This window comes from Anas platyrhynchos, chromosome 4, assembly GCF_047663525.1.
Source record: "Anas platyrhynchos isolate ZD024472 breed Pekin duck chromosome 4, IASCAAS_PekinDuck_T2T, whole genome shotgun sequence".
NCBI lineage: Eukaryota > Metazoa > Chordata > Aves > Anseriformes > Anatidae > Anas > Anas platyrhynchos.
Genome location: NC_092590.1, coordinates 26,159,941 through 26,232,029, shown reverse-complemented (window position 1 = coordinate 26,232,029; position 72,089 = coordinate 26,159,941). Strand labels below are relative to the sequence as shown.

The following is a 72,089-nucleotide window of genomic DNA, read 5'->3' as shown; positions in this document are numbered from 1 at the left end:
AGCCATTCAGGCTTTGAAAAGACTGCACTTCAATAATAAATACACAAGGGTTAAAATAGACAACTCAAAAAAAAAAAAAAAAAAAAAAAAAAAAAGGAAAGAGAAGGAAAAGGGAAAGAGAAGGAAATTTCCTTTCTACCCTGCCTTTCTATCAAGCCAGTGTTGTGGCCTGGTAGTCTAAAAAAGTCTAAACAAATGGAAGAAGTAATCTTTCCTTTGGGGTCCAATGCATTCATAAAGAATACTGGTGGGGGAAAAAATGACATCAACCACCTTATTTCTGCATTTTTTCTCTCCCTAGCAGATGTCTTCTGCCTTTTTGGCTTTTTCTGCCACACAGAAATGATTCAGGTATGTGAGCAGTAGAAGTTCATTTCAGTTTGCTGACCCTACCTTAAGGCCAAGTTTTGTCTTCTCTTGCTTTTCTGGAAAAGCAGGTAAGAAATTCAGAGGAAGTATGCCTGCCTGAGATATCAGTAACAAAAATGAGCTTGATAAGTGACAGTTGTTGCTTATCCATTGGCTGGGGCCTAGGGCTGAAAATCCCTCACAGGACCTGTGTCTGGCTTGATGTTCTCCTTCAGATGTGTCAGCAGAGAAAAAGAAAGGCAGATAAATTAGCATTTAGAATCTGAAGACATGAAATAGGATTCAATGCTAGTCAGCTACAGCCTGCTGATGCCCTAACCTACCAGCCATACTTTGTAACTGTATCCTTTGTATCTGTATCCTTCAGCAGCTTCATCCCTTTGGAGTTGTTTTTTTTCCTCTTTTGCTCTGGACAGACTGGCAAAGCACTCCAGTAGAAATGTTAGGAATTCAAGTGTCTAAGTCACGTGTGTCTCAATGATAGAAATGTTATGAATTAAACTTGAAATTACAGTTCTGTATTTTGCAGAAAGAGCTTCACTAATCATAGTAATAGAAAGAGGAAAATGGAGACTGTGCTCTGTGAATGAGGTGAGCTCTCAGGACACACTGCTGTACATTTTTCTAGCTTACTAGCTTAAGCTGACTGGTGTGGAAGCCAAGACTAGGCATTTTAGCAGTAGGAGAACAATGTTTACATCTGGGCATCTTTGTTAGCTCTCTGACACAATCATGAATACACCCAGCATGATACAGGTTTACTCACAACAGTCCAGGGGGATGCAGAACAATCTGGATTTTCTACTTCATCACAGTATTCCTTACCAGAGTATCTCCATTTCTGTAAGACAGTTAACAGACTGCTTCAATGGCATTCAAGAGCTCTGAACAGAGCATAGAGGTGTTAGTGAATGATACTGCTCTTGGATGCACCATGTTAACAGGGAAGGCAACATTCTCAATGTGCTGTCTCTGCATACTTGCACACCGCTTATGGTGCATGAGAAGAATAAAAATGGTCTTAGGGACTTTCGGAAGGATTTTCAGGAACTGCTCTCCTTTATACCAAACTTGTCTGAGACTCCTTTGTGAACGCTGGCTCTAGCTGGGAGAAGGAACTTCTCTTTTTGACTTCTAGTGATCAAGGTAAAAAAAAAAAAAAAAGAAAAAAAAGAGTATTGAGAATTAACATTGCTGCTCTTCAGATCTCTCCTGAGGTTCTGAAGTTTCAGTTTCAAGGTTCAGGGCCATGTCCCACATAGTAAGTCATTAGACAGGAAGGCAACCCAGCAAAACAATGTTCAGTGTGATAGAAGTACCATGCTTTCATGTAAAATTATTATTATTATCATTATTATTATTAACCATAAAATGGTTAACCATATAATGGAATAAAATAATAATAATAAAATCCTACTTTTTTTTTTATATACAAAAATAACTTTTAACTTAAATATCACATTTATCATTAGAGTCACTTTTAGTTTATGCATTTGCATGCATGTGACTGCATTCACAAGGCTCTACTCAGAGTCTGGGAACTGTTTGGGAAAAGATCTTAGACAGAATTACTACACATCACCAAAGCATATTGTAGAACAAATACAAATTATTTTCAGCAATACTTCTTTAAGAGAATAGAGCTTTTACTTTCACAAAATTTTCTTTCATAAAATTTGCATTAAGTTCATTTTGTGTGGACTAATCTTATAAATTTCCTGAGCAGCAGTTAAAGAGGAAAGATTAAAGTTTGTAGATGAATGTGAAATAAGCACTTGTGAAGTATTTCTGCTATAACTTTAAGAAAAGACTTTCTGTAATTACACAGTGATTAACAACTGTATATGTGTTTTCTTATCTTGGTGTCATAAACATCCCCTTTTTTGAAGCTGAAATTAATATGAGTTTTCAAAAAGAGTACAGATGGTTCATTGGAATGTTGAAAACTATTTTCTTTAAGGATTATGCAAATTAGTTTTAAAGTCTCATTAAATGATAATTTTTAAACCCAGCTCTAAAAATTCTCAGTTAAAATTCAGATCAGTGGAGCATGAAGTTAGTAGGTAACACCTTCTTAGATATGTTGCCTATAGAGGTACAGTCTCCAAATATTTTAATTTAATATTTTCAATGTACTCACTTTCTAATATGTCCTTCAGCTATTTTCACAATTTATTTATGAATCAAATAACATGTTCTAAATATTCAGTACAATTTTAGATTCTTTTAGACAAAATAGACTACACAATAAAAGGATTTTTAGTCTGACAGGGAGATTCAGACAGAAATATAAGTATTTTTTAAGATAGTATAGCAGTATTTTAAAGATAATTAAGTATAAATTGGATTCTTTAATCATTTAATTGTTGCTTAATCCTAGCCCTGAATACACAATAAAAAATACAATATCATTGTATTTTTTCAGAGCAAAGTTCAAACAGTTCATAAGCTTCTTTTGTTGTCATGCGATGTGTTAAGCACATGTGACAATTGACTATGTCAAAATGTGTGTCAAATTAGACAGCCACTAAACAGATTTATTGTAAAACCATTTAAAATATCTTTTAAAAGAGTCAGGAGGGAACTGTGGAAATCCTTGATAAATCATAGTAATATTAAAGAATGTCAGAAATAAGCTGTCGGGGATTTGAGCCAGGGTGTCTACTCACTTATTATCAAAACACACAAAATTTCCTGCCACATCTGAGAGGGAGAGAAATTGCACTAGTCAATGCATGTATTAAAGGAAATAAGAAAGCAGCAGCCCCCAAAAGGCAAATAAATCTGAGAAAGAAGTTGGGAGATGAAGATAACATACTATTCCCAGACGAGTCGTGCAATATTTGTTTTCCATTCATTTTTATTTACTGAGAATTGGATTCCTTCATAAATATAAAAACAAAATTACAAATAAATGAAGAAAAAAAGATAAATAACCTTGGACACTGTAGATTGTTTACAACAATCTGTTTGAACCAAGTAGTAAATCAAAAGCTGCTTTGTTGACTGCTAACAGATTTCAGGTTCTGAACTTGTGCTTCAGCCTAGAATGTATTAACTGTGTACATATCGCTAATTGTAAATGTATTATTAAGCAGAAACACTACATAAACCTTCCTCTGTTCGCATTTCATTCTTTGAAGATCTATATACTGTTTGTCAGGAATTACTTTTCTTCTTTGGAACATTTCACTGATGAGCGACCCTTTCAAAAAGAACACTAGTGCTTTGATTTATTTTGAAGGCATTCTCATTAAACTGTGTACTGCTATACTGAAATACATGATTACTCAAAAAGTGCTGACACAAGTATTTTTTCATATTACTCTTTAAGTTTGATTTTCTGTGAATGTTAAATCAAGGACAAGAACATACATTTCTTCATGTGCTTGGAGATGAAGAAGCTTCATATATTCATTATTTCTTTCTATGTTGTCATTTTTATGTGTATCGATTTTTTAAGAAAATTCACGAAGCAAGTGTTTAATAAAACTATCAGTTTTATAACTCATGAAACACTGTAATTTTTTAAAGTTCAATTATAGGAACAAACATATCTATTAATAATAGCTGTAGTAATACACGTCTATAAATATTTCAACACAATTGAATAAACTAATATTATCATTTATTTGTTTGTATTTTTATAGATTTGCTGTGACTAAGTTATAGTTATAGTTGAGGAGTTGTTCTAATTTAACACCTGTGTAAGATATTTATAATTTTCTACAAAACACTTAGAACAAAGTTTTTTAGGCTTTTCTGCATCCAAATGACTTTTTATTTTTAATGGTGGCTAATGCTTTTCAGAAGGACCTGAAATGTACAGAGGGCTTTCTATTTTAGATATTGTCTGTAAAAAGTTTTTAAACATTGAGTGTAAAGAAATTTGAAGTGTGTTAGAAGAGCACAGATCGATTTTAGGACTGATTTTATTTTTTTTTTCTTAAAGTGCTAAAAATCTTGCTAGATTTTCTTGATTAAGAGAAAAACTCTCAGAATATTAAAAGATTATACTTTAACCAAGAATGTAGATAAGAAATTAGGGCTGTACAAAAAGAAGAGGGAGAGAAGCAGAGAAAGAATTAGTGGAGACACCAAGAAAGTGACTGTAGTAACTTACAGAGGAAAGACATAATAAACAAGAAGAAGAAGAAGTAATAAACAATAAATAAGAAGAAGCAATAAACAAGGAAGAGAGAATGAGTCAGAGACGAGAAAGGTAAAGCATAGAAAAGAAGAAATCCGGACTATGCAATAAAGGATTATCTTTGAAAGTAATGCTGAAAAAAAGCCAGTGGTTTATCAGGTAGAATATCTTTCTTTAAACACAAAAAATAGCTGGAAGCTACAAAAATAGTTACTATTTGGCCTCAATGCCTCATAGAATCATGGAATGGCTTGGCTTGGAAGAGACCTTAGAGATCACCTAGTTCGATCCAACCCCTGCCGTGGGCAGGGATGCCACCCACTAATCAGGTTGCCCAGGGCCGCATCCAAGCTGGCCTTGAACACCTCCAGGGATAGGGCAGCCACAGCTTCTCTTCTCACCATGATCTGAGTGAAGAATTTCCCCCTAAGATCTAACCTGTATCTCCCCTCTTTTAGTTTAAAGCAATTCTCCCTTGCCCTGTTTTTGTCTGACCAATAAAAAGTTGCTCTCCATCTTTTTATAAGCTCCCTTTAAGTACTGAAAGGCTGCAATGAAATCTCAACAGAGCCTTCTATTCTTTAGTTTGAACAGCCCCAGCTCTCTCAGCCTTTCTTTATAGGAGATGTTCTCTAGCCCTCTGAACAACTTCATAGCCCTCCTCTGAACCTGCTTTAACAGACCCACATCCTTCTTGTGCCCCAGACCTGAATGCAGCACTGCAGGTCAGGCATCACAAGGGCAGAATAGAGAGGGACAATCACCTAACTTCAGCCTGCCAGCCACCCCTCTGTTAACACAGCCTGGGATTTAGATGGCTCTGTGGGCTGCAAGCACATAGTGCTGGCTCCTGTCAAGCTTTTCATCCACCAGAACCCCCAAGTCCTTATCTGCAGGGCTGCTCTCAATGAGTTCTTCTCCCAGTCTCTACTCCTGTCTAGGGTTACCAAGCACCTTGCACTTGGACTTGTAGAATGTTATTAGGTTTATGAAGGCCCATTTCTCAAGTTTGTCCAGGTCCCTTTCAATGGCATCTCTTTCTCCTGTTGTGTCAACCGCACCACTCATCTTGGTGTCATCTGCAAACTTGCTGAGAGTGCACTCAATCCCACTGCTTATGTCACCGATACAGATATTAAATGGGATCTACCTGCACAGAACACTCAAAGACAAAACAACAAAAGACTATCATAACCTACTACAGTTTTTATGCATCTTTAACAGCTTTAAAGGTTACTTGTTTTATTTTGGAAGGAAAACAAAACTTTCATGTGATTTTGAGTGAAACAGAAACAGGGCACTTGATGCTCAAATTCTAAGTCAATCCTTCTGATCAAAAGCAATCTGGTGAAATGTCAAAATCTCTACAAAAATCTTCATAAAAAATCAACAAATCACTGCAGAATGTCTTGAGTTTGAAAAACAGTGTATTTTTTCAGATTACATGTTGTCAAAAATATTTTCAACATTTTAACTTGTCAGTTTAACATTTTCTGTGGGATTGCAAAACTCATTCCTCCCTTTAGACTGTAACATGCCAGATCTGTTGCCCATCATTTCACAACACAATGGGAAAGTGCTTCCTGTCATGGACTTTGTTGTAAGTAATTCCAAATTAATAAATACTAAAAACTTAATAATACTGTTTCTAGTATGAAAGTGTGGAAACATCTTTTCACTTGTATTCAGCTGGTCTGGTTTGGTTCTGTATGTTTTGAACTGGTTAGTGGATTTGGCCTTGCCTGTGATTTAAAATTGTGTTGAAGTAAACATAAAAGACATTCAGGCTCCATGAAGCCTGAACAGTCATGGTACTTAACTTCAAGCTGGGATCCAGAACCCAGAAAGAGAGTTCAAAATATACACAATGTTATCGCTTAAATGACAGAAGTTAGTCCTGGCAAGACTGAGCAGCTAATACAAAGTACACCCAAATCCAGCCTTCTTAGTGTTCCCTACTAAGTACTACATTAAATACTTTTCCTTTTTCCCCAGTCACTGTGTAGATACATTTTCTGATGACTTCTTTGCATGAAAAAATAAATACAGTTCTTGCAGAGTGGATGATGAGAAATTAGGTTTTCCCTTCCTAACAACTTACTTAAAAAGTACTGAAAAGGAAGCCTTCTATCTTATCCTTTCTTTCTGGCCCAATAAATCAGGAATGCTTTTGCATAATGGAACATATTTAGCAGAAAACAGTGAAAATTGCCTATACTTACATGATAAAACATTTAAATGGGAGATATGGATTTCAACTAACTCAGGAAAAGGTTAAATTGTACCTAGATTTCTCATACTCTGGATGAATGTGCAAATCTTGGATCAAGCTAATAAAGAGACAGGAAGAGGAAGGGATATTGTACAAGAAAGAAAGAAACAGGTTTCGTTATGAGTGCTTGCATTCCAGGTGCAGTTTCTCAGACCGAAAATGATGGCAAAAATGTCCAGCTACTGAATCACGGCTATTTTTGCATATGAGTTCAGTAAAGGCTTAAAAACTTCCAAATGATCAAATAACCAGAGCTCTTAAAGCCTAAATTAAAGATTAAAAGCAAAACCAAACCAGCTTGTTTGATGCCTCCAGGAGGAGATGACTTGTAAGAACTATTGACCTCGAAACCTCAGTTCTGAACATGGACATCTAAATTTTAGTCTTCTAGGAGGGCTTAGATAACACATCTTTGTGACTGGACCCTGAAAATGTAATTACAGTAAAAGTTTTGTGAGGTGATGAGAACGAGAACGTAAGAGAAAGAGAAAGAGAAAGAGAAAGAGAAAGAGAAAGAGAAAGAGAAAGAGAAAGAGAAAGAGAAAGAGAAAGAGAAAGAGAAAGAGAGAGAGAGAGAGAAAGACAGAAAGAAAGAAAGAAAGAAAGAAAGAAAGAAAGAAAGAAAGAAAGAAAGAAAGAAAGAAAGAAAGAAAGAAAGAAAGTTAAATTCCAGAAGTATTGCATTTAATGAAATATTGCCCTGTAAGATTGAAAGAATTTTCAAGTATTTCTCTTCTAGCTCAATTTGTTCAAATACATGGGGGAAAAAATAATGTAGAACACATATATTTGAACATAATATGCTGGAATACCAAGTCTTTACCAAGTCTAAAAATCTCTGAGGAGAGGAGCAAAATGCATAGATATACACACACACCTTTTTTATATACGCACATAAACATGTACATGTGTGTACTTTTAATATTTTCAGTGGATTTTGCTATTATTAAACTGTGGAGCTAGTAACATTAACATTACTTTATACATACAGACATTGCAAAATCTTCATTGAATATCACCAGTCTATGTACTTTAGCTGGTAGATAATGAGACAAATATTTTATGTAGTGAGTTTTGATAAGCAGCAGTCTCTTTCGGTTTCACCCAGGCATGTTAGAGCTTATACATGTATAGTGTGACCAGTCATACATTTCTATACTAAACATATCTTTCATATGAATTTAACTTTTCAGTTCTTATGTCTCATATTTAAATAAAGGAGAAAAAAATTACAATACTTAACATAATTTATAGATGACTCATTAAACAACCTATGAATCACTATAGCACACAAATATATTAGATGGACTATAAAATATTTGCAAGTGTAATATGCATACAAGCACATTTCTTTTTCTGCAAAATGCCAAAATAATATCCAGAAATGTAGAAGGCACAAAATATATTGATCTTTTATAATTTGTATATAAAATTTAATTTACATGTGCTTTCTTTTAGCAGAAAAACAAACAAACAAACAAAAACTTATCAGTTTATATGTATCTTCAGAAAACAAACAAACAAACAACAACAAAACCAAAAATGAACAACAACAACAAAACAGCCACAACTGGCTGCTGCAGGCTTTCTATATTAGCTTTAGAGGCATTTTCTTGATTCATTTTTCAAGAAGGGAAATGAAACCTCAGGACTGGTTATATGTAAGACTGTAGAGTATTAGAAATCCACCAATACTGTTTGCACAAATTTAACAAAAGATATCAATTAAAGTTTCAAGCATATAAGATTAACTGCTATTTAATGATATGTAATAATTTCATTGAAATCATTTTTGAATACTCTGGAGTCCTTATGGTGTGGACATTAAAAAATAAAAAAGTACCTGTGAACCATCAGCTATGATAAGACTTAAGAAATATCTTTTTTCTCACTTACAGATAAATATGTTGGACTTGCTACTGTTAATACTTATCACATGAAGGGTTGTCCACAAATTCAGTTTACAGCAGCGTAAAGCCAATCTGAGGTCATAACAAGGCATGAAAGGCTCTTTCTAAAACATATAAAAATGAATTACCTACCCTAGGACCATCTACATTTCTCTGATTGCTTTATCACTCAAAATTTATGTTTCCAGAAGAACGAACAAAGCCCAGAAAGCTTCACACTCATTCTGGTCTGACCAGTTAAATAAAGGCCCTTTTGCGTAGACATGAACATATGCAGTATAAATGGACTTATGTTAAAAACAATTAAACTGCATTGCTATATTTGAAGTACACATTGAATTGCAAAGATTTATTAGTTATATAATTCATTAAGAGCTGTTTTACAAAATATTTTCCTTCTGTTTCAAACTGAGATTTATATCTCTTTTTTTTTTTTTTTCCTCGGGAGAAAAAAAAATGACTGAAGGGAATAGTTGTAGAGTTGCTCAGTGAAACAGTGAAAAGGCAATTGACAAATTATGGTTTCCTTAGACCCATAACAGTAGTACATTGAAGAAACTAGAAACTCCCATTTATCAACATCCTTTCTCCTTATCTAGAATTTTTGTAAGATTTTGCCCCCCAACATTTACATTCTTTGACAATATAATGTCCAAAAGTAGAAATCACCAAACCTTTATCCTTGGATGATGCCTTTTAACTGCAGGGAAAGAATACAAAATGCATTGGGTTTGGTGCTTTGGAGTTCCCTCCCTTCACCCCCATCCTCTCTTTTCTGTTATTTGTGTTTTTGTTTTTGTTTTCTAGAGGTAAAAAGAATAACATTAATAAGTATTATTTCAAAATATATATGTGCCTAAATACAAAGTTTATAACTTTATATTATCCAAGTGCAGAGAAACTCTTTTTGCTACTTTTATGGAATTGGGTAGTGTAAGATATACCTAATGGCTTTGGGGCATCATTTTATATCAGGAGAAATGCAGTTCCAAGGGCATCTGGTATTAAAGAATTTCTCTTTCTCTCTTTCAAGGTCCATGTATAACTCTGTTGTATGAGGGCATTAGTTTGTCCAACAGAAAAAAAATATATAAAAAAAAAAAGTCTTTGGTACATAAATTTATCTATTTTTTTGCAGCCATCTTAGCCTTAGGAAGCCCCAAGGCCATGCAACTCAAATAATATCTGAGAGCATCACTTTAGTTCCTTAAGTTTCAGCTGACAAGGTGCCCTTGGTGCAAAAAAGCTTAGGGCGTGAGACTAACATACAATTTTAGAAAACTGTTTTTGAGAAGACAGAAAGAAGGGTTTTCTTTAGAAAAACTCTAGGCTATCAGCCTTGAACTCCCATATTAAGTCAGGTAATTATATCAGACCCCTCAGATACAGCCAAATAAATGTGCACTGCAGGATGTTAATCCATGCCAAATAAAAATACAACTAAATGAACAAACAAATCAGTAAGCAAACTTTCCCTAAGATGCCTAAGGGCACCAGCTTTGTTCAGGTAGTTTTTTACTAGGATACCCCAATGGCATAAATGTATAATAAAATGCAAGATATAGACCTTATCCCAAGTAGTCTGCATACACATGAAATGAAAGATAATGGATGCTTATTTTCACATGATTTTTTTATTTAAAGTAGTGAAAATATGACTTGAAGAGGACAAAAGAAATGAAAGCTAATAAAAAATCTGGTATTGGGAATGGAGAAGGAAGAAGGCAGAAAAGAGGAATAGAATGGTGGAGAGAACAGAGGGAAAACATGGTTAGAAAGAGAGGAGAAAAGAAAGCAGATGGATCTAGAGGGGCGGACAGAGGTTCTTTACATGTTATAGTATTATATGCTATAGTTTTAGGCTTTTATTATTATATACCACATCATATGTTATAGCAACACCTTTACAGACAAGCTTTTGATATAGGCAAGACAAGACATTTAGGAACAGAAAATAAGAGATGGTTTTATTTTCAAAAAATTATAGTTTTACAGGAAGACAAGAGTATGCAATTATTGATCAGCCAGAACAGAGGAGCAATAAAAAAGAAGAAGACAAACATAAAAGCAGTTTGCATACAGCCAGGTCAAATGTATGCAATGAATATTCAAAATATGTTCAGAAGAGATTTCCATTTGTTATATTTATTGATTCCTGTAGGAGTCATGGCAAATGACTGTACTGAGTTTTGAGACAGATGAAAGTAGAATAGAAGGGAAAAACAGAAAAGAGAAAAAAAAAAGTCAGTAAAGCAATAATGGCATTAAGTCACTGTCACTAATCTCTATCTTCAAAATACTGATAACCCTTCCTAAATATTAAACTAAGTATTGATTCTGCAGTGCTTTATTTCAGTTTAAACTCAGAACTTTTCCAGTGAATGGTTGTAAATGTCCCAGGGATGCTGCAAACATTTTTGCTGCTGGTGTAGTCCACTGCTATGTTTCTAACACATATGATGTTATTTACTAAATTTGTCTGTATAAATGAAGAGACTCAATGATGTGGATTAAAGACCAGAATGTAACGTCCAATATTCTGTCTCTGTCTTATTTATACAGAATACAGTGTAGAGTAAGTTAACACTGGAACATTCAAAAGTAGTTTGTAGTAATTATAGAGTTTGCCTTGTGAAACACATTACATATTGTTTACACTATATAGACAAGGGTTCCTGTATACAAACAGGAAATACATTTATCCCACAGATATTTGCCACTTCAAAGTAATGAATCACATCTTGAGCATGGGTAAAGAAGGGCAACTCTATACACTCAGCAGGATCAAGCAAGGTGGCAATAGTAAAAGTTGGATTAAGCACTTGTGACACATTAGATACAGGAATGTGCTCTCACTCTTTATGATCTTAATCATCTTAATTCTTTACAGAATTTTTTCATATACAAATTATTTTTCCAAAGTGATGTTCTTACAATTTCTAAGAAGAGCTTGGGTTACTTCAATTCCCCTGTAGTTTGCAGAACTTTCATTTATTTACAACTAGTTGCTTGTAGAGGTATTTGGTCACTCTTAGGAAGAGGAAGAAAGAAAAGAATGCATTCTTAATTGACTTTGCCATGCACACAGGAAACTTGTGTCTTCTGAAGTGAGAACTTCAGAAAAATCTAATGGAGAGACTTCTCAAATGCTGACTCCATGTAAGCTACTGGTTCTTTATTTGGTGGCAACTGAGGCAAGTTAATTATCTGAAGGGCTAGATTTCTACCAGCTGCTGAAAACCTCAGAAAGTTAACTTCCTGAAGTAGTTCAGAAATGTTTAGAAAAGAAGTGATATGCTGCCATTCTTCTCAAAAGTGTCCATGTGATGGGTGCTACACAATACTATTGCAGTAGGAATTTAAAAAGCACTCTGGAAGGATTCATGTGTCTCACAGTAAGTCTGCCATCCTTTTCATATTGCTAAAGCTAAAACTATACATTTAAAGACTTTACATACAAGTGGAGAAATCTATATAAAGAACATTCAAATATTTGTAGAGTATAAATAATATTTGTACATTATAGAGCACATCTAGAGTAGAAGAAACATTACTGTATTTACTGATTCATAATAACATTTCAAAAGTATTCATAGAGTTCCAAAACTATGTATAAACATTTTATACTAGTTTCAATGCTTAGGGTGTACATTAAATATTGAGTATTAACATAAATTGAGGTATTAAAAAATGAGATGATTAGAATGATTATTTCTTATATGTACTTTTTACACATATCTTAATGTATCATAATGTATCATAATGTATCTTAAAATATCATAAATAGAGGAGCAATCAATTCAACATTTCAGCTATTTTCAATGATTAACTTTTCATGGCACAAATTTCCAGGGGCTTGTATCAAATTACTAGAGGAAAAATGTTATCTATTTCTACATATCTACAAGGGGAAAAAACTGATAGGTGAATTATTTAACTGTCATTTAATGCTTCTAAATCTTTAGTGACCTCAAGGATCACAGAGAACTCAGAAGAAAAAAAAAAAAAGCAGAGAATATTATATTAAAATAGTTTATGCAGGGAAAAGCTATAGTATTTCTGAAACTATGTGTTGTTCTATTTATATATATATATATTTAAAAAAAAAAAGATTAAATTCTTTTAGCAAAATATTTCTGCAAGGCGTATAATCTGTCCATCTCCTTTTATGAACCTGTTACCTATTTTACCCTTGGTCAGCATGACATCTAGAACCATTATGTACCATTTGCTTTAGTGTTACAAGACCCCTTCAAATTATGTTGAAGGAAAAGAAGAAGGAAAGAAAAAAAAAAAAATCTGATAAGATTAAGGAGAAGCCTCTATACTCTGAGCAGTGAAAGGAACCTAAATCTTTGCACCATCTGCATAAAAGTGACATCTGAGTGAGATTGAGAAAGGAAGTGTTGAAAGACTATTAGATATACAAGGGATTAAGAGAAGGATAAAGCCTTGCAAGACAGATGGCATGAAAATTCAATTGCATGGTTCAGGTCAGTGTACCCTACAAAGTTGTCAATGGGAAGGGTTAGTGGCAACAGATAACTGCTAGTCATGAGATGGTGTAATTGGACAGACAAGGACTGATAACAGGACAGAAAACTGCACAACGCTAATGACGTAACATTGAACCTGGTTTGGTTTTCAAGTCCATTTAGCCTTCTCATTGTCAGTTTGGTCCTAAACTATGACAACCATTGAAACTAAAGTTTTGCATTGGCTTCATTTTGGGCTTGTGGGTCCATCTGTGTTTTCACTCAAAAATGAATCACAACCAAATGTGGATGAAAAACTTCACAGAACTATGAAGGAAAAGGGAAAGGGAAGGGAAAAGGGAAAGGAAAAATAAAGGAAAAGGAACAGGAAAAGGAAAAGGAAAGGACATGGATGAATCTCTACAGAGAACAATTACCTAAACGGAAAAATCTCATCCTCATAGTTTAAGAAAATATCATGTATCACTATCCAGCCCTTTGATCCTGTTTTTACAGGTGTGGGATTACTGTTCTCCTTAATAATATGCTTTCCTTTCCATCTTCCTGTTCCTTACCCTATATTTGCACCACAGCAATTGGTACCAGTTTTTTGGTTTGTTCATATAAATAGTTCAAAGACAAAGCCCTCTTCAATCATACTGAAACCTACAGATCTACTGGGAGAGAAAAATTAGTCATGGATCTAGAGATCCCAGGCAACAGAATATTATCTAAGCTACTAAGTACATTTTATTTCTTTCCTTATTTTTGCTTTCCATCTGTTAGTAACTTATACCTTAGAAAATGATATTTTCTGTATTTTCTTGCACCCTAAGCAGTCAGGTATAGTTTTATAGCACCTTTTTTCTCCTCTTTATCCTGGTATGATTATATAATAATTTCACAAATACTACTTCTGTCCACTAATTATACTTGCAAAATATCTGTTGTAGCATGACTGCTTTTAAAATAATGTGTTTTTTGAACATGTCTGGTTGCTGTTAAGTGGTTTTCTGGTTCCTGAAACCATAAAATAACAGATGAGATATAATTTTTGTAGTCAGTAAATGTTGTCCCTAAGTAGTCATTATGGATACCACTTGTTTATTTGAAGGAGGTAGTGTATTATTTGTGGCTGAAGTGTCTGGGCAAGCACACTTAACATAATTTGAAAGTTTATTATGAAAGTATTTGAATGTTATGAACCATAATTGTCCCTATAGATGAAGATGATTTTCTTAGGAGAGCAGAGCAGCTTTTTGTTACATAAAATGGCACTTACATATATAAAACAAAAAGTCATTGGACATCTATTAGAGATGTTGAACCTTCTAATATATTGTGGTTTCCATTTGGTAAACATTTCCTAGGGAATAGGTTAAAACATTTATGATAATAAAGCTTTAAGGACAACATGGACACAAATGCAACTTTGTATATATTCATGAATTCATATTCAACTTATGAATTGCAGCCAATAGGTCTTTTTTCATAAGCACTTACAACCAAGCATCATGCCCACTATGCAAAGTGTAATGAATTGTTCATGGTAACAAGCATAAAACCTACCAATAAAGGTTTGTAGGAACAGTCATAAAAACATTTGCAGGATTAATGATATTCTATCTGCAAATAAATGAAGTTTTCAATAAGAAAACAGTTGTATACTAAAAAGAACATGTATAGTAAAAGAGAAGACAGGGGAGACCTCATCAATATGTATAAATATCTGAAGGGAGGGTGTCAAGAGGATGAAGCCAGTCTCTTTTCAGTTGTGCCCAGTGACAGTAGGCATCAGGCACAAACTGAAGCACAGGAAGTTCTGGCTGAATATGAAAGAGCACTTTACTGTGAGGGTGACAAAGCACTGAAACAGGTTGCCCGGAGACAGCGTGAGTCTCCTTCTCCGGAGATATTCAAAACCCACCTGGATCCCAACCTACTCAATGTGTTCTAGGTGATCCTGCTTGGCAGGGAGGTTGGACTAGATAGTCTTCAGAGGTCCCTTCCAACTTCAGCCATTCTTTGATTCTGTGATTTTTGTACTTTATAGTTTTAATGTCACATTAACCTCTCCGGAAGTCTGGGCTTCATTCCCAAGGAGTTTCACTTTGAAACTAGAAATGTGGAGATTCTTTTTATTGTTTTGTTTGTTTTGATTTGCTGTCAAGTGTTATAAGCATAATAAAGTTGGTTAAAAGTTGAAAGAAATATTGAATTAACATCATTGTCATATTTAAACCAATTCAGTTTATATCCTTTCAGTTCTCCACATACATCATAGTGAGTAGGTCTGTTGTCAAAATGGCTTCATATTAGAATATGAAAGACTGACGTACAGTTATAGAATTAAACGGAATACACTTTTTGTCTGCTTATCACACCATGAATACATGGTTAACAAGAGAATGAAACAAAGTTCATAGTTACCTTGCTTTGGCATTATATTTATGAAGGTCAGAGTGTTTTTGAATGAGGCAAGGTTTGTAAAGAAAGGTACATTAGTTGTTAGACTCTTGTGGTTTAACTCAGCACTACACAGCCATTCTCCCCAGGTGGGATGGGGGAGAGAATCAGAAATGCAAAAGTGCAAGAACTCAGGAGCTGAGATGAGGACAGTTCACTATGTAAAGTAAAAGCCACATGTGCAAGCAAAGCAAACCAAGGTATTTACTCAGTACTTCCCATCAGCAGGCAGGTGTTCAGCCACTTCAAGGAAAGCAGGGCTCATCACACAGAATGGCTTCTTGGGAAGACAAATGTCATCACTGTGAATGTCACACCCTTCCTCCACCTTTACACCATCTGCTATTGTTCAGCATGATTCCACATGGTATGGGATATCCCTTTGGTCAACCTGGGCCAGCTGTCCCGGCTGTGTCCTCTCCCAGATCCTGGTGCGCCCCCAGTTTCCTTGCTAGTAGGGGACCACAAGAAGCTGAAAAGCCCTTCGATTTGTGCAAGTACTACGTAAAGAGAGCAATAGTGCCGCAATTAATCCAAGCAGGAAACGAGTAACAAGCGAAATGCTTGCAATGCAGTACAAAGCTCAAGTAATAAAATAGAACAATGTGAACTACTGGTGCAAGACAGAAATATGGATATTACTGAGCAACAGAAATCTGAACACTAGAAATTGTAGAATAGAAATCATAAATGGGTTGTAGACATTGGAAAAAGTAAATTATTAAGAAAAACTAAAGATGGGTAGCAAAGGTGGGTGTTATCATCTCTATTTTCATCAAAAATCTAAAACACAACATCATACAAGCCTTTACAAAGAAAATTAACTCTATCCCAGTCAAAACCATGACATAGACCAATTGATACATCTTGAAAAGAATGAGGTGGTCTTTTTAGAAACACCTTCTTCAGCCCATTAAGTCTTTCATTTGATATTTTTCTATTGTGATAGACCCGCTATTTGATGGTCTATTACCTAGCCTTTCAAATCACGATTCCTTTATTTGTTTCATTATGCCTGTGCAAAGGAGCTGTAGTTGGTAAATCTAGTTCAAGCTCACCTGTAACTGGAAATGTAAATCCTGCTGCTTGTTGTATTGTCATGTATCAACTAGATCAAAGCAGAATTTCAAATTCTGACCAGCCACTGCAGCCTTTTCATCAACAATGTACAGAAAAGTATATATATTACTGTATTAAAAAATAAAAGAGTTATTCCATAGGTTCATTGTTTATTTCTGGAAAGAACAACAACAACAAAAAAAAGTAAAAACTATTTTAGTAGGTTATTTGTTCAAAAATTATTTTCACTGTCCACAAAAAAAGCAGCTGCTGTCAACAAGATTGTTAGTGGAAAGAAAATCCATGCCTCCCAGAAAAGAGTGTGCAGTAATGCAAGTTGCTTTCTATCACCTAAATTAATATCCATCTGAGCACCATCATTCAAAACCAGAAGCCTGTGGAATGCATACAACTACAAGTTTATCACCTGTAATTTATTAAAATCTTTTCTAGAGGTACATCCTTTTTTTTTTCCTTTCCTTTCATTCAGGATACGAAAGGTATATACAAAGTCCTAAAGAGAAGTCAAGAGACTCTCTAGGTTCCAAATTCAGAAGCAGTTTAATCATTTTTTAATTGAGTGAAGCACATTCCTACATTTAACCTTGTGCTACACCACGTTTTACAGAGCTGACAGAAACATTGATATTGAAGATGAACAGCATTGTAAAATTATGGCATTCTACAGTGGGAAAACTGAGAATATGAAAGTACAGAAAGCCATCAAAAGAATGAAGCTGTTAAGGATGAATCAAGCTGTGGGTGAGAAAACTAACCGTATTCCCAAACACAAGCGTCCTCTCTTACCACGAAGTTTCCAGGTGTACAGCGGCAATCACAGAGATGCAGCCTAAAGGCATGGGGACTGCTGGTGATGCCTAATCAAAGAGAGGAGCAGGTGCTGTGCTAGAATCTCCCTCAGGCTTCAGAGGGGAGTGCTAGAAATCTTTGCAACCATAGCATACCTTCAGCCCACGGGGGGTGGATTCATTGCAAATGTGTGATTTGGGTAAGAAAGTGAGACTAATTTTCTTTATAATTCCCTTTTCATTTATTTATTATTATTTTTTATGTACATAAGTAAATTGTTATCTAGATCAAGAAATTGTGTTGGCAAATCACAAGTCATATGAGGCTATATTTGAAGGATGTGAGTTTATTCATACCTTCAGCTAGGGACACATGAATTATCCTTTTCTAATGCAGCTCCAGACTTAGTTTTATTATTCAGTTTTGAATGTTGCTCATCATGATCTTGTGAAAAGCCAGTAGAAATATTTATCTATATTTCTAAAGATGAAGAATATTTTGCTACCATCTTTCATGACGCATCCAGAAGATAACGTGTAAATACACATCTGGGGTTCATGAAAGCTTTAGGAATCTGTTCCATAGAAATTTTGCAAAATTACCCTTATGTTTCCTCATTCTTTAAATTCAAATACTTCTAGATAAAAGTGTTTGCAATTAACAAAAATGGATTAGGAACTAAATGAAAGCTAACTTTATGTGAGCCAGGGGAACAACATTCAAAGTGCAAAGCTAGCAACAGCATATATCACAGCACCCACAAAACCTTCTTTAGTTCTCTAAAAATACATACCAGTGCACTGATGTTTATAAACTATGCTTGGTAGCACAATGCCAGCACCAGCATTACACAATTGCATGCTGAAAGCTGTGGTGAATGATATAAAAATACAGATCAGGACAGACTCGGCATAACACCATAACATTGCATTTCAGATCTTGCACAAGTCAGCATGAATATAACACATATTAGAGTATGTTCAAAGTCATATCTTGAACTCTTACTGTTGTAGCCCTTCTCTTTTATGCCTCCTACCTTACTTTGTGCTTACTATCTTTTGCTACTCATTAAATTTTTAGTTCCCATAAAACAGAAACTGGTTCTCATAACTGATGTGTAAAGCCAGGTTATCCTTTGGTGAAATTTGGTTCATAATGGATGTTATGTTAGCATATACACATGACAAGTTATGTTGAACAGAGATCTTATTTTCTTTCAGACTTTCTAAAGATAATATTTTAGCATATTAATATTTTTTTGACCAGGAAGAGATTTACATCAACTTTTATCCATATTTGGTTTAAAGTTTGAGCTTCTCAATACCATTGAGCAATTTTAGCATTTTTGCAGGGATGATAAATTGACGGCGTTGTGCTGCAAGATTCCGATTTCAGAAAGGACTGTTTGTTGCTACAAATGATAATACACAAAGCTAGCATATTGTTGGTGCTGATAGGAAGAAAACATATTAACCCAAACATTTTATTAATAACAGGTTTTTTATGATACCATTTTGGCCAAGCAGAAGCTTTATATAACAAACATTTCACAAAAAAAGATGTGTCCTACACTTAGGTTGGATGATGCAGAATAGGGGAACTGTTCAGGAGGAAAGAACACCTTTGCAGTTGTGTGCCCTAGCCTTAATTAAATGCATTATCTGTAACAATCTGTCAGCTGCGTGCAGACCCTAGCAACTGTTAGCCAGAGGAATCAGTCTGTGGCCTCAACTCCTGATAAAGCCTTCTTGGTAACACTGCAGAAAGTATAAGGTATGGGTGAGGAATTAGGTTTAAGTCTGTTTCAGATTTCATTGATTCAGAGGAGATTTTTGGAGTCCAAAGGAAGAGAATAATTTTAAGAGGTTTGATGCTTTGACCTGTATATAAACAAGGGAAAATTCCTTTTTTTTTTTTTTTTTTTTTTTTGGCCTAACCCAGCATGTAGCAAAATTTTTAGGCATTTATGTCCTGGTTACAAATGGCTGCTGTATTTTAGACACAGCAATCTCTAGTAGATCACTGCCGGCCTCTGTAGAGGAGAGCTACCTGGAAGGTAAAAGTTCATAAAAGCTTGGAAGCCACACTGAGAGTGCTCTCCTGGTTTTTATGGGTTCTTTCCTGGGCTGAAGAACTTGCTTGTCATTTATTTTCTTTTCCATTTCTTCTAGGCAATTTGAAACTAAGAGGACAGGATGATATTTCTACTAAATGGACATTTGCAAAAGAGATCCTGGGAAATGTTCATTGAAGTTTTTACTTCTTGTCAGAATAAAGGACATTTAGCTGTTCCAATTCAATAACAGAGACTTCTCAGAAAGCCATCAGCATCTACATATCCAATAATTGAGATATCCACCTGAATATCCAAATGAGAAATAACACTAGCACAATTCTGTGGTTGGATTATTTATCTGTTTATTTATTTATTCAAAAATGTAAAGGTAAAACCTTTCGCCAGCAGACACAGCTCCTTGTAAAACCTGAAAGCCATATATTGCTGCCTGAGAACAACTGATGCTCAGCTAAGCAGCAACTTTATACGTTTGATAATATTTTTTGTTGAATAGTTCAGAAGTAAATGATTTTTACTATAAAATCTGAAACCTTGCTATTGCTTTTTCAAATTACCTTCTTTCTCAAACAAGTAGCAATAGTAACAATGCTCACTTCTAATGTTTTTTTCAGTTAGACATAGCTGCAGAAGACAAAGTATATACTGACTTTAGTGACTTGTTACACCTTTCCAGCTGCAAATGCCAAGAATGGAAAACTGTTGGGCTTGTCAAATATTTGCCTAAGTAATTTAAAAGTTTCAGGAAAGAATAATGAAGAAGCAGCATTAAATGGAGGAGGGAAAGAAAATAGAGAAAGTCAGATATGTGCTAGGACTGAATAGTACCTCCCCCCCAGAAAAAGTGTTATGTCATGTATTGTCCAAATATTCACAAATATTTTATTCAGTTCAGAAGAAAACCTGCATTTTATGTTACTTATATGGCAGGTCACTCAAGTTGACAAGTATATAAAAAACTTTTTGTTTTTTCAATGGCAGAAAGGTAAATAGAAATAATAATTAAAAACAAATTCTACCAAGATGATAATTGATTTGAAAAAAAAAAAAAATCTGCCCTTAGTGCTGTCTGTTGACTGATAAATCATAGATCAAAATCCCTACTATAAAATATTGAAGCAAGTCTTATACACCTCAGGCATAGATTGAGACTTTAATGACTTGCACATACTAAAGACCATTTGAATCCAAAATAAATTCAGAATGCTGTACTGGTGTCTGATTTTACCTCAATTTTATACCCATCTACTTATAGTAATTCCAACCTTATTGTTTCTGAAAAAGAAATGGACATTCATTAGGAGTGCATTTAAATATGCAAACCATGAGAATGTTCACTAACAGGATGATTATTTTTTCTCCCTTAATGACCTCCAGATATAGGCTAAAATCAGGCTAGGACAGGGTCACTAGCTCATATGTCTAAACTTTTCAGCCTATGAATCATCTTTTATTTATTATTTTTTGTCTTTTGTTGTTGTTGTTTGTTTGTTTGTTTGGAATCATGTATTGGATACTGCTTTTCAGATAGCAAAATTACATTTTTCTGAATGCCTTCCTTTTTAAAATAGACCGTCTTCTGACTGTTCACAAATTACATTCCTCATTTTTACTAATAAAAAATGCGTAAGTGTACACAGGTAGAACATATCAAGCAGGTAATGAATTGCTGTCCGGATTAGCTTGCCAATGATAAGAACTATAACTACGGGTGTTATAAATGTTCCTGGAGTCCTTAATTGCATCCCCAAATAGAAGCTCAATACAAGTTTATTTTATGTAGGTGAGGTCTGTAAAGTATTTAGTTGTCCTCTACTCTTTCAGTGAATTCTCTTTGGCTTCAAAAGATACACCAATTTTTTCATTCTTCATTCACTAGATTAACAGACAGAAACTATCAGCACAATTAAACTACAACGAGGCTTTGAACTAAACCATATGTTTCTTTATCTTCATTGCATGAAAGAACTTACAGGCCATTAAATGTCAAACCTTTGGCCTTAAAAATACTTTTACACTTTTATATTTTTGTTAGGAGACCAAGTCCTTTGATATAACTGGAGCTTTATGAGAATCCTGAACCCCAAAATATAGAAATACTGTATTTAAAAAAAAAAAAAAAAAAAAAAAAAAAAAAACTGTGATTATTAAAAAATTATCATTGTTCAGCTACCATAACAGCATCTCTTTCAATAGGTTATTTTAAGTTTAGTCTTAAATCCAACTGTTCTGGGTTCATAATGTTTGATTTCAGAATAACAGCAACATCCTCATAGCTTATGTATTCTTAAGTAAGGAATGAATAATTTCAGCCATAACACTTTTAATAAGACTTTTGTCATGGAGTAAATTTGGAGCAATGTTCTCTGCTGGGCTGAATTGTTCCAGCGACAGCTTCAGATGATCTGTATTCAAAAGTTATGATAATACTGGAGAAAATATATTTTGTACTTTGGCAGGTAAACTTTCATAAGAATTTTTCAAGGCTGAACTATATGTGGCAGGACTTGCTAGAAAGAGCCATTGCACGCTGCCAAGACATTAAAGAACATGTATTGGCAAAGAGAACAGTGGTATCCTAGAATTATCCATCAAGCACTGGTGCATTCCTAGCTTCATCTGAATCCTTCTGGAGCTTGCAAGGTAAGTCTGACAAGTTCAAAGAATTGTTGGCTTCCCCACAGAGACATGCTCCATCTGAATCATTGTTTTCCTCCTGCTGTGCTCTTTGAAGAGCATATTTATAAGCTTACTACTTGGATCATGGCCATTCTGAATACAGTCATGTGTCAATTAGTCCTTTCTTTTACCATTGTTTTTTCCTTTCTTAGCCAGAAAAAAAAAAAAAAAAAAAAAAAAAAAAAAAAAAAAAAAAAATCTGTCCTTAAATAGGACCAGCTATATAGTCTGAATATCAGATTTTTATTTTTTTTTATTTTTATTTTTTCCTATGGTCAGATGTCTTATTTCTTCCCAGTCATCCCCACTGTAATATTTCTAAACCTTTCATGTCAGGTTTGTTCCATTTTCTTTTTCCAGAAGACAGATTAATTGACTTCCTTGGCTAATACTATCATCCCACGCTCAGAATCATCAGATGGTTTCACGATGTCACACTAAGTTATTATTAGTATCCTCTCTGTCAGTACCAGGTACAGGTTGGCTGATGTTTTCAGCTTTTGCTTATAAATATCTGGTCCAAAGATGCTATTTGTTCATTTTGCTACATAAGACAATATTACAAAATATTTTCTTTTGTAAAGATGTTTCTGCATCTGCAACTTTCTTTATTTCTTTATGCAACTTCCTTCCTTCCCTCCTTCCTTCCCTCCTTCCTTCCCTCCTTTTTTTCTTTTTGTCTTACTTCTTTCTTTTTACAAAAAGCTGGCAATTATGTGCTGTATTCAGCAGGCATGGAGGAAAGACTTTGCCATGGTTCCACAGATTACAATTCCCAGGACTGTACTAATGCTTTCCTTCTTCATATTGCTGAAAAGGTTATTTATTGCTAATGCTGACATGAGCACTAATGCCAGACTTTACATCTCAGATGAGTATTGCTATTCTTCACAGAGAGTCAGACTCTAGATTATTCCAGCACCATCTGTAGATGCTTACATACACAAAAATGATGATGGTCAGCCAAGAAAGAAACCCTTGTAAATTCAATATACTTTTTTACTTTTCCCACCCACACAGCACTCAGTGATATTTGACCCGTCCTAGAACAACTACTGAGGTATGTGTGGGTATGCCACTATATCTACTAATGGCATTGCACATATTTCAAGGGAAAACATTAATATGAATTAGTAGAGCTGTCACGGTTCTAATTTCTTACACATGACATGAATTAGAAGCACTTCTCATGAGGAAAGCAGGTAAATACTGTGAAGCCTCAAGAAACCTAAGGGCACTTAAGATAGTCTCAGATCCTAACACTTTCCTTTACCTAAAGTAATCCTTGTTACCATGGTACTAGTGTGCTTTACAGTCTTTATCTTCACAGTAAACTGTTGTGATGCCAGCAGTTGTTGCAAGGTTATTGTTCAAGGATTGGAGACATCAAACTGAAAGCTACTGGGGGCCAGACTGAGGTATCTCATGTGATATTAGTCTCTTAAATGCAAATTGTAAGCCTCAAAACTCTCATTCAGCTGCCATCTTGCTGTAGGGATTTAATGTCCTAAGACATATCTGTGTTAGACCTTCAGGTGTTTCATGTCTACAGTTCTATTTTAGGAGAAGCCCTGAAGTGCCTAAGGCTTGACATAATTGAACAGTTCAATATTGAGCACATGTCTAAATTTCTCTAGGATACATAATTTGGTAGTTTCTTTGCTAGAGTAGGAACCTGTTCCAGCTGGTATCCTCAGAGCATGTCTAGCCTGAGAGAACTGTCAGATAAACAGATCCCTTCTTTTTCTAAAAATACAACTGCTGAAGAGAAAAATAATAGTGGTGGTCATGCCCCAGTTCTTCTATAAAGGCAAGAGTAAAGCAGTCTGACGGGATGTGAAGAATCAGGATCAGCTCTCTCACTCTTCACCACCTTTCTAGAACTATTGTACAATCAAAAGAGGGGAAAGGACAGCACTGCCACATTCCCCAGCAGAAACACCTATATTATAAAGAGAGAAAAGGGACAACAAAAGAGGGGCCAGACCTCTTTTCAACATTTTCCTACCAGCTCTCTTAGATGAGCTCTGAACACAGTACAATTATTACTGTGATTCCTGGTTTAAATCCCTGAGTCTCTGCATCTCAGAAGGAGTCATCACCCACAACTGCACTGTGGATTACACTGTAACTGAAGCTGCATGAAGGAAGTATTCAACAGTTTTTGAGTACTTGAAATTTTGTTCACTGTGAATATCCTTCCAACAGTCCTTTATGCCAGCACCATTACTAAATATGTTAACACAGTTTTGCCATAGTAATTTTAGTGGTTTCCATCCAGTTTTCATTCATTTTGCATAGAAGTGTTCTGATAAGACATCTCTTAAAACTATAAACAAATCTACTGCTCATATGATAATTACAGGTTTTTAACATCCTGTGTATGATTTTACTGCAACATTTTTGTGTTATCACCACTCTTTGCATCAAAAATCAAAAATACAGCACTGTACAAGCCTGTGTGAAGGAAATTAACTATCCCAGACAAAACCAGGACAACACACCGATATTTTCACTTGTTGCAGAGGAGTGTTTACAAAGAGCCAAGGACTTTTCAGCTTATCAAGATACTCTGCTAGCAAGGAGGCTGGGGGCGCAACAGGAGCTGGGAGGGGACACAGACAGGACATCTGACACAGGCTGACCAAAGGGATGCCCCATACCACCTGGCATCATGCTCAGCAATAACAGCTGGGGCAAAGGAAAAGGAAGGGGGAATCTTCAGTGATGGCATTTGTCTTCCCAAGAAACTGCAAAGCAGTATGAGCCTCACTTTCCTGGGAGTGGCTGAACATCATCCAATAGGAAATAGCAAAATAATTCCTTTCTTTTCTTTGCTTGCATGCATGACTTTTGCTTTGCTTACTAAACTGTCTTTATCTCAACCCATTGTTCTTGCACTTTTACATTTCTAGTTCTCTCCCCTGCCCCACCTGGGGAGAGTAAGCGAGCAGCTAGGTTGTGCTGAGCTACTTGCTGGGGATAAATCAGAACAGTTATTCTTCCATATTTACTCATTGAGGGACTGCAAATCAAACTTGTTATTTCAACCTTTTGAAACTATGTTTTTCATGTTCTAAAAAATTGCATTCTATCACAGAAAAGCTATTTTAAAATAAATATAAATAAAACTCTATATCATCATCATCAATGTGTCCCTAGACCTTGTTCAGATTTAATAACGGTAGTCCAAATGAATAGGTATAAAAGCAAGAAGAAATGTTGACTGTGAAAATTTGAAAAAAATGCCTAAAATATAAAGAAAAATATGTTCAATACAAAACATTGATTCATGGAAATGTTTAACCATTAAGGAAAAATATCCACAAAACTAGAGGAAAATACTATTTGAACTGAAGAAAACTTCATAAGGGGATTAACATCACATTGTTAATTCAGAGAAGACTATTAAGCCTAGAATCCAAGTTCTGTTTATTATTGCTGGAGGACTGAGCAATGCCAGACTGAAGTTCAAACCACTGTAATAACCCAGGGTGATGAGAACCTTTAAAAAAAAAAAAAAATCAGATGTTTTGTTTTGTTCAGTGACTTGAAGATGGTTTAATGAGCAACTATACGGGGAAAATTTGTTATCTTCCTGTCTCAAAACTTGATGGACATACATGAAGCCAAGGTCTGATAACAATTCAGTTTGGCAGAGAATGTTGCTCAGGGTTTCTTAGAGATGTTTTTATGGTGCTGTTGGGAACTGACTGTACAGAAGATAGAGTAATTTCCACAATTCTTAAGTGGACATGAAGTTGAACACTGCTTAAAGCCTACTGACATTGCAATGTCTGAATAAGACATGATGTTGAATGCCTTTGAGCTTTAAACTTTGTCCTTACAGTAATTATACTTGCAGCTTCTGAGACATAAACACCTTTGCTGTACATCTTTTTATTTGATCCCCGTACCGGTGCTTTCACATCTGACTATTCAGCATTCTATCTGTAGTTGTACCTGCTGGTATCACAGTAGCTGCTGGATGGCAATGAAACTGTAAGATGCTCCAGTTCAGAGCCTTGCTAATGCTGACAATTGATTTAGCATTGTAAGCTACCTCAACAATGCTGGGCTTTTTTTTTGTTCAGAGATTTCAGTAGGGAGTTATTTTAAGAGATATATTTCTTTTGTTGGGGGTAAAAAAGCACAGTTTGTCTTAATTATCCCTGACGTTTCAAACCTCATACCAAGCACTTCCTCCAGGGACAGAAACAAACCAGTCTCCTCCAGAAACCAAGTGTGAAATGAATAAATAGGGCTCTGGTTTCTCTAATGGTATAGTGCGGTTACTATTTTTACTGTGGGGGGATCATACTGTCTAGATGGTTTCTTTTTATCTCCGAGGAAATTTAGGGTATTGATAGGTGAAATATTGTGGACAATTAAGAAAGGAAAAAAGCTGGTCTGAAAAAGCAATATTTGGTATGTAGTTGGTTGCCTGGTATATTCATTCTGAGAGCTAAGTTTTTCTCAGAGGAAAGGGAAGGAACAGAGCAGCTATGCATCATGAACAAAGTCTGCTGTTCTTTCCATCTGCAGGCTGTTGAATGTGTTAGTAATTAGAAGCTCCTCTGCATCATTTTATACCTTTCTTTGTGCAGCTTTTAATGCAATTTTTGTTTAGATTTCATGTGTATTTTTAATGAAATAAGTAGTTGGGGAACTATTATTGTCATATCCCTGTGCAAAATCACAAAATCTTGCAGAGAATCTTGGTGAGGCTAACAGAAAGTTAATTCCAATGAAACAGACTACTAAGGAAATTTATTTATTTATTTATTCTGTAGACCAATACATAAATTGAAGATTTTTTATTTTTTTTTCCTGAGCTAAAGGCAACTATTAAATACTTTTTAGAATGGTCTTAAGGCTCTTTCACTTGGTTAGTAATTTCTATATTTCATGACAGGTACTGCATTGTATTGAAACAACATAAGCCAGGCAAAGAAAGAAAGAAAAAAGGAAAGAGAGAGAGAAAGAAAGAGAGAAAGAGAGAAAGAAAGAGAGAGAGAGAGAAAGAGAGAGAGAGAGAGAGAGAAAGAGAGAGAGAAAGAGAAAGAGAGAGAGAGAGAGAAAGGAAGAAAGAAAGGAAGGAAGGAAGGAAGGAAGGAAGGAAGGAAGGAAGGAAGGAAGGAAGGAAGGAAGGAAGGAAGGAAGGAAGGAAGGAAGGAAGGAAGGAAGAAAAAGGGGAAGGAAGGAGGGAAGGAAGGAGGGAAGGAGGGAAGGAAGGAAGGGAGGAAGGGAGGAAGGGTGGAAGGGAGGGAGTTGCTATAATGTCACAAAGTTTTCCTGAGCTTATGAAACCAATAGCCTATCAGAAGAAAATCTGCATTGTTGCTTCTGCTGCTTGCTAGGATTTGAAAATGAAAGCAGCACTTAATTGAAATCATGGCATAAGGTTTTTGCTGTCTGGATTCTCAACAGCCCAGCTAGGTTCTAATTCCATGTCATAAAGGACAGTCTAGCATCTTCCTTTTACTCAGCGGCTATAACTGCTTGTGGCATCTGTGTGAAAACAATGCCTGTTTGTGACTAATGAGAGAACTTCTGTGAGTTCTTATTATTCATTAATTGCATTGCATTTCATGGTCACAAAACAGACTTCAGAGAGTGGCCAGCTGAAGATGCAAGTAAAAAGGGGTTGTGGATTGCTCTTTTACAGAGATGGACTTCCAGGAATGAGAGCTGAAATGAACAGCTCTGCCTAGACTTCAAGATATTTATGCCAAGTCATGTGGTACAATCTGTCAAAGGAAATTAGTGAGGGAAGAGTGCTGCTATGCTTCACAGATCTTTAACTGTTGAAGAAGCTGAGAACATCCGCTGCTGAGAGGAAATCTTAAGCTAATACCAACTTGAGAAAACACTAAGTATGAAAGAGAGATTTCAAGGCTTTCAGTATGTCTTCTGCCACAATCATTAAATTCAGTTATCTCATTCTATATCCATAGTTTGATACTGCTAGTGCTTAATAAGGATTCCACATTTGCTGGTAGAGATTTGCAAGAGGAAGTCAGAAAGCTTCATGAAAAAATCCATAACTTTCTCTGAACCTATCTAGCACAGTGAAATTCATACAAAATCCCAGAAGGTATTGTGTGCAAACTTTGTACCCACACTCTCGTATGCACAGCTGAATTCTAAACTCATGGGAGTATTTAAGCACTCCTAACCCCAAATAATGAAACAGATTATCAGATGCAGTTGGTGTGAAATGAATAAAATGCAAAACAGCTTTGAAAGGTCCATGCCTGAAGACAGGATTCTATGAACAACTATTCATTTGTTATTAGGAAGCATATAAGCTTAAATTCTCTAAACACCAAAATATTTTCAGGGTCATTCAAAAAATCTTATTCATGACATCAACAAGAATGTAAGACTAGCAAAAAGACAGAAGAAATGTTAAGGATTGTATTGGCACTTCTGCCTAGTGTTTTATATGCAAGATCTTATAAGCCTTAATTTATAAATGTATAGTTTAATATGGTTTATCATGATATATGGTCACTGGGATTATTCTTGTTCTGCTGATAAAGAAACTTTGATTTTATCTTTTTTTTTTTTTTTTCCTGTTGAAAACCTGGCTTCAGTAAGTCTCAATTGAGTGCCCCAATTGTCATTTTGATCACTTGCTTGTCATGATTTTGATTTTCATATGCTCTTAGATATACATGTAGGGCAGAAGTGAAGAGGAATTCACTGATCATCACTCGGTCTCAATCAGAAACTATCATAAATTTGAATCCAGTATTCAATGTTTTATAATTTTGATCATAACCTCTATTACAATGTTGTCAAATGAAGTTAAAACATCATACTTACATACAGAACTAAGTGTGGTCATTTAATTGCACAAAAGATGCATCACATCTGTCTACGCTACATATCACAGTCTGTAAAAATACCACAAAATAATAATGCTAGGAGATAATAAATAATGTAATAAAAGATATTATATAACTCTATAGAAGATAAAAAGTGTTGATTATCTTTGTGATGATTAAACTAGTGGGACCATTACTTTGCTTCTATGACAATAAGGCCAATTACAGTTTTTTGTTTGTTTGTTTTGATATTTTGATCTTATACACTGCTGTCAATGGAACAGATCAAAGGAAAACAATATATTTCAAATGTCAGACTTACACCATGGTAAATCCAGGAGTGGTATGGAACAGATAGTAAACATAAATTATATTAGCTAAAATTATACAACAAATATATATATATATTTATAGGATATAGATATATAGATATTTTATAAGAATATCTTAGATGCTTAGATAAAATCATTGAAAACTCTATGTTTCTTTCATCTCATTGTTTTTTTAATTGACTTGTGGTGTCAAGAAAATCTTGCTATGTTTTTTTGCCATGTATTCCAAGGTTTTGTTTTAATGTTGTTTAGGGTTGTGTTTGTTTTTTGTTTTTTTTTGTTGTTTTTTTTTTTTTTAATTTAATTTTCAGAATATCTTTAATGATACGTTATTAATGACCTCACATTATGAGGGAGTTCTTCCTCATAGAATGTGCCTGTACAAAACAAACAAACAAACAAACAAAAACAGTATTTGCACATCTGTGTGTGCGCATACACAATGAAGTTTTCATGTGTAACACTAACAAACATCATTCTTTCAGAGTATCTGACAATATTTTCTAGTAATATTTAGGTATTACAGATAAATTATCACAATCCAAATTTATACAAATTCATGACAAATGTTTCAGGAACAAAGGATAAAGTCTTAAACTGATATATTTTTATCAGGCCAGAAAAATAAACAACCATGATAACGTGATATTCTATACAAATGATATTGACTGAAAACAATGCAAATGTCATTTGAAGTTCTTCAGCATCTGAGTAAGAATTATCTTGAAACATATAGGGACAAAAAAAAAAAAAAGTATAAAATTTTAAATCTTTCCTGATTACATCTGCTCAAATGGATATGAGTGTATGATTTCCATTTATTTAATTAATTAATTATTTAATTTAAATCTTTCATAAGAATTGTGATACGAACTGCTTGAATTATGTTGATTCTTCTAGAGATAGTAAAGGCTTTTAGACTTTTTTTTTTTTTTCTCAGAAAACACCTTGCTTATAAGAGGTATGAAATGGATATATTTTATTTGGTCACTAAACCTATGCTCCACCTAGGCAGTATCTCCATTAACTCTGTTCTCATACCTCTTTGATTTTAGGAAGCTTACCATAGCGTGCTTGTTGATTTCTTCCTGATCATTATTTACTAAGCTACAATACACAAAAAGTTACAACTGAAAGGCAGATTAATAATTCATACCTCTATTATAAAAATCCGTAAATTGTATTCCAAGCAATGAGCTGCATCTGTTACCTAAAAATAAGAAGACAGGCACAGCATGGTAACAATTTAGAATATGGAGCACTGCACGGCAGGAAAGTTCCCATTGAGATGACTTTGGCTTAGATGAAAGTCCTAGCTGTCTACCTTCTTTGATTGAACAGTTTCATTTTTTAAAGTAAACACTACTGTATATTCTGTGAATATTGCCAGTCTACAAGAATGTCAATAATTCTTTCTGACAAAGCCAAGCTGAAAAGAAGAGCTTAAGTTAAGGGTATTGCACGTATTGTCCTACAAAAATTAAGGGAAATTTCTTCAGGAAACTGTTTCTGATATTCAAGAAATATTTGCCTAGAGACTAGAGTTATTTGTAATGTATTCTGTGCTGGGAAAAGTAATAATTCGTATCAACTGTAGTTTTAAAAAATTGTATTAATTGACTATGACATTTAAGATTATTTTAAAGACTGAAGCTAAAACTCACAGTATAATTTTAATTCTTTCTGCTCCATGATTGAAAAGGGGTAGTAGGCCACATTTATAAGTGATGAAATCCAAAGCAATTATTCCAAATGTTAATAAGACTTTTGTCACAGGAAGATAGTGACAATCTCATAGCCAGTTTGCCACGATGTTTTATATACAGACCTATAGATATCATCCTGTAAATAAATGGCATTTTGTATTTGTTGATATTGAGGGCAAAGTTCCTAATAGTTTTGCTAGTAAGTCACATCCAAAATGCTTTGACTTAACTTGTATTTCCCCCCCCAAAAAATAAAACAAAACTTTAATGGAATACTTCGCCTTTAAGAAACTGGGTACAATAATATGATAATAATATATTCTTTTCAATGGTTTTATATTCTTCATTATTTGAGTGCCAAACATGAGACCTTGATACAGGAGTCCTTAATTATACTGAGGAATTTGGCCACATATCACAAAACAGGTATTTCAGATTAGTGAACATTTTATTTTGTTTTGCTTTCCTTTGCTTTGTTTTAGTTAGTCTCAGTTATCCTTCCTTTAAATGAAGATACAATGCATTTCTACACAAAAAATTTAGAAAAATAAATCTATTAATAAGTTAGGTATTGTGATGATGTAACATAATGGAGTATTTGATGGCTTTCTGAAATAAAGAGAAAAAAATCCCAGAAGCAGACATCAGAACACATCATTCAGGTAAAATCTATCATCTTGCTTGTATATGCTGTCTATAACTCAAATCTTTTTTTTTTTCTTTTTTTTTTTCTTTTTTTTTTTTTTTCTGTACAGTGGAGCAATGCTAACTAGAAACACTGAGAACGTATTTTTCCAATTTTCCATTTCTCTTACTGCCTGAGCTGCAAGGAGTTTGGTGTTTTGGAGAAATCTCAAGTGTATGTCTGTTTTGAACTCTGCATGTCTAAAGGCCAATAGAACAGAAACTGGATGTTTTTATTTTTGGACAATTTTCTATTAAATAAGCATAAATATATAACAGGAAGCTGTTTCTGCTTTCTTTCTAGGAAAAATAAAAATTAAAATCTGGTCTGGTGGTCACTGACAAATCTAATAAACATATATCATTTAATTTTAATAGTATGATTCATTTGTACTAGAGCATTCCTGGTCTGTTTAGCGAGATTTCCTTGCAAAGCTCCTGATTTACTTACCCAGGACACCTCTAATAAACCAGTCCAGTAAGCCAGGACACAGTCCAAAAATTAACCACTTGGACAGGATGTGTTAGCATCACACTGAATGTCTCATTTACAACAAAGATTAAACCTTAGACCTGAAACATTTATTTTGCTAGCTAGGTAAGGCAAGCTGGCCAAGCCAATTCTACTGATGACTTAAAAGCAATAATGGACGTTCATGTAGCTGTTTCTGCTAAAGGTACAGCAAGCATATTGTATAGTACTGTGAGCTTCTGCAAATCATTTTTTGTATGCTATTTTGTTGAAGGTTATGCAGTTTTTGTAATTTGTATATAAAGGTGTTACATTATGTTAATTTCACAGAATCACAGAATCACAGAACTGTAGGGGTTGGAAGGGACCTCGAAAGATCATCGGGTCCAACCCCCCTGACAAAGCAGGTTCCTTAGAGCAGGCTGCCCAGGTAGGCGTCCAGACAGGCCTTGAATATCTCCAGAGAAGGAGACTCCACAACCTAGGCAGCCTGTTCCAATGCTCCATCGCCCTCACTGTGAAGAAGTTCTTTCGCATGTCAGTGTGGAACTTCCTGTGCTCTAACTTGCAACCATTGCCCCTTGTCTTATCCCCACAAACCACTGAGAAGAGGTTGGCTACATCCTTCTGTCCCCCACCCCTCAGATATTTATATACACTGAGGAGATCCCCTCTCAGTCTTCTCTTCTCCAGGCTGAACAGACCCAGGTCACTCAGCCTTTCCTCATAAGGAAGATGCTCCAGGCCCCGTATCATCTTCGTGGCCCTCCGCTGGACTCTTTCCAGGAGATCCCTGTACTTCTTGTACCGCAGAGCCCAGAACTGGACACAGTACTCCAAATGAGGCCTGACCAGGGCAGAGTAGAGGAGGAGGATCACCTCTCTTGACCTGCTGACCACACTCCTTTTAATGTACGCCAGGATCCCATTAGCCCTCTTGGCCACAAGGGCACAGTGCTAGCTCATGGTCAACCTGTTGTCCACTAGGACCCCCACGTCCTTCTCCTCTGAGCTCCTCTCCAGCAGGTCATCCCCCAGCCTGTACTGATACTTCGGGTTGTTCCTTCCCAGGTGCAGGACTCTACACTTGCTCTTATTAAATCTCATTTGGTTTCTTCCTGCCCATCTCTCCAGCCAGTCCAGGTCTCGTTGAATGGCAGCACAGCCTTCTGGCATGTCAGCCACTCCTCCCAGCTTTGTGTCATCCGCATACTTGCTGAAGGCAGACACTATTCCCTCATCAAGGTCATCGATGAAGATGTTGAACAAGACTGGATCCAGGACCAACCCCTGGGGAACACTGCTAGTCACAGGCCTCCAGCCAGACTCTGCTCCTCCAATCACCACCCTCTGAGCTTGGCCAGTCGGCCAGTTCTCAACCCACCTTGTCGTCCACTCATCTATCCCACACTTTCTCAGCTTTGCTAGTAGGATGTCATGGGAGACAGTATTGAAAGCCTTGCTAAAGTCAAGGTAGATGACATCCACCACTCTCCCCCCATTTACCCAGCTGGTGATGCCATCATAGAAGGCAACAAGGTTGGTCGAGCATGACTTCCCCTTGGTGAATCCATGCTGACTACTCCTCATAACCTTCTTCTCTTCCAATTGCTTGGAGATGTCATCCAGAACAAGCTGCTCCAATACCTTTCCAGGGACAGAGGTGAGACTGACTGGCCTGTAGTTTCCCAGATCCTCCTTCCTGCCCTTCTTGAAGATCGGAGTGACACTGGCTATCCTCCAGTCTTCAGGCACCTCACCCGTTCTCCAGGACCTTTCAAAGATGATAGAGAGCGGTTCAGCGATCACATCTGCCAGCTCCCTTAGCACACGTGGATGCATCCCATAGGGACCCATGGATTTGTGTGCGTTGAGCCCACTCAGACGCTCCTGAACAACTCCCACATCCACCAGGGGGAAGCTCTCCATTTCCCAGACCCTTTGTCCAATCGCCAGGGGTGAGAAGTCCCAGGGGAGTGTCTTTGAAGCAAAGACTGAAGCAAAGAAAGCATTCAGTATCTCTGCCTTCTCAGTGTGTCCCATGACCAGGACACCTCCCTCATTCAGCAAGGGATCCACATTTTCCCTAGTCTTCCTCTTGCTGTTTACATACTCTTATTATCCTTTATCTCTTTCGCAAGCCTCATCTCTAGGTGGGCTTTAGCCTTCTTCATCGTGTCCCTGCAGGCCCTGACAACACATCTATACTCCTCCCAAGAGGACAGGACCTTTTTCCACATTTCATAGACCATCCTCCTCCTTTTGATCTTATTGATGAGCTCCTTGCTCATCCACGCAGGTTTCCTGCCCCCCTTCCCTGATTTCCTATTCCTCGAGATGCACTGATCCTGAGCATGGAAGAAGTGCTGCTTAAATGTAGCCCAGCTCTTACAAGCACCCTTGCCTTCTAGCAGCCTATCCTATGAGATGCTCCCAAGCAGGTCTCGGAAGAGGTCGAAGTTGGCTCTTTGAAAGTCCAGGGTAGCAATGCTGCTTTTAGCCTTACTTCCTTTGCCTAGTTCCATCTGCATTCCAAGCTTCCCCCAGCCTTCACATCCCTAACAAGGCCATCCCTGTTGGTAAGAACGAGGACCAGGAGCACCCCACGCCTTGTCGGCTCCTCCACCACCTGCATCAGAAAATTGTCCTCAATGCATTGTAGGAACCATTTGGACTGCTCGTGCCTGGCCGAGTTGCTTACCCAGCAGATTTCTGTGTGATTGAAGTCCCCCGTGAGGACCAGCGCTCTTTTATTTACAGTAATTGTTCATATTTTCTGTGAAAATGAATGGAATTCTACTACTCAGAACTTTGCTAAAGACTATACATTAATTAAGATAATAGGTAAACTAAAAAGTTTTCTTCCAAGAATGCAAGCAGTTACAGCATTCACTGTCAGGATTAGAAGGGTTAGACTGTAAAATGAGAAGAAAAAGTCTGCACTATTTTGTAGAGTGCAAGTCGTGTACATCTGCTTGAGATATGTTGACAATTGGCACTGGTGTGGTGAGAGCAAGCCTTGTTCTAATCAGATGTCCCTCTTTTTAGTCAGTGGATTAATTACCCTACCTCCAAAGTCTTGGAATGTAGGTAGGGAACAGAAAAAGTGATCTAAGCTAAGATGCTGTCAACTTCATTTTCTTATTCTCTCGTGGAGTGGGAGCTGCAGTACAATCACAGCACTATTAGCAGCCAAAAACCAAATAGTCTCTCTGGGACCCTTAGAGTGGTCTCTCCTACAATTAACTCATACAGCCAGTTCTGGATGACTACAGCCAACTTCTTTTCTAATATGTTTTCCTCAAAAGTCATTAAACAATGAGTCCTTATGTATTAATCACATGCAATAAAAATAAATTAAAAATGAAGCTTAAGGGAAAATAATAACATAAGGTTGTGAACCTAGATAGAGAAATATCAGTTTATTTTGTATAAGCATAAAATGAACCCCATTCAAAGCTTATGTTGTTTATTTAAGCTTGAAATACATCTTTAGACTGAGTAACAAAGCTCGGAAGAAATAGTTTTGTTCCATAACAAGAACAGATTTGTGATACACAGAAGTTTATATTAAAAAAAAAAAAAAAAACAACTGTCCTGTGCCTCAGGGATCATGTGAGTACTTGTGTTCAAAAAAACCTTTCAGTTACTAGGATAACTTACCTGAGAATGTGTTAAGTACATCCACCTGTGGGCTGTAACCAGGGAATTCTTTTTAACTAGTTTCATAGCCCCTCCTTACAAAGTTATCTGCATTTCAACTGTAAGTAAACAGAGAGTAATTTTGTGATCTGGTGTGTAGGAATGGGTATTCTCTCTACAGTCATCTAATGGCTTTGGATGGGATAAACTGCAACAAGTCTGTAGAGAACTTCCAGTATATTCTGCAGCACAGAAGGGGCAAAGTCAGTCTACATTCACTTCTGGACCATTTCCACCTACCTCTGTGGGGAAAAAAGGCAGAATTTTTTTTGCAAAGGTGATATAAGTGATTTTGCAGTCTTCTGAAGGAGTGAAATAAGTTCAGTCATTGTTCTCCCTTTCTAATGTCTTTGGTTTCTCCCCCTGTAAGATCTCAGTGTTCTGAGGAAAGTAGATAAGATGGAATCTAAGACCTTTTAATTCTTACCTATTTTTAAGTTCAGGAGTGCCAAAACCAAATATTTTCAAATACATCTGTTCAGATATAATCTTGAATAAAACTGTAAAATAGTTCAATGGTTAGTAGATTAGGACAAGGTCAATAGTTTGGGTTGAAATGTAAACTCACTTCCCCTCCCTTTCCTTCCCTTGAGAAAACCTTTTGGTTTTGAGGTGTACAGCAACTAGTTCAATGATGTTCTGATACTGAAGAGCGTCTTGGGAAAAAAAATATATCAGAATTCCCAAAGAGGCTTAATAACAAATAAATAGTGGTTTAATGTTTGAGCTCTTACCTAGATTATCATTAAAAAAAAATAATATTATTTATGTAAATTGAATGAATTTTAACACATCCAGATAGAACATAGACATATAATACATGAATACTAACTGGGAGGAAGGTGGGAGGATTTAAAAAGACACAGATTTTTTTTATGTTTGGATTTTTTTTTTCCTTGTATATTCTTCAACCAGTTTTGGCATCATTCATGTGTCTGTAAACTAACCCAATGTAACTCAGAATTTTAATCTAACAACTTCTTAGTTTTATTATAATTCCAATAGTAAAATTGTTTAAACACTGTAATTGGACTGAGTATTGCTTTTCATTTGTGTGAAATATATTTGCTTTTAAAGGAATCCAACAAGCTAAGCCACAACTTGCTGCATAAGTAATAAAAATATTATATAAGTTTTTAATTAAAATAAACAAATATTAAATATTTCTATTTAAATATCTATCACAGAAAAAAGGACATGAAAATGACCAATTTCTGAACTTCACTGAAATTACTTGCAAAATGATTATAGAGATTTATAGTAAAGAGAAAAAAAAAAAAAAGAAAAGAAAAAACAGATTAATTATTTGAAGCAGATGATTTGCCTGTGAAATCAAGTCCAATTTTATTTTATTATACACAACTTAAGCAAAATTTTCATTCATTTTCTATTAAAAAAAAAAAAAAGATGTTGATATGTCAACATGCAGATTACTTGTTAAAAGGCCAAATGTCTGTGTTTCCATGGAAATTTTTATGCAGCTTATCACAGGGCATTTTCAAAATCTGCGCTGGGTTGGTTGACGTTTCCTCATATATGACTGGTAACTCACATAGGTTTTATCTTCAATTTCAGCATCATTTTACTGAGCTCACTGTTCTGGCAAACAGTCTTAGTCATTGAACACTATGAATTTTAAACACTTTTACACGCAGGAATTAAAATAAAATGGTAAACAGAATATATTGGGAATAAAGTATTTCTTTTAGTGTTATCTATTGCTGTATCTTTTTTTCTTGGTTTCAAATATGCCACATCCTGTAGGAAAACTACCCCATACGTTCTTATTACGTTGTTCCTCTGCCAGTAATGTATACTTCAGTAGGAGGTGCAGGTGCCCAGCGACACTGAAAATTAGGCAATTAGTGTCTCTGTTATGATACTTAGGCCTGATTAGCCTCTGCCTTGTGAATACCCCCCTTGACCTGTGAGAATTATTTTCATGCAGTTTATTGCTGTAGTTTAATTCCCATTTTCAGCTGGGGAACAGTTTGGAGCTGCTGCTTTCTTTTTCTAGTAGATGTGCTGATATTTTAAACAAACCTTACATGTATTATTAATACGAGATCATATTATAAAGGAAACACAGACCCTGAGAAATACAGAGGACTTTTTCTGCTCAGCTGTAGCAAAAATAAAAAATAGAAAATAAAATAAAATAAAATAAAAGGCAATTCTTTTAAACTGAAGTGAATGAAGTAAAACAGGAACAGTATTTAGCAGCAAAAGGTGGGTTCACCTCCATGACACAAGAAGAAAGAAGAAAAAAAGGAGGAGAAAAAAATGGCAGCATACCTAATTTCTTCAGAAGAAAGGACAAGGAGTGATACAGGCTAAAAAGAGCATGGACAAGAGATTTCTGAGCAGAGTTTTGTCCAGGCAGTTCTTACAGATTGTGTGCCAATCATGCAGAGCCTATTTTTTCCCACTTAGCATTACTTAAGCAGATGCAGAGATTTCTAGAAGAACTAGAGAAAATGATAAGAATACTAGATGTATCCTCACTAAATTATTTTCAATTTTACATAAGGGACAGAACAGCAAATAGAATTTATTGACTAAACCAGTGCCTCCCTCTTACCTCCATATTTCATAACCACTGCCATTCTTAGTGTTTATTGTGGAGCACTGGTATAGATCTCTATACCTACACGCTGTTTTTCTACTTCATCACTTCTCTGATAAGTTTTTACAGCTTGGCAACTACACTGTCAACAATTATAGCACTTGTTTTCACTGGTATCTTAATTTTTACTAAAAACAACTTGAAGAAAATGACTTCATTGTTCTAAGACACAGAACAGGTGTCAGATGAGTAAGAAACATGGGCAGCACTCATGGCTTTTTATTTTTTATCAGCACCTTAGCTACTGCTGTAGTCCTATGCATAGTCTTAGTTTGTTTTTGATGAAGTTTTCAAAAATACTGTTTCCTTTACTGGGAGAAGAGTTTTGTCAGCACTTTGTGAAAATCATATGCTGAGTGCACAACCAATCATTAACTTGAATTTGAAAGCATAAATTGTTAAAAAAAAAAAAAAAAAATCCTAACACTGTAGCAGTACCTGGTAAAATCCAGCATTTGGTACAGACAGCTACCATAAACAGGATATAACATTTTTCTGGAATTTTAAAAGTAAAAATGGGTGACTCCACAGGAAGTCATCTGAACATTAATGGTAAAATAAATGTCATTGATTTCTTATGTTTTCAGATAGTTTATGAAAACTAGTATGAAAATTAAAACGCCAGAGATGCAACATCATATAACAGAAACCAAGAAAGCTCATGAAAACATGCTCATTAATACTGAAGTCAAATCTGGTGTCTTTGGAGCACCACTTCTCAAATAGACAAATTTTTTATTGAAATTTCCAAAGCTTTGAACAGTAAATAAAGCATCTCCCTTAGCTCTTGAATTGATTTTTGGTGTTAGTGTTCATTGTTACAATCTAGTAGCAGTTGTTAGAGCAAATATACCTCAAAAATATTGTAGTGATAAAGTAGCTTGAGCATTTTTTCAACATAAATGCTCATAGTCAAAATTATGCCAACCCTATCACTACTGTTACTGAAACCTTCACAGAAAAACACCGGAACGGTTACAATCCATACTTTCCCAACCTTTTCACAACTCCCATCCTTGTTAAATCTCATCACCAAAAAAAAATCTCACTGAGGACCAACAACAACCATGATGAAACTGGTGAATGAAAATACATGAATCCTACACTACACATTCCAAAATGCAATATATTTTAATCCAGTTGATTAAAAGTCTCTCTAGAAATTGAAGTGATTAAATAATTCAAACATAATATACAAAAATAGAAACGCACAATCAGTAAACTGCAGAGATGTCCAGTTACTGCTTGAAGAAAATTTTTCACAATGTTTTCTTTTACTTCTCAGTCCAGAAGTCTCAAGGGAGGTCTACAGAAGTAGCTCAGAAGACAAGCCCAGGAACTAACATTCATAACTCACTCTGCATTAAAAATTATTGACATCAGTGGAAATATCAGTTTTATGACACGTTATAATTTTTCCCAGTCAAAAGAGAATCTCTCCAGGTTCCAAAAAAGCTAACCACTTTATTGCTTCTTCCTACCAGTCTACCAATAATTTGTTTTCGGATTAGCTCTGATTAATGTGGTCAAGTTAAATTCAGAGTTTTTGTTCTCAAACTATATTTATAAGAATAGCTGCTGTTTAGAAGTTGGAAATTTCTATTCCAAAGTTGAAAGACTGGTATGCTATGCACTGAAAAATTCTGATTTTTTCACCATATATATCTGCATGGCAATAAAATATATTCTGTTTTTCTACAGGTTTTACTATGAAATGCAGCAGGCTGACCAATGTCAACACAGGCTAAAGCTGAGCAACATTAATCACTAGGCACATATCTAGCTGAAGTCCCATTTCAATGGTAATAGGGCATGCTATCTCTTTTAGGACTCAGAGAAACAATTACCTGCTATGCCAAGGACCTGATTCCTGCTGACAGAATTTAATAAGGTTCCACTTGAAAGGACTGAAGTGGATAATTTTGTAGTTGAGATCAACCTCTCATTTTTCCTGTCTTTCTCTATTGAGGGATGGAGAAGACATAGAGAAGAAATTCCTCAAAATGCTTATCACCTTTGGGTACTGGTGTCTCCAGAAAGATTGCATTGTACCACTACCCAACCTAAAAAAAAAAAAAAAAAAAAAAACATAAAAGAGGTTTTTCTTCTTCTTACTTTTTTTTTTTTCTTTTCCCCTTTCACTTTTGCACCAAGTTTCTCATTACTTTTTTATGAGCTTGACGTGGACAGTTTAGGCAACTTCCCATGAAGGTGATGGGGCATACAGCATTTTATAGATGCTCCACAGCTGAGACATACCATTAATGCCTTGCCACACCTTGCCACACCAACCCTTAGCAGCCAGAATTAATAATGACCACTAACAGACCTCTAAACACATTTTGGCAGAATTCTAGATCTGGGCCTAACACTAGTTTTTAAGAGATATTTGAGAGGTACAAGATGTAATATAGCATAAACTATAAATTTCAAATCTTCATTCTTCTTTATCTGGAAGTACACAAAGTATGCCTGTGTAGAACTAATTCTCCATATATTATCTTGTTTCAGTCTTCTCTTAATTCAGGTTCTGAATGAGTCCTGAGTCATTTTCAGTTATACAAGAACTTTGTGTACATGTTGAATAACCTTTGATTTACTTTTTCTGATTTTGGATCACCCTCACCTACACTTCTAGGAAAGTCATTCTGTATTTTTCTTGTTTTATTCCTAAACTTTCCTCTGTGCCTTTCTGACCCCTCTCTAATCCCCCTTTTCCGGTGTCCAATTTCTTAAGTAATTTTATATTATTCTAATCTCCTTTACTACAGGCGTAAGGGAAAAATAGCCTCAAGGTATTACTTTCTCCTACTACATTCTCTCAGCAACAGAAAATAAGATCTTGCATCATCCTGTTACACTTAAAACATTTCTATTAGATTGACATTAACAGAAAGAAAACAAGAACAACAACAACAAAACTTTCATAAAAATAACTCCTTAACATCAAACAGAATTCTCTGTGTTATCAAACATCAGAGTTCACAGCCATTCAGTCAGCATCTTGAAATAAATGCAAGACAAAAATTCAGTAGGGCAAGATAGGAAAAGGAAGAAGAAACCTTAGCTATATTTACGTTCCCTTTAATTAATTTTCTTTGCTGAGCATTGAGTACTTTCACATTTAAAACAGTTTTGGAACAGAAATGCAAGGGCCCAGAAACCACAAAGCAAGAGCAAAAGCAATAGCTTTATCCTCTTTAAGTAAATATTAAGCAGACGTTATGCTTTCCTTGTCGTTATAACACAAAAAATAACAGGATTGGGCAATAAATAGAAAAATCTCCCAGAAAAATATCATAAAGGTACAGATTTGTAATTCAATACTTGTGACTGATAGTGTTATCAGTAACAGTAGCAATGTTTTACCTTCTGAAACAGACCTGAGTAAAATAATGAAGTCAAATATCAAATATGCATTCTCTATACTTTTCTAAAAAGTCCCCGTAAAGCAATATATTTTAACTGTTTTCACCATGGGTACTTGAGTAGGGAGAGGATATGAAGCTTTACTTATTTCTTTTTTTCATAGCTCACAGTATCCTACTCCTCTTACTTCCAATATCTAGAAATAGATAACCTGCTTTTTAATGCAATTCAAAACATGCCAAGTGAGTTAGAAGTGGTATATAAAAGATATGCAAATACATATATATATATGTATTTATATATATGTGGATATATATATATATCCACATATATATATCAGATCTTTATCTTTCATTGCTAATACCAGGAAAGATAGTTTTCATTGTTTCTTCGTTTTCAGTCACCTGAAACAAACTACTACATACCTATCTTTTAGATGGGTGACGTTGAAACATCTACGTCCACTCTAACTATTTAGTACTCTGACATTTTATGCCTGTGGTTTAGGAAATGAACATGTTTTTCTGAAGAACAAAGTAAGATATCATGAATCAAATTTTCAAATATAGAGGTCTAAGAGAAGAGCTCGATCTTAGGAATGTGGAAATGTAAATATTTGAGTAATGTGGAAATGTAAATATTTGGATGATTTATTATCATTTCCCTGAAGCAAGGAAACAAATGGAATGTTACCTCCATCTCATGCGGTAAAGAGCAAGCCCATACAATGATACACAGAAGCTTTATTAAACATTCATTAGACTGTAGAGTTTCTCATTTTGTAATTAGAATTAAGTAGCTTTCTAATGCCATTATCTGAAAGTTGATTTAAACCAGTGTCAGCAGTTGCAACACTCTCTGAAATGCTAAATTAAATGCAAAAAATGTTTTCCACTTATTTTTTATTGGAAATATTAACATTTATGAACATTTCATATTAGGAATCAAAATCACATTGCAGTGATTTCTTCTAACGAGTAAATTTCCCATGAATTTATTTACTAGTCATACTTGGATTGGTCATGGGTTCAAAAGAGTTTCTGAAACTGAAAACAGGAATCAAATTTGCTTTTTGATCCAGTAGAATATTTATGCCTGGAAAAGTTCACAAGGTGATCATGTTTTTTTTGTTGTTGCTTTTGTTTGTTTGTTTTTGTGTTTGTTTTGTTTTTGTTTTTGTTTTGTTTTGTTTTTCTTATTTAATGTACAGTTGTTCACCATGTTCCCTTGATTTTAACAGCTAAATACAGCAAGCCATAGCAAAATAATCCTAGAATTAAGAAGCAACTTTAAAAAAATAATATTAGCCTTTCAATATAAAAGCAATGTTTAATTACAAAGATTATTGACAATAGAAGAAGCTATGGCTCTTCTTACAAGTTGTTATATGTAGTTTGATTCTGTATTATGGTAGAAGCTGTGATCTCAAACAGCTGTTATTATGGAGAATGTATCCTTCTAAAAATATTATACCTAAATCATCTGTTTCACTAGATTTATAAAGTACATAGAATGCAATGGGTTTGCAATATCAACATTTTATTCTTAAGAAATTATTGGGTTTTTCTAAATTAGGTTTTTCAATAAAGATCTAATTTTCTGGGAAGAAGGAAATGCGTACTTCTCTCTAAAGAAATTAATCTCTCTTAAGGAGCTCAGGCAAGGCATCAAAAATTACTAGAAACTTTAAAAAAAAAAGACATTGAGTTGATTATGCACACATTTCAGTGATATTAAACAAGCTCATATGTCAAGCATAAGTCTCTTGCCATATTATAAGGAGTAAGCAGTTATTCAAATGTTTTAAAAAAAAAAAAAACAGACAACCCCCTCTCCATATTTTATGTTTTAACATTTTCAAAATGTATAGAGGAATATATATTTCAGAGTCATGAGTTCAGTACTAGAACTGGGCCCCACACTGTACCTGAGTTCTTGGCTGGCCACTTGTATCTAAGAACTTGATGTTAGATTCTCCTCCATAACATGCATTACCAACTCTCAGACTCATGCATTAATAGTTTTTCTGCACATTTTTTTTTTAATGGCTCCCTACAAGCATAGTCTCAATTCTGTATTGTTGACTGGTCCTTCTAACGTGATGAAAACCATTCAATTTAGAAAATATTCAATCTGTTGTACCTGAAAGATACTGGAATCTCCAAGGAAGCTGCTATTGACTTTTATATACCATGTTCCCTTTCGTCTCAGTGATGAAAAATCAAACAAACAAACAAAATATTAAAATTTCCCTCTCAAGCTAGAAATGAATTAGTTCATTTCAGAGGCATTTTTTTCCTTCTTCTTCTTTCAAATAAATAGCAGATTTGCTTCCATTTGATTTCAGCTATAAGTATTTCTCTTGAACAGCAGCAACAAAGTGTCATAGAGGACTTGGCATCAGATGTAATATTTGAGAACAAATACTGAAGAGGTGTGTAATAAAGGAGAACTTTGCATAAAATGGTTCTTATCTTCCCTAGTCATCTGTTGTGCTAAATTTTTTTTCCAAAACCAACAGTTCTAGAGAGGCTATGTTTAGAGATTAAACCATTTCAGTCAACACTTCATGACTGTCATCAGCCAAGTGCCTGGAATAGGCTTGCAAAGAAGTGATCAAACCAAACTGAATTTGAAGACTCACAAAACAATCTCTGCTGGCATAAGATGTGTGAGGAGAAGGGAAATGAGGAAGACAAAAAGGCAGAAGAATAGGATATTTACTTAACATAGCCCTGTGTTGCCAGTAACCTGATCTTTTTTTTTTTTTTTTTTTTTTTTTTTTTTTTTTTTTTTTCATTCCATGACAAAGCCTATCCATACTTAGCTTGGATCAATAGTGTAGGAGAGAAATTCACTTCCTGGTCTCCGTCAACTGACAGAGCTCATGTAGCTTGGTTGAGTAATCACTAGGCTAAAGGCCTTTCTGAGTTTCTGAGAAAGCAGTCCCTTTTCTTCACCTTTACAGAAAGCCCCAGTTTGAGGCTCAGGAGGCTCTGATCTTCAATGCCAAATCCTGTGTCATGTTACTATAAAATAGCATAGGAAAGTCACTACTAAGATTGCTAATTCAGTTTGAATTTGATGGTACATTACATTCATTTTGTGGTGATAAAAGTGCCAATAGGGGATCAGGCCTTGCAGTACTGAAAGCCAGCATTACTGAGGTCTTGAGAAAACAAACAAATGCTCATTCCTTACTGAATTCTGGCCTTTCTGAAGCTGTAATCTTGTTGGGCTGTTGAATTAATTAAGAGTGTTTTATATTTCTATTAATAATTTCAATTTGGGAGTTGAAACAGAGTATTAAACACAATTTGCAGATTACAATTACAGACAGAATTATACAGAAAAGCCTATTTTTGAAAAGTATGACAGGGAAAAACCTTTGCAATGATATCCAATTTGAAAGATGACTTGGATTTACTACATGCTTAAAAGAGACAATATACAACTATGGTCAGTCAGGTGATATTTTAAACAGAAACATCAGAGACAAGAGAAAAACAGGTTTAGAAAAGTGTCATGGACAGAAATGGAAAATTACAATCATCTAAAGTTTAAAGATGAATATGAAAAATCACTCATAATAGTAATGAATCAACAAGTACATTGGTTAGATTATCTTGAATTTCATCCCATCTCTAACTCCATCTGGTGTGGTCATGGGACTTTATGAAGAGCTGAGTGAGGCTTTTCAATACCTCTTTATGCGTACTACACCTCCTATGTGTTTTCTATAGAAGCAACAATCTGGTTTCTGCCCTCTATCCCTGACATACTTGCTTTCTTTTCATGCTCTAATTTTGTAAGTGAAAAAATACAAGAATATATATATATAATTATATATATAATATATATAAGAGAATACATATATAAATACTGGAGAAGATGCACTTTTGACCTCTGACTTCACTGATGGTTCTGTATCAAGACATTCATTTCAAAGGGATCTAACATATTTAGCATATTTAGAGCAATATTTAGCTATACAGTTATTCCAAAGATGTTGGTACATAATGTTGAGTTTACATATACCTTTGAAAGATAGCACTTCTGGGCTAAAAATGCTCCACAAGACAAGAAATATTTTCTGAGTCTTATTCACTAATAATACTCAGCTTTAGAACATCCATGAATTGTAGAAACAAGACAGTGTTCATAAACGTGCAATACAGCCCCAAACTCTCCTTTCCTCGTGCTCTGGTTTAGGAAAATTCAGATAGTTTAAATCTATTTACACTACTTAATTATTTATTATTATTATTAGGATTATCTCCCCTACTTCCCTTTTAATCTTACAGTGATAACACTTATCTGAATTAATGAAACTAATTATTACAAATTTATTTTGGCATTTCCAATATTTAAATCATATCCTAAGCAGTCTGTTAAGGCTGAAAATTTCCTGTAAGGAAGAAAAACAAACAAACGAACAAACTAATTTATGGTCTCTAAAAGCCATATTTCAAAGAACTAACTCATGACAATATAAATATTTTTTAATATGGCTGGTAAGGTTTGATGTCTATTGTAAGACAGATGCATCTCAAAGCCTATTAAAGAAGAGAATAGCCTATTTTTGTTCCCTCTTGATGGAATTATCCAGCCATAAAAGATGAATTTCTGTGGTTTACCATTTTGTTCCACTGATTATTACCAGCACAGTGAAGTGTTAAATACAAATGCTAATTTCAACATACTTTCAAAGCAAATTTTAAAAGTTTGATAGGCAGTCATGGTATTTTAAATTAAAATGCAAAATACTGTAAAATCCATTTTGTTTACAAACAAAAAATTACAATACAAATGCAATAAATGCTGAAATGTAAAGCTTATCAAACTATACTAAGAATAAAAACCTGAAGGGAAAGAGAGTTAATACTTCACTGAAGCAGTTGTGGGGAAATGAGGAAGGAGTATGAAAAGAAATCTCAACATCATTATGGACATTGGAAACATCTCTTAAAATAGTAAATAATAGTCACAATCATTTTCGAAAGTTATGTTAAAAGTTTCCTTTTCTCCTGGAAGTTTTGCTGTAGAGCCAGTTATATAAGTATGTAGAAAACACAGGCAATTCAGGACAGCTGCCCTTTGAGACATGCGTACCAGCTTTTTTTCACTTTCTGCTTTGTGAGGGTATTTTCATATGGTTCCTTCTAGGCAGCTGTCTGTCAGGTTAAAGATTTTTTGTTGCTTGCTTTTGTCTTTTCTTGAAGTATGTGCTTACTGGTCAATATAAAGTTTTCCCCTACAGGAAAATATTTTAGTACCACAAAACACATGCAAGATATGAAGGAATCTTCCTTTTTGCCTCTCACTATTTTATTTCCCCTGCATGTCATGTCTCCTTTCTACACACAATCCCATTAATGTGATAGGTAACCTTAGCTGCAGCTGGTTAAGCAGGCAGTGTATGAAGAAAGGGTTTTGAAACAAAGAGTTTTGCAGCCGTGTGATGCTGGCAGCATTTAGGTTTACACTGAGCCATGACTGTTTGCCTGCTGCTCAGAGGAGAGGGTCTAGTTTCCACGATTCAGAGGCACATAGCACCAGTCAGGAGAATGCAGGAGAATATGGGGGGTGGGGGTGGGGGCGGTGTACATTCTTTATTCCAGAGGAATAGTCAGCAAAGCTCAAAGGATTTCCAGCTGTGCTCTGTCTAGAATAACAGATAGTTCGAGCTTAACAAAGCTCATTTGATTTTTCTCATTGATTTTCATGTGTATTTTACCATAATAAAGTTCACAAACTCCAGCGCTTGCAAAAAGTGAAAATAAAAAGTTGTGAAAATACTAAGGTTTGAATGAGTATTTACCAGTTGTTTTGTTTTGTTTTGGCAGAGCACAAATACCTGTGCACAGAAGTCTATGCACAACTTAAATCCCATTTTGTTTGAGACTTCTATAAATTTAACTGGTACATAAACCTAAGACCAGTCTTTCCATTTTTCCTGAGCAACAAGTTTGACTTAAGCACCCTCCTTTCTCCTCTTGCTGATTTTCATCCCTGTGACTTACCATCAGCTGTGCTGATAATAACACTGCAAAAATGTGCTTTGAGTAATATAAATTCATCAGGCAGCTCTGAAGGAAGAATGAGTGGCAGGATACTGGAGCCATTTACATCAGCCTCGCCACCAGGGGAAATAATACGGAGCAATAGTCCTGTGCTGACAAAGTTTGAACAGACATTCTCAGCACTTGCCAGAACTTTGAAAGAAGCATAGAAAACTGCAAAGCAAACCACATATCTGCTTTAGATTTGGCCTTAAACCTGCATGATCAGGCCTAGTTGCAACAGGCAGTTGAAGCAGGAAAAAGAAACAAACCACACAGCTAATTTAAGGAGTTTGAAGGGTTATGGCTTAAATATTTGTTTCCCAAAAATTTACATGCTGTGAATGTAACAGACTAATACATCTCTTACACTCTGATCATTAGTAAAGATAGTACAGTGATGATTCCATAAACAGATGCAGCATCAGAGGTACCCCAAAAGACACAAAAAGATACCAAATCGAATTGCCCAACTCTCATTATAAATCAGAGTTTCTGTTAGATACAGTCAACATTAGCAGAACCTGGCACTCTATATGCACTGAATAAACTTGTAATTTTTAAATTCCTGTAGCATTAATCTGGCAGTTGTTACTACAGGTAAACAAAAGCAAAAATAATTTAAGCAAATACGTTCGAAGAGTACAAGATTTTCCTTCTCTCTGTGAACATATTCTCTGTGACAAGGGCCTCAGCTTATTCCCTTCAATCTTGTCAGTTTTCATCACAGTTAAATCTCTGCAGAAATTATGGGTTTAATCAAAAATAAATAATATGTTGAAAAAAATGTTTGTTTGTTTGTTTTTCCAAGGTCTTTGTTTTTAAAGAGTTTGCAAACCATTAAAAACATAATGTATACTATCCTTCTTGAATAACATTTTAATATAGTGTTACAAGTTAATGTGGAGTTCCAGAAGCATTCACATTAGTGAGAAATGAGTTCATCATAAGTACCATTATTACCATAAATACCAGAGGAATTAACAATTATTAGGGCAATATTTTAAAGCCTTCTTCATTATCATGTATTGTTTTTTAAAATTCCAGGATGACAATAATTACTAAAAACTTCCCTTTGGGTAGGGTTCTTTTCCCAGCATTAAATGCTCCTGAAGTGCTGCTGGGAGTCTCAAAATGGGGTTAGGACACTTTGTACATACATCAACTTTGAGATTGCTTTCTCCACAGGGTAATAGCATGCAAGAAAGAAACACAAAGAAATGTGTCCAAAACAAACTTCATTTTTTCTGAATCTCTGCCTGGTAGCTAGAACAGATCTTTAGTATATATTGTTGTTAGGTTTGTGATAGGTTAAGAAAGTTTAAGAATGCCTTTGTGAATTCTGAGTAACTATACTTAGTCATTCATTAAAAAAAAAAAAAAATGTATAGCAAAGAATCCGTTCTGTTGAAAACCCACTGGAACTTTTAATTTTTAATAAGGTGTATAACAGTATGATGTTTAACCTTCTTCAGGGGAATTCTTATGAAATGTATAAAAAAAATAATTACGGTTTTCCAACACATTAATTATAGCAGCATGTAGCCTTACATCTACTTATACCACCTTATTCATCACTTCTGAATTTAGATATGTATTGCTTACAAAAGGAAAGGCTTTTGAAGAGATGAGGTGGCTTAGATACTTAATTCCTGATTCTTTAACTTACAGTGAATTGTAACCATGTAGGGTAAAATAAATAGTTAAATAAATAAAACATGTAATAGATACTGAAAACAAAGATTTATATACACAATTTACATCAAACTGAACCTTCTGCTTCTTTGGATAGACCAAATCTTCCAATTTTTAAGATGGGAAAATTTGCAGTAGTACAGAGTAGAAAAAGAAGCCAGATGTGAATTTTGAATCTGAATTTTAGTAGCTTTCCTTTTCTTTCCCTGACACATTTTATTTCTAGTGTTTGAAATGGGAGCAGGTGGGGCAGCTCTGCACACTTCATTCTGACACAGATTCAATTGCATGTCCTCAATAAGCTGACAGAGCTGCAAATGAACCAAAGAAAAAAAAAAAAAAAAGAAGCAACCAAAGATCAACTTCCAATGCATCAGCTCCTTATTTAACTATTGATACAACCACATGAGCTCAAAAGCTGGCATAAGGGAATGGGTGGGAATGTGTGACAGGGGAGAAGAAACTACATTCTTACCAGCTTCCCTCTAACAGCTTTCTCAGGATATAAAACAACCATAAAGAAAGCAAAAGATCTGCTGCAAGACAAGATCAATCCATATCAATCCTCTCAAATGGAAAACTCAGTCTCTTAAAAACAAACTTTTTTGAAATAAGCTTCTTTGTAGAAAGTTTAACAACCTCAACTCCTGGTTGTGTTTTTTATTTTTTATTTTTTCATTTGTGTATTTTATTTTTAGCATCAAAGATTTGAAAACTATACATTTCAAAGAATCTAAATCATAAAAGCTTAAGTCATTGCTGAAAACAGTTTGGCTTATAAAACACTTAGGTGTTTTTGGAAGTTTTATTCTGGACAGTGTAACCTACAGACAACAATAGTATGTTAACATTTAAATTAATTTAGTTAAAGGTTCATGCACGAGTGTTAAAAGCCTATAGGTAGCTGATATTTTTTTCTGTTAGATCAAATATCTGATAGGAAATATCTTTTTTTTCTAAGGAAACTTTTTTTCTGGTGGGAAGAGTGAAAATGATGGGTCCCTGGTTGCTCACCTAGAAGACTGCTATCAGATTCAGTTTTTACATGAATGGTCCAAGTTCCTGGACCATTTGCTGCTTTCAGCAGGGACAGGCAGCCTAAGCATCCGTGGCTCTTTGGCAGTGAGGCTGAAAGGATGAAAGACTCCTATCAATTTTTCTTTGTCTTCAGGGAAAAAACAAAGCTCACAAGAGCCTTCAATCTGGTACTCAGAACAATGAAAACTTCCTTTTCCTCAGCAATAAATATATATATTTTTTTTTCCTGGAGATTCTATCACTTTTTAAAACTTTTGTTTATGCTTAAACAGAAGACTCTAAATCCTCTTAGCTGCTTCAGATCTCCTCTTGAGGGCTGATATATAGGCAAGTTATATTTCCAGTGCTAATGTGCTGTAGTGTCAGGTTTGGTATGGACATCATCATGATTAGCACAGATGTGGAGTAAGACTTGAAAAGATTTTACTGAGGTTTATTAAGTTATGGCTCCCATTGTTAGAACTGTATCTGTTCACAGGTAAGGATATTTTTGTAAATCCAAAGCGGATTTTGTACTCTGCTTTAGGCCCTGAGTTGTGAAAACAGTAGTAAAGCTCAGCCTCCGAATAAAATAGAACAAAGAATTTAATAGATTTAAACAGAAAGCCTGATTATATCAGCATAAGGTCTTTGAAACCTGTAAGCAAAAGTATTTTTTAAATCTTTGTGGTTTTCTGTGATAAATTCAACAAAAACATCCAATTAGCACGTAGAATTCAAGAAGTGCTAATATCTTTTAAGTGCTTATTACATAAATGCAAACATGAATTCCCTGAGTCCAGAGCTGTTGAGAGGCATAGGTATTCTTTCCTTACTGTAATCTCCTTGTTTTTGAAATTTTCAGCTTGTTTTATTGGTCTTCTCCCAGAAAGGATCATAAGTAAGGGAAGGACACTAGTGACTAAATAACATTTGAATTGCTTGTTAGGGTAGTAATAAAATCAAGAAGTTGAGAAGAAAAATGAACCATTAGAAAAGCCATGGATGTTTAAAAATATTTTGCAGCAAAATTAAAGGAAGGAGGTATAAAGGTCTTCATATCTCTCATGTTACCTTGACTGGTAAAAAGTGAATTTATGGCACATTGAGAAATTGTGTATATTTGGGCAACTTTTATTAAATTAATACTTCTTTGGTAAGGCATTAAAAATTAGGTCCATTGCAAAATGCTTGTTTTTCAAGCTGACATAAATACTGCATTAATTAAATCTATTAAGAACATTGGAATGAGATTTCATTAACTAATATCCCCTATTAAGATAATTATGACTATTTATATTTATTAGACTAATGGCCTTAATCCTCAAGCACAATGTGTTATAGACTCACAGAATCACAGGGTTTCTAGGTTGGAAGAGACCTCAAGATCATCGAGTCCAACCTCGTTACAGGAGGTGTTCATATGGACGGGGGGGAAGTCTCTGCCCTTCCTACGAACTGCCACACTAACTGCCACACCACGCCCTCCTGACACGCCACAGAAGGTTAAGAATTCTCTGGCAAACTGAAAATCAAAATTATGACCAAATTGTTTCTAAATATTTTATACAGATACCATTGTATCATGGTAGCTATGACTTTTTTTTTCTTTTTCTCTCTCTTTTTTTTTTTTTTTTGCAATTTACCTCACACAGTGAAAGAAGTTTTATTATTACTATTATTACTCGTTAGTGATTCAACAAAAAGCATTACAGAGGTTCTGATTTTTAGAGTATAGGTGCTCATCGGCATAAAAAAACATTTATTTAAAATGTCTTTTTAAAGAGGGGAAATTCCACTTTTATATTCTACTCTTACCAGCAGTGCACACTTGCAGCCCAGAAGGCCAACTACATCCAGAGCTGCATTAACAGAGGGGTGGCCAGCAGACTGAGGAAGTGATTGTCCCCCTCTGCACTGCCCTTATGAAACCCCACCTCGAGTGCTGTATCCAGGTCTGGGACTCCCAGCACAAGAAGGATGTTGGCCTGTTAGGGGGTCCAGAGGAAGACCACGAAGATAATCAGAGGGATGGAGCAGCTCTCCTATGAAGAAAGGCTGAGAGAGCAATGGGTTGTTCAGCCTGAAGAGAAGGCCTTATTGCAGCCTTTCGGTACTTAAAGGGGGATTATAAAAAGACAGAGAGCAACTTATTACTTGGGCAAGACTGGGAGGAACAGTTTTAAACTAAAACAAAATAGATTTAGATTAGATATAAGGAAGAAATATTTACTATGAAGGAAGTGAGTCACTGAAACAGCCAAGAGAAGGCGTGGATGTCCCATCCCTGGAGACGTTAAAAATCAGGTTTTTGAGAAAGCTGCTTTAGTGGTAGGTGTTCCTGCCCATGGCAGGAGGATTGTAACTGGATGATTTTTAAGGTCCCTTGCAACCAAGCCATCCTATGACTCTATGAAAAGCTTGTGGTTTTTAGGTAGCTTCACACGGTCACAGAAATACTGTTTTGGGATATATTTGCTGACATCTCCCATAAAGAGGTATGTACAGTTAAAAAATTCATAAATACATGAACTCATCTCGATATCTGGCAGCACTTGCATGATTAATTAAGGTGCAATTTGTGATCCTTGCATCCTATTCTGGGAGAAAACCGAAACCTCATCAGGAGGTAAAAATGCTGTGTTGTGTAACACTTTTTTTTTTTTTTTTTCTCTTTTTGCACCTAGAGACATTATTTAAGTTTCATGGGTTTTGAACTGCAAAAGTCAAAATTTTTTCATGAACCAGAACTGTCATATAATCAGAGCATGCTTGGTATTACCAGATACCATTTAAGAAAACACACAGAGAACTGACTGAGTCTTGTTCAGCTCTTGTTCAGCTTTTGAGTCCTAGGCTGAATGCTGGGTAGGTAGACCAAGACCAAGGTAAGAGAGTCAATCCAAACCATACCTCATCCAGGTAACTGAAAGGAAAACAACCTCAGAGCTAACATAAAAGTAGAATTTTGCACCTAAAAGTTAGTTATTTTTTAGATGTCAGGCTCCAGAGAGGAATCCAAACAAAGTCTGTATACCTAAAGAGTGTAAAATGACAATCCTTAGAGCTAGATGCTGTAAAGGATGATCCATCACCCTTTCTGTGCCCATTCAGAATAGCAAAACAGTGAGCAGATGGGGATATCTATAACCACTGTGCTTTTGGAACTAAGCAATTGTATCTCGAAGATTATAAAGCAGACTTTTTAAAATGCTAAAACATTTGTGTTCCAGAGTCAGCATTGTCATTTTGCTCACTAATTCTGAAGATTTTAACATAGACAGTAAGCAATAACACTAATTTGAATATTCACTTAACTAAGGAGATTCTAATATTTTTTTTACATTTATCAGTAACATTTTGGAATGGAGGTGACAATGATTTTATTTTTGCAATTTTGTCACATTGCAAGATCAAGTCTTAATTATCTGCTCATGCCAAAAGTACAGAGTAAAAAAATATCTTTTTAGATATTTGAATCAGATCTGGTTCTTATGCTAACTGACCTTATTTCTCTGAAGGTTGACTCTGACTTATTGATCTTTTTCTGTATAGTTGATACAATAAGCTCTGTTCTTCATTTGTTTGTTTGCTTGTGTTTTTTATTATTATTATTATTTTATTTTTAATACTGTGACATCTGTGTTCTTTTTTTACCTTGTTATTTTCGAAATACAACTTTGTTGATGGTCTTATTGCTTTCAATATGTTCTGTGATAATACTCCAGTTCTCCAGAAGTTTTCACATCTCATTCCTGTATAGTTTCCTAATACACAGTGTGTTTCTTATATCATAACAACTATACATAGCTACCAATTTCTCTGCTTAGTGGCATGGAAGGAAAACTGCATGTGTTCATGCATGTGTTCAATCAAGAGCTGGCATGCTCTATCATGGCAAGTTTCCTTTAAGACACAACTATTAGAATTCAGAATTTCTTTATCACTTGGTAGTAAAGCAAAGTTTCTGTCTTGGATACACGGCACAGAGACAGAGAACACAGGGGCTGACATGCTGAATCAGACTAATGGTATATCTAACATGGTATTCTTGTGGTGATACTGAACAGTACAATGTGAAAGAGTTCAGAGTTGGTTTGCAATCCCTGTAAAGAAAGGGGCATGTCTCCATAACCCCAGGCAATCACTGTGAGGACCTATGTCGTGAAGCATGAATGACAAACCAAGTATGTTTTTTAATCATTGGCAAGGTAATTGTAGTTCCTGTTTATACACATTTTTGTTCTTTTCTGAACCCTACAGTTCTTTGTCTCAATTGTATTTTATGACAGCTACTTGGGCAGCAAAAATGTGCTTATAAAAATTGTGCATGCACCATATTAAAGATGCCCAGTACTAGAGATTAAGAAATATAAGGAAGCTGTCCACACACTTTCTACTCTGTATTACCACATATTTTAACATGTTCACACTTAATTTTTTATAATATATTTTAACAGCACATTTTTCATAGCTCTTTTATTTCACACAGTACTTAGAATGAAACCTGCCCTTGAAAGAACCTTCCCTGCCCGGAAAGATTGAGGAAAGTTTCAAGAAAAGTGCAAAAATTTCAACCTGTGGAGGAAAAGCAGTCTAATTCTCCTTTGCCTTATTCAAACAAACAAACAAATAAACAAACAAAAAGGTATTCATCATTTAAACTGTAGTTCACAATCTAAGTAATGCTTGAGAAAATCAGGGGTTGCACAAATTTAGGAATCACCTCCTTTGTGGAGGACAAGCATTAAAGATTCATGAGATTCCCCAGTAGTTTCACCCTACACCCAAATGCCCCTATTGAGTAATAAGTAGTCAGACACTGCCTAGCCAGGCACTAACTTGTAACTTCCGCCCATATAGTAGTTATTTATTTTTACACTTCTTCCATAGCCCCACCATTGGTGTCTAATCTACAGTAGAATTGAACTTAAAACCTGCAAATTTAATAGCCAGAGCAAGATATTAACAGGGTTTTTTTTTCTTCTTCTTCTTCTTTTTCTTTTTTTTTTTAAATGACACATAATAAAAATAACAATGTGATATACCATAAAAATTCTACCTCAGAAATTTATTTGCCATTTTTAAATATTGTAAGAGGCTTCAGCTAACTGAAGCAGAATGACTGCCTTGCACAGAATCCATGAGGATTTAATGTTATTTTTCATGTTCTATGTATTTTTTGTTGTTATTGTTAATTTACTTGTGAATATCATTGATTTGCAGCTCACAACATCATCTCTCATGATGATAAGCAAAAATGACTGACTTTCCAATTGTCCAATATAAATCAAATAAAATAATAATAATAATAATAATTGTTAGCAGTTCAGCTATTTCATTCATTCCATTTCTACTATCCGGTTCTGGCAAGTTATTTTGATTTAAATTATCACTTTGTTCTGGCACCCTCTCTTTTGTCATCTTGATCTTTGACAGTGCCTCATCTTCATTACTTGCAAAGAGTAGCTCTAGGGCAGGTGTATGTCTGGCAAGTGTGGTAAAGAATGCTGGAAAGAACTCATTTAACTTTTCTGTAGTATTGTGGAAGAAAGATGGGCCTTTCTACTCCTCGAAAACCCAGTTTAAAATTGGTTCTTTAATTAAAACCAGTCAAGAAAGAAAGAAAGCAGAAATAACCACATGATCAGACCTTCCCCTCCCTGTTTTAAACATGCCAAAAATAATTTCATCACTGCCGACAAAAACAATCTGAACCTAACCAGCTGATTCTCTTCAAGTTAATCATCAGTGAATGAGTCTGCATCAGCATTTTACTCAAGAACAAAAGTGCATTTTTGAAATAAAGGTCATGATACTCACCGTTTTCTGCTCTCTGGTTTGCTTCACAAAGTAGTATCAAAACACACACACCAAAAAAAAAAAAAAAAAAAAAAAAAAACAACGTACCTAGGAAACTTACCTAGGAAATATGGTCTGGGCATACATTACTGTTCAACATGTAACAGACATTTTGTTACCAGGAACAGAGCAGAACTAGTCTGGTCTGTAAACTACCATGAAGCTATGTAATGCAATTGTCATTTCTCAGCACTAGTGAGTCTGCCAGTTGTGCCACACTACTTGTTAATTTAGGTACAACTAATTCCAGTGTGTCTGCTTGCTAAAGGCAAAGTCTTTAGCAATTCTGTTTCTTACCAAGCAGATAGTCAGACATCCCTCAGTGGTTTCCTTGGTAGTCTAGTAACACTAATCCATCCATAGCTTCTTGGTCTTTCCCTGAGATATTAAGGTTATGAGCTTTTTAACAACATCTGGGACCCAGGAAGTCATGGTTTTGTTTTTTTTTTTTTTATTTGTTTGTTTTTTGTTTGTTTGTTTGTTTTTGTTTGTTTTGTTTTGTTTGTTTGTTTGTTTTTCTTTTTTTTTTTCTTTCCAAGTAACTTACCTGTGTAGGAACTTGAATCTATATCACAAAATGGATCATATTCAGCAAAATATGGCTATCTGTGCCAAAGAGCAGTCTGTCAGCTAAGCTGTAGAAAGTAAGCACATGCTACAGAAGGAAAATAGAAATCTGGGATTTGTTGCAAATTTATAGGCATAAAATTGCTTCTATTTTGATAACATGAATTAAATACATATATATTTTTTCCTGACTGGCCCTTTCCCCTTGTTTTTGTGTGACTATTTTCCTGATCCCTCTGTAAACTCTCAACATTTGCACTTCAGATTGCCTTTGAAGTCTCTTAATTTATGTTTTATCTGACATAATTTATTTTTCCTTTCTGCTTACCAAAACTGGATTTCAGTTTCTTCCTGGTTTGATTGATCTCTTCAGATTGTCAGTTAACCATGTTATTTTTATTTTCCTTTCTGCTTCATTTTTAAAGACACGACTGTTTAAACTGTTAAGACTGGTAATAGTTTATCATCAGATCTACATCTGTCACTGCTTTTACTGTCTGAGATAGGTTCAAATATATTCTGATAGGTTCAAATCCCTTGGCAAATTCTAATGTTTTGTTGATTATAGTGTTGAGACTTGTACGAAACAGGGCTAAAGACACTGGAGAAACTTTAAGAACTTTCCTGCAACATGTTTCTACTTGGAAAATCTATATGACATTCAACAGTTCAAATGATGAGGCTATTGCACCCTCAGACTTTATTACCAATAGATTTGCTGTTGGGAAATTAAATATTTTGGTGATTACTAGAAAATAATAGTTAGCTATACCCAACAAAATGAATAATCATTTCAGTTGCAACTTTTATTTATCTTATAGACATTTATTAAAGGGTATATTCCTGTATCTAGTTTACTAAATACAGTTCTGAAAGAAATTATATCTTAATCAATAACATTTGTCTAATCTCATTGAGAATCTATGGTGAAGTTAATTAATTGAATCGTCTGTTAGTTACTTTAGATATTTTACTGTTGTCTTTAAATATTTTCTTTTGCATTTTTCTTTCATCACACAAAATTATTTTACTGCATTTATTATCAGAGATATCAGTAAAACTTTAGCAAACCAGTGTTTGAATATCATTGTTATTCATTCAAAATCTTTTGGGTAAACTTTCAAGAGAGTGTTGGGGTTCTGTACAGTTATTTTCTATTGATCTAGTAAGCCTTAAAATGGTTTGCTGAATCCAGTAATATCCCATTTTAGGTTTCAAGTAAATCATCATTTGTTCTAGGGTCCTTCAGAAAGTCTGAAGAATGATACTTTCGTATTTCCATTTATGTAAATTGGTAGATGGTAATTTATTTGGTGACTCTCATTTCTAACACAGCTTTTGAAAGCTGTGGGTGTTATTTTTATCTGCAGTGGGTTCATCCATAATATTGCCCATTAAGAAGTCTAGCTGCCTGAGAGCACCCACAAATCAAGTAATTTAGCTTCTCAAGCTTCAGTCCTTCAGACACATACATGCTCTGTATTTTGCACATGAAATTGTCCCACTTATTTTAATAGGACTACCTAAGATGCTGTCAAGGCTGGGACATAAGTAAACAGTAGCTACTTCTAAAATCACCAGCTTTTCCTCCAGACTACAAATGGTAAAAGTTAGAGCTTGTATCTCGTCACTTATAATAAAATCTGAATAATATCTTATTCCATACTATACCCTCAGATTAAGTCATAAAGCTTTTTCTGTTCTTTGTATTCTAGCTCACTACTCCTAGCCAGTACTCAGTTTAGAGAGTTCATTTTTCAGGGACACACAGGATTTGAGTCTCACTCATTGCTCTGAAAGAGGAATCTCCTCAGGACTATTGCTCTTTAAATATATTAGTCTTTAAACATATATATTTATGCATATTTATATACATATATATACACATGCGCATCTATTTTTTCATACATATATATGTATTTTACTTCATCTTTGCAGCCTCCATTGTGAATTATTGGGTATGAAGAGAATTATTCCAGCTGTCATGGAAAAAAAAATACATTATCTCATTATTTGCACAACTACCTTATTTTCAATTTCTCTCATCTGAGGTATTTGGAAAGAGAGATAATTTTGGTACTTACACAATCTAATGACAAGTGCTTTTTTCTCCTGGTGCCATAATTTCTTCTCATAGCTTTGATTTTTAAAAGCACTAGCATCAACAAAGGGAATGGAATATGTTTCTCAAGTAAAAACTTCTTTTGCTTATGGCAACAATAAAAGTAGCTGATAAAGAGCAACTAAGGCACCTTAGGCTTTTTTTTCTCCTGCCTTATATATTCTGTTATTTATACCAGTGCAAAGTAAGTGCTAAATAGCTGTCAAATAATTTTCCTGATTAAAAGCTTTCCACAGTCACCTAGCACTCACTTTTCTCAGGTGTGAGTGACTCTGTACTATGCAAAGCAGTGGAAAAATCAGACTCAGTAAATTGATAAGGCTGATAATAAAGGCTGATAATAAAAGCTTAGGGACTTCTGACACCATCTAAAAAGGATAAAATGGTTGCTCTGTGAGAAAAGTTAGGTGACTACAGGCCTGTATCATCATACAAACTAAGTGTGAAAGCTGAGCTAGGATTTGGAAAAGCTGGGAATAAATGTGGTGAGATAGGACAAATTTTTTCAACATATCTTGAAATTATGTATTTAGCTTAACAATGGAAATAACATTGATATAAATTTGAATAATTTGAATAAATATAAGCATTCATGAATATCGGGTGAGTAGATTACTCAGCGTATTATCTGACAATAAAATGATGTTAAGCAGTATCTGGTTTCAAGTAAGTTGTTGCTCATCTTAAACAAGGTCATGGGAATAAGCTCCTATTATAATTTTTTTAAAGAATTTGCTTCACTCTTTACAGATGTTAACCTGAATGCAAATATAAGTACTTATTTTCAGCATACAAAGTAGATAAATGCTTATAAAAGATTTGAGTAAAGAAATAAAATAAAAGACATGCTGCTCTTGCACTGAGTTTGAAAATGAAAGGTCTGTATCCATCTGTAGAAGGTCACCATTTGTCAAGGATTCTGTCTCTCTGGCCACACTTTTTTTATTTTACATTCATTAGCAAAAATACCTTCCTAGAGGAACAGGCTAGCCATTTCTCTTCCAGGTCTTTCAATAGATCTAGACCAGAGATTGTGTCTGGTAATGATACAAATATTTTGGAACACACATTTAGCATAGAAAATATACAGACACATTAAAGGAAACTTCCTACTTTTTTTCTTTTTTTTTTTTTTTAATAAATAAGTCCATGTTTACAAACACATTTCCCCTTCCTCTGTTGCTGAAACTTTTTCTCCATAAGAAAACATAGAGGAATGGTTGATGATTCACCAAGAAAACTTTTACATACCCTGTAAGTTAGTCTGCTATCTTCTGAAATGCATTTCTCATTCAGGAGCAAGTTCTGCCACTCCCCAGAGGAAATAAACATTGCTTCTCTTTCTAGGAAAAACAGCTGTTGCTAGACCAACTGTCATATCCAGAATTTCACAGATCAGTCCTCATCTCAGTGAGGAATAATACATATCATCTCAATTTTCTCTTTGGTGACAGTGTTCCACAATCAGTACATTGCTGCTGAAGTATAAATGAAGCCCCATCACATCTGCCCATCCTCACCTTGACACCACCTTTCCTACGTGCTTACACAAAATCTGGTTTGAGTCAGAGAGTCAACCCAGAATAAAACTAAGACCGCAGTTATAGCAGGTTGTGCCAACATGGAAGAGGCAGTGGCATTGGGATGCTGCAGCCAGGGCTGGAGGCAGACTGTGGATCAGCTAGTTAAGCAGAAGTGCTAATTTCTGCCTGGACTGACTAGGAAACTGTGGCATCAGTGTGCAAATATCAATATGGAACTACATTATAGCTGACGCATTTATTATATCAATCTTTGTATTAACAGATATACAAATATCTAAACAAGACATATACATATGTCACTGAGATGAAATATGGTAGTTATCAACTGGGGAGATAGATATTTGGTGTTATTTACTATATTGTTCTTTTAGGAATAAAACCCAGCCTTCTTTGCTGCTGAACTGTAATTCTATACCACTTCTCATTTTGTATGCTTATGCAAGGCTTTTAAGTTTCAGAGAAACAAATTTAATCTCTTCCACCTAATCAAAAACCTTTAGTAATGGTGTGTTTATGTTACAGCACAAGTTTTTGAAATAATCTCCTTTTATTTTCCAAACAAGATTTCTGCTGAAGCATTCAATTCTCATATGGCACTTACCTTTTTAACTGTTCATTTAATTCTTAGCTAATTGCCATCAATATTTATGCCGTTGAACTTTTATCCTGCTACGCATTGTATAATTGCTACCATTAGATCATCTCCCAAAGGTTTTCTTTTCAGATTCCTATAATGTATCCATGTCATTCTTTTGCAAAGTGCAGATTTTTATAATATTGTTAAACTGTCTAATACTCAGTTCATACTTCGGTACATAACTGAAGTTGATTACATCCAACAAATGTTGAATGCCTTTTTCATTTTTTAATATTAAAAAAGCAATATTTCAGTAATGCTATTGTCCACTGTTTTCCTTTTCTTTCTAAAATCAGGATTTCTTGGCAATAGATAGCTTAATAACCTGAAAGCAAAATACATGGAGAGGTGTAAGTTGATCATAGGTATAAGTTAATCTCTTCCCTCTCAGTATTTTTCTAAATGTTTTGCATGTTTCACAAAAGCTCAAAATTTAGCAAACATAGAAAATAAAATATTTTAACTTCCAGATAAATATGACATGTGGAAACATGAATTGAATGATTGGAAGTTACAATTTTACAGCTGGCTGTACCAGCTCCCATAGTATTGGCTGATATTGTTCCCATAATGTTATGGGAACAATAAAGTTCTTCAGTTTTGTAATAGAAAATTTAAGACAATGCATAAAGTCATATTTGTCTGATGCATGTGCAAAGAATGGCATATTTTGTCCATTGATTCTGTGACAGTCTTTTTCTTGATTACAAGGTATTCTATTGAGACCAAATGGACTTTAGTTAAGTTTCTAGCTATGAAAAGATAGTTTAAAAGAAGGAACTTCTAATTATATTAATTATATACTCCTGCAACAACTTCTCCTCCCCAGCCCCAGGGAGCAGAGACTTATAAGTTCATGCATTTTTTTAAATAAAATAGTCTTTTTCATTCATTTGTATTAGGAAGACATATTATGGTGGTCTCCCAGCACCAAAGAGAAGAATATGACTTGGTTCTATAGATAAGATTACAGAGTACTGTACTAGGTACATAACCAAAGTCCACTTCATTGTAACACTTTGCCTTGAATTTCAACATGCACAAATCTTTGAAGAGAAACACAGAATACAGTGTTATATAAAGACTTTTTTCTACTTAGTGAGGAAATGGAGATGTTGTTGACACCAAGTTTATTATTCAAGCACCTTAGCAACACACTAATTTCCTTTATTTGCAAGCAAGTAGTTCTCTTACATTGATTTACAGAAGTGCAGATTAGTGTTGATAACAGGTTTGGGAACCAAAATACCCTCAGCTGTGGTTTTACATGATTGTGAGAATCTCACTATAAACCAGGGTCATCTCTCTTTTGGCCAATTATTCTTTCTTCTCACATTAAGCTTATGCTGAACTCTGTCTCATGGGCAAATTTAAATTCTTTTGCCACTTGCTCCTTTTAGACAACCTATGAATCAACTGGATTTCTTTTCCGTGTGACTGGGGAAAGGCAGAATATTTTTGCTACATTTATTCTATCACCAATTACCTAATAGTGGCTCCCCAGTCCTAAGACTTCTATGTTTATTTCTTTTTGCTCAGTGACCCAAAATAGATCTCATTAATACCTTAAAAGTCATTACAGAACGCCCTCTTTGAACATGTTGCACTATATAATAGTGATTAAGAATACTTTTGGAAACCATTACATGCTTAACACTGATATTTATGACAGTTTCTAAAATCAGATCATTTTGCAACATGTTTTCTCATGGCTGGCTCTGAACATCGCAGAAACAGGTTGTACACCAATATTATCTGTTATGTAGATAGTGTTTGAAGACCTAACATATTGCAGTGGGAATTTCCACTCTGGTGTAGTACAGTGGCATGCCTGGTGACATTTGATATTCAAAAAAGATCTAAACCCAGTGCCTAATTTTAGACCTGGGTCACAAAACACTTTCGTAAAATAATTTTCTAGCCTTTTCTGCAGCTATACTATGGCAAGAAGGCCACTACTATATATGAAATCATGGGGATGGATATATTTTTACTTTAAACTGGCTAAAAAGAGCTGTCTTAATTCCAGCAGCTGCAGTTCTGCCACCACTCAAACTCAGACATTTTCTATGCCCAACTCTTTCCAGATTTTGATAGTGTTACTGAGATAGTGTAAAATCACAGTGTAAAAATACATGGTGGCTAATAAGTTTTTATGTATATGTTACTGTTCCTGAGAAGGCTTTGTATTTTGAATTATGGAGGTACATGGGCTTATGCATAAGAATCTGGTGGGTATTAAACTAAGAAATGTCTGAATGAAAGAGTTTTTCAGGTAACATACATGTTCGTGAAGGCCAATTTCATATGCCAGAGAAAACATCTCATATGACATTAAATTATTCCTGAAAATCCCCACATGTAAGAGGATTATGAGCTGCCATTACATTAGTCTAGTACAGAAACATGAATAATATGTCCCAATTGATGTCCAGGAGAGCCAAGTATATCATCTTGTTAACACATATGTAAATATGTGTAAAGAAATAGCTGATGCAATTAAAAAAATAAATAAATAAAAAATAAAGGGGAATAAAATGTAGTGTTTATATATATACATGTTTTCAAAGACAGTTCTTTAAAAAATGCAAAATAATGAACTATTGCAAAACCAAGTCCTTTCCAATAAACAAGAAAAACAAATACCATAGTAAGTCCAAATGTGCTATATTTTTCCACTCAGAACTAAATATAGATATGGTATTTTAGCCATAAATACTTATACAATTAGTGTTGTTGATGTTGATATAAAATCTGTAGGTAGTTATTAAAAAGATTATATACATCAGCAACAGGAGGGTGGTGTTCTCAGTTTTACTCAATGAATCATGCTGGAACATTTGTTTGATATTTTAAACAGTTTTTGATTGCCATCTGTTAGTGACAGAACAGCAATAGTTATCATGCTTATCTATCTATTGAGGAAAAAAAAAAAAAAAAAAAAGAGAGAGAAAGAAAGAGACAAATTGAAAGCAAATACTGAATTGAGCCAGTCCCCAAATTCTATTAAAAATATGTCTAAGAAAAATGACTGCAACCAGGAGATTAATTCATGATTTCTGGAAAGAATCCATGCTGCAGCCTTCAGCAGTTTAATGGGTACTGCAAGGATGACATGTGCCTGTCATTTGAGAGGCTTAAGAAACTTTGATGCCAACATGGTGACAAAAGGGCTTGATGTGGTGAGAGAGATTTGTTAAGTAAAGGGAGGAAAGTAAGAGCAAGAGTGTGTAAGGGTTTAAGCCTCTGTCTTCACTTTGTTCTCCTGTGTGGCTGACCTAGAGGAGCTGCCCAGAGTGTGTGTGGGGGGCAGAGTTGTCTCAAATTCCCATTGTTCCCCTGCACTGAAAGTAACAAAAGTGTAACCCTAATGGTTCCTTGTACAGTTACTGTTTGGAAATGATGGTGTATAATGCTAACCTGGTTAAAGTGCAGAAGATGGGGAATAAAATGTCAGCTGAAGTTTCCAATATTTTCTTTGTCTTCTGTACAACAGCTTTGGTATTGTACTGTTCTTTATAGCAATGGCTCAGTCTTCTCACTTAAACTGATACTTAGAGCAGTGTCACAAAGGTAAAGCTTTTGAAGGGAAGAGGGGGTGCTCAAAGAAATCTAATTTGATTATGTTAACATGCTCAGATTCATACACAGATGCTCTCCCTTCTTCATCTTCTTTCTGAGATAATCAAGGCAGAGATGGAAATACTTTGAAGGTCAGTCTTAACGGATAGGGATAGGGATGCTTAATTGGAAATACAATACTATATTTACTATATCAAGCCTAGTGAGTATTTATTTTATATAAGTACACATGATTCCTATGGTTTGACCTTCTGGGTCATAAGGGGTTTTGCTCCTTGATGATGAACAGAGGGGGAAAACAAACAAAACAGAGCCACTGTATTTCCATATGTTCTTTATTTAAAACTCTCAATGAATAAGATCTCCAAAGGGAAGGAGTCATTTGCTCCTGTCCATTGATGAGCAAAGAATATTTCAGACACAAAGGAATTATTTATGTAATGGTCTTTGGGAAGATATTTGGGAGTCACTATAATTTTCTAGAAACTTAGAATTGGTTGCATAATAGATTAATAGAAGAAAAAAAAATTCTTCCACTTGGGAAGGACATTCAAACCCTACTGTGAGTCCTATTCCCATTCATATATATTCTGCTGTATTGACAAAATCGTTGAACAGATAATGATAGGTATTTCACCTTGGTCGTTTATTTTTTATTTTTATTATTATTATTGTTATTATTAATGACAATAATAACAATTAATATTATTAATTATTATTAATAAATTTTAATTTATAAATTAAAGTATTATTAACAATTTTTTGATAATATATATATATATTATTTTTTTTTTTTTTTCCCTGTTGGCTGTTATGGAAGAATAAACCTATAACGACTCTACTGACTCACAGGATGAAGCAGCTGAACCACTTGGTCCCTGTCTTCTTACTCTCCTAGTAAATTAATCTGAAATTGTTAAATCTCATTATATAATAGATCCTGAGGATGGGAATTGGAAATACTTCCTCAGGGTGAAAGACAGCTTTGCCTGAGGACAGCTTAGCTCTTGAGGGAAACAAGATGAATGTAATTGTGTAGGTAGGGAAAAAAGAGCTTTCATGGAACTAAGACATTCATCCATTGGATATCTGCATACATGACTAACATGGAAAATGACTGCAGCCAAAATTAAGATTGTGTTTACCATTCATTTATAGTTAAATCAAGGTTGTAGTTTCCATAGATTTATCTGTGCTTTTTAATAAAGTTTTCTGGGTTTCAAACATAGTCTTGGTGTATAAGAGCAATACAAGAGAAATATTTGGAATGCAAGGCAAAATACTTAGTTATTTAAGAAAATCTGTATAGGGTTTCAGAAACACATTTCTTGTATTAGTAGGGAACCTGGATGTTTGCTGGTGGAATACTTGGCAAAATTTGGAGGACACATCTCTGGAATATCTAACATAAATCTTCAGTGGATCTGTGCTGCTATGACTGAAAACTGTTGCAACAGAAATGTGTGAGTGCACATGAAGTTTCATGTTTTTTCCTTTTCTCTGCTTTGAAGTCAAATATCTTTCCAACATGAACACACACAGCAATACAGAAGTTTTGAAAGTATGGCATGAAGAAAAAAAAAAAAAAAAAGAGTTGCACTGATGATATTCCTCAGCTTCACCATCTGCCTACACTCTACTGCATTCAGTTATTCCAATAAAATCCCAGTGAAACAGAGATGAGATGTGTATCTCTAGCAGAGTTGGCAAATCAGCTGCTGTAGTGGAACAGCAAAAACAGTTAAAAGTTCACATTTGATACAAGAGCCTTCTCCCATGCAACACAGAGATTTGTTTCCTTCTGCATCTATTTGCTGTCTTGGCAAATGTTCAAAATGTATAGAGTCCTCCAAACTAAATAAATAAGTGTAGGTCTGTATTTTAAATAAGCACTTTTCTTCTGCTGCTGCTTTTATACAAAAATCTGAGTGAAAAAAAATGTTCCACTTTGACAGCTCTGACCACCCTCCATGACAGGTCAGCAGATGGTGTCTGTAAGTGATGAATCTGACAACTTCTGGGGGTCAGTTGACTGAAAGTGAAATATTGTAAAGGGAAAATGTGTACTGTTTTTCAACTACTGTTTCCTAGCACTATCCAACAATAACGTAAATGAGGATTCAGTGCTGGTCAAAGAAAATCATTTGCTAACATGTGACTTGTGGACCATTAATCTTGGTTGCCCATCCTCCAGCTTCAGTCTGAAAAACATTTTAGCTCAGCAGGTGATGTTGTCAGTGACAAATGAACAAGATTAAAACAAAGTGATGTGGACAAAGCAAACTGTCTCAAAATGAATCTTCCTCTTTCTGGAAACCGTGATGACTCTTGTCTTACTGGAATCAGTTCTAGTTGCTTTACAGACTTAAGCTAAAAGAATTAAGAAATAATTTTCTGTGATAGTGAATTTTAAATTAAAAGAAACCTTTATGAGAAGCAACTGTCATGTTCTTTGTAGGACTCAACTGAGTTTTTCAGGCTTTGCCTTGTCTCAGGGTAATTTGTTCACGTGAAAAGTAAAATGTATTGCCCCTTAAGCTAAGAGTGCCATTACTTTCTATGAAATTTCCATACTCAATAGGTGTGACACATATGTAATAGGATACCATGCAATGTGCCCATGGTCCAGAAACGATCCATCACTGGGAGAACAAGATTGTGTGGAAAAGAGGAGTGGATGTGCATAGTATAGTGTTTGCACTGAATGAGGAACTTGAGGATGGTGGCAACAAATCAGCTGTGAGAATACTAGCCTGCAGAGAGAGATATTGTTCACTATAGTAAAATGTGTAGAAGGTTGTAGCAGGAAAATTAATAGGAGTAGGAGTCTAAGACCGTGCTGTTACTGCTTGGTGGATTCTACTGCGCAGATATACACTTACAGTACAGTTAATGGATATATACCCACTGATACTTGAAAAACAAATGTGTTTCCCTTAGCAAAATATTCTTGCTCAAACATTGATGGTCATCTTTCTGCCTTTTCTTATTTAACAATCAATCGCTCCTTTGGATCGTTCTCTACTGTTTTCCCATAGAGGATGTTATACGATATAATTTTTAAATACTGACTCTGCAGACTCTGGATATAAGGACTACAACTACCACCTCAATTCCCACTTCATGTTGTATGCTCAAAAGGAAGAGGAAAACCTGTGCAGAGGAGGAGTTCACTCAGACCTATGTCGAGGATTGCTTTGTTCAGAATTTTTAAGCCATCAAACCATGAAGTTCTAGTCCAAAAGTCATTTGGCAGTCAACAGCATTGTTGTTACAGCAAACTTAATGTTGAAAAATGTGAGTCTAGGAGAAAGATGTCATGAGGACTAGGAGGAACAGCTGAATATCCAGGAGATGGAAACAAATAAGAATGAGAAAGATGAGAAGGGGCACAAGAATGCCTTCTGAAACACATTTTAGGAGCACATTTGTCTCTCCTCTTCACACGTATGAACTACCTTGTTTCTTAAAATGATTGGTGATAATTCTGTATCAGGACTTCCAAGGTATCCTTCTTCAGTTGCAGCATGATAGCTAGCTGTTTTACTCTGGTCTGAGGTGCTAGTCCCTGCTCAGACTCATGCTCTGGAATGACTAAGTTGTGACTTATGTCCCTAATGTTAATGACAATGGTCACTTATCCTGGGGGTCCATGAATATTCTGGGAGAGCATCTATGAGATGCTTTGGGGCACAGTCACAGCTCTTTTCTCTCAAGGAAATCCTTTCCTGGAGAAATAGAGGAGAGTAAGATGATGGGGAACATTTGAAGAGGAATCTAACCTTATAAATTCAGAAAAATAGTGAAGCATAAGTGCAGGAAACACACAAACAAACAAAAACAGGAAGAAAAAATGTTGAACATGCAAAACTGCTGAACAAAAAATGGAGTGATTAAATAAGAGATGGAAGGAAGTGGAAGTTAATCCTGGTGTCTACAGAAACTTTTCTTTGAATTTTAACACAGGCAATATTCCTTAGGATAATTTTTCATCATTTTTCCTGGGCTATGGATATCCATTGTCCTGGTGGAAGGGAGGAGAAACTGACACTGTTTCTAAATCTGATCTCTATATTATGTAAAACTGGGAGAATCAGGTGAATCTGTGCCCATGCTGAGCAGTCATACTTGTGCAGTCAATGAAAATTTTGCTATAGCCTTTGAAGAGAAATTCAGGTATAAGGCATGAGAAAAGCAAAAAAAAACCATGATTTGTCTTTTATTCAGTGCTCTAGATTTGCAGCTCACAGGGAGTTATGTAGATCAGTACTCCTTTAGGCTTCATATTGTGATTAGAATACCTTGGGAAGTTCATCTGTCCCTTTAGGCTTTCTTGAATGTGTCTGTAATTTCCATCAGTTACTGTGACATGTATTATTTATTTATTTGTTTGTGTTTTGTTGTTGTTTATTTGTTTGTTTTGTTTGTTTTTCTCCCATTTCCCTGAAGAAGGAATGTCTTTCTCTAGCCACTGTGGAAGACATTCTTGAACAGTTAAGCCTTAGGACATTTCTCTGTCCAACTTCACTTGGTTCTTTAACCTGCATAAATACAGTAACCTATGTATCTGTTAATATGTGTGGTACAGGAAACTGTTGATTGTACTTCGGGACTGAACATTTAGGCTCTAGATTAGATAAGAAAAAAACTGCCTACAGATACACAAGGTGAATAACCTCTGGATCTAGCCACTTATTTGCAAATAATAGAGGCGGTATTTTGTGACTGGCAGAGTTAATTTCTGACAGGGGCCAGGATCAAGCTTCTACCAGAACTGATCCCCAGATGAAGAGAAGTGACTCTGAGGGACAGGGAAGAGTTTATAGGGAAGCTAGAAAAGAGAACATTGTCCTGTCTGGAAAAAATAAATAAATAAATAAATAAAATAATAATAATAATAATCTGTGCAAACACAGATATTCCTCTGCATCAGTCTGAGCCATCTTCCAGAACATGGCTTTTCCATGATCAGATCTTCCAAGCATGAGAGACTCCTACTTTGTCTGATGAAGTACTTCCCTAAGCAGAAGAAATCATCAGGAGTTAAGTTTTGCTTATTTTTAAATCAATAAAATTGTTGATGTCCTGTGTTTGGAAACTCTTGAATGTTTTGGCATGGTTTGAAATATTGCTGAGAGATTTTCTGTCATGTAACTGAAGCCTATTTTTTTCTCTGGGGTATGAATATAGGAATATGTGTGGCACCTGTATGACCTAAAACCTGCCCCAAGGCCTGAAGGATTGTTAAGAATGAGAAGTTTCAGCTTGCTCCTTGGAGAATGATGAAGAAAATTGGCAAAATTCCAAAATCATCTAAATACTCTCTGGACAGCTGGTTTAGGGGAGATCAGTTCTACTCATCAGCTGTTTGCATGTGTTCTGAGACATCCAAGATGTTCCCTTCAGTCTGTGTTCTTCCAAAATGCTAGTATGGGATATTCACTTTGAAGAGTCCCTAACCAACATGGCAAGAATATTTCTTCATCTGATATTTAAATGATGTCTAATGGAGGTTTCTACAGTAACAGCCTACCTGGCTGTCCAGATTCTGTGCTGACATTTAACTTTGCAAATCAGCAGGGATATGCTTGATTTACCTGTTGAAATTGAAGACAGGGTTTCAAAATGTTCTCTGAGCTCTTATAAAATAATCATCTAACAAATGTCTTTTTTTTTTTCTTCTAGTACCCCTCTGAACAAGATATTTTTGCACTCACAGTTTGCGTAAGGAGGCATACCAATATTAACAACTCTGAGTGTGTCAGAAAAGAAACAAGATGCTAAACTTAAAACCAGCATAGATATTTCCTTGTAAACTACCAATTAGGCAATAAGGCTCAACAGGGCATGCAGTTATCACAGAGTAATTATAACTGTGGAGATTTATATGTCATAGTAGAATTTAATGGGGTAAGTACATCAGTGATATGAAATGAAATGAATAAAAATCATTGATGATATCCTAAGTTCCTAATATATATATATATATATAATATGTGTATATATATTTTTATTTTTATTTTTTTTCTAAGGAGTCAGAGTAATATTAAATGTACAGGACAATATCAGGTTTTAAAATTGATTGTTTTCTTTTCTGTATGTATATGTTTAAATCTTTAAAAAATTTAGGTCAAATTCATGCAGTACCAGATTATGGTATCTTTTATAGTAAGGCTGCAATTAGCCCTCAGCAGCAGAAAGTCTTTTGGAGAGCAGTCACAATCTCCTTCTTTTTTAAGGACTGGAGCCAATATTGCCACTGAAAAAGCTGCTCTGTCTGGAATGAAAATCCTGAACAGAATATGAGACTTGCATCAATAACAAGCTGTTCCTTCTTGGAAGAAACCCAAAGGGAAGGCAGGTGGCAGTAGTACTACCTCTACACTGATGATATGGATTTCTCTGCAGAGGTGCAGGGATTCCGTTCTGCCATCTGAAAATATAATTTAGAGCCTTTTTTATCGGAATTGGTGAATTTAGCCCTTTTGATTTTCCTTTCACTAGAAACAAGTGTTCTTAACAGAAAAAGTTGGGGAGACAAATCCTGTCAAAGCGAAGAGTGTATGACCTGTAAGGATGTGACGAAATTGCAATAAGGGAAAGTACTCTCTATTTCCAGATTGAAAAAAAAAAAAAAAAAAAAAAAAAAAAAAAAAAGGCATACCGGAGGCATATACCACTTTAATAACTGAAAAATTCTTCCAATATGTCCTGTGAAAATGCCTGAACAGCCTTGTTCCAAGAACAGAGGGACTTAGCCAAATAATGAATGGGAAAAAAATATAGCTAAATTAATCTGCTATTCAGAGCTGGGTTAAAATATAAATGGCTTAGAAGTGATATTATGAAGAAATATTTTGGTGATCTAGCAGGCTACACACTGTTGACAGCTGCCTGAGAGCCCATCCATCATATTTGTGGGCAAAAGAGTCATCAGATGACCTTCTCCCATTACAGAAAGACAGACTGAATCTATTCCCTTACAGAACACTTCGGCTCCCCTGAGAAGGAAG

General features: G+C 35.1%; 1 long non-coding RNA gene across 1 annotated transcript; it reads right to left on the bottom strand.

The window, feature by feature from the left end:
* Nucleotides 1–38,943: 38,943 nt before the first annotated feature.
* On the bottom strand, nt 38,944–40,816 carry LOC110353593 (uncharacterized). The gene is made up of 3 exons (XR_002404302.4): nt 40,785–40,816; nt 40,467–40,682; nt 38,944–39,977 (listed from the first exon to the last, which is right to left on the bottom strand). It is a non-coding gene; the product is annotated as an uncharacterized lncRNA (long non-coding RNA).
* Nucleotides 40,817–72,089: the final 31,273 nt, after the last annotated feature.